This window comes from Dermacentor silvarum, chromosome 2, assembly GCF_013339745.2.
Source record: "Dermacentor silvarum isolate Dsil-2018 chromosome 2, BIME_Dsil_1.4, whole genome shotgun sequence".
Classification (NCBI taxonomy): Eukaryota; Metazoa; Arthropoda; class Arachnida; order Ixodida; family Ixodidae; genus Dermacentor; species Dermacentor silvarum.
Genome location: NC_051155.1, coordinates 91,709,346 through 91,781,434, shown reverse-complemented (window position 1 = coordinate 91,781,434; position 72,089 = coordinate 91,709,346). Strand labels below are relative to the sequence as shown.

At 45.9% G+C, this 72,089-nt stretch overlaps 1 protein-coding gene and 1 pseudogene across 1 annotated transcript; one reads left to right on the top strand and one right to left on the bottom strand.

Annotated features, from left to right (window-relative positions):
• Positions 1-21,254: 21,254 nt before the first annotated feature.
• On the top strand, positions 21,255-21,434 carry LOC119443219 (U2 spliceosomal RNA; annotated as a pseudogene).
• Positions 21,435-29,178: 7,744 nt separating this feature from the next.
• On the bottom strand, positions 29,179-66,944 carry LOC119440222 (male-specific histamine-binding salivary protein-like). Its single transcript, XM_037705150.2, has 6 exons — positions 66,816-66,944; positions 61,242-61,400; positions 45,102-45,268; positions 30,764-30,846; positions 29,625-29,708; positions 29,179-29,518 (listed from the first exon to the last, which is right to left on the bottom strand). Exons 2-6 carry the CDS (start codon positions 61,371-61,373, stop codon positions 29,391-29,393), a joined length of 594 nt encoding a protein of 197 aa, XP_037561078.2. The 5' UTR covers positions 61,374-61,400; positions 66,816-66,944; the 3' UTR covers positions 29,179-29,390.
• Between the last annotated feature and the right edge of the window lie 5,145 nt (positions 66,945-72,089).

Genomic DNA, 72,089 nt, shown 5'->3' with positions numbered 1-72,089 from the left:
TAACGTCTCCGTTCTTATGGATAAGTATAATGTTGGCATTCTTCCAGCTCTCTGGTACACTTGAAGTTCTGAGGCATTGCGTATAAAGGGCCGCAACTTTTCAAGCATGGCATCACCTCCATCTTTGATTCAATCTACTGTTACTCCATCTTCTCCAGCAGCTTTCCCCCTGGTCATGTCTTTCAAGGCCCTTCTAACTTCAGCGCTAGTTATAGAGGGAGCCTCTGTATCCGGTTCATCACTATTTTGAATGAAAGTAGCTTGGCTGTTTTGGGCACTGTACAGGTCAGTATAGAATTCTTCCGCTGCTTTTACTATGTGATCGAAATTGCTGATGATATTACCATGGTTATCTTTCAGTGCATACATCTTGCCTTGTCCTATGCCAAGCTTTCTTCTTACTGATTTCACACTGCGTACATATTTTACGGCTTCCTCAATCTTTCCCACGTTATAATTTCGAATATCCCATACTTTCTTCTCGTTGATCAGTTTTGACAGTTCAGCGAATTCTATCTGATCTCTTGAGTTAGGTACTTTCATGTTTTGTCGTTTCTTTATTAGGTCTTTTGTTTCTTGGAAGAGCTTACCTACTGGTTGTCTTGGTGCATTACCTCCCACTTCAATTGCTGCTTCTGAGATCAGCCCAGTTACGGTTTCATTCATTACCTCTATGTTGTCTTTATCTTCCTGTTCTAAAGCTGCATATTTGTTTGCGAGCACCAGCCTGATTTGGTCTGTTTTTACCCTTACTGCATCTAGCTTGGCCTGTTTCTTTATGGCTAACTTTATTCTTTCTCTCTTCAAATTGAGAGAAATCCTAGACCTCACTAACCTATGGTCACTGCACTTTACCTTACCTAACACTTCTACATACTGCCCTTTGCTAGGATCGGCAGAGAGTATAAAATCAATTTTATGCATTGTTTTTCCATTTGGGCTTTTTCAGGTCCACTTCCTGTTGCTGCGCTTCCTGAAGAAGGTATTTATTATTCGGAGCCTGTTCCTTTCCGCGAATTCTACCAACATCTCTCTTCTAGTGTTCCAAGAATCGATGCCGTAGTTGCCAATGGCTTGCTCGCCAGCCTGCTTTTCCCCCACTTTTGCATTGAAGTTGCCCATGACTACAGTACACTGAGTTTGCACCTTTCTCATTGCTAATTCAACATCTTCATAAAACTGTAGTATTTATTCATCATCGTGACTGTAGGTTGGGGCATAGGCTTGTACAACCTTCATTTTGTACCTCCTATTCAGCTTTATTACGACGACTGCTACCCTCTCATTAATGCTGTAGAATTCATCAATGTTGCCCGCTATGTTGTTATGGACTAGAAGCCCTACCCCGGATTCTCTCTTATCTGGAAGACTTCTGTAGCAGAGGACGTGGCCGTTAGTCAGCACTGTGTAAGCCTGACCAGTTCTTGTAACCTCACTTTATCCGGCCAATAATATCCCAGGCAATGCCTGTAATTCCTCAAATAGTCCTGCTAAGCTAGCATCAATTGAGAGGGTGCGCGTGTTGAACGTTTCAGGTTCAGTTTACATTGGCGGCCTGTCCCGACGCAGAGATTCTTAGCACCCTCTGCCACGCCGCAAGTCTGACCGCCGCATGTTGCTCTACAACTTTCTCATTGACACTTTGATAATTAGGACAGTACTTCTCGAGTTAGATAATTATTTAGAATTATTTAATTAAATCTCAGTGACGAAAAAAATACTGGCGGCTACTCCACTGTACTGGAAACAATACGCACTAGGTTTGCTTTGGGTAACGCCGTTCCTCTTTCTTTAAATCGTGCTGCGTGATAGCTGGGACACCCTGTATATATATATAGGTCGTCCAATTATATTCCTGTTGATAATCTCGACTATCGGTTGTCAGCCACTTCCCCCTTATTTTGCGCAGTTTGCAAGTCAATACGCGCTAACAAACTCGCTTTAATGCCCTTCTAACTGCACCACTTTATTCTGCCGAGACGGTGAAAGGAAGAAAGCCTACTCGCAACAGTCACAATCATTTACACTTGTCATGAATAGCATGTCCCTGCAAAGTATATTTGAAGCGTCTTATATTTGCAGCGCCTAATAAAAGCACGGACTGACAAAGCTACGCACTTTTAGCGGTACAATAATCACGCGTGCTACATTTTTAGCTCGATATATGACAGCAGACAGCCTACGCACTCCCTAGCTTCATACACTTATTGGCGATAGCACAATCATGAAAAAAAAAAGCTGAACGAGAACCGAGAAAGCAACCCTCGCTAAAGTCTACCCGTGCGTTAGCTTATCCATGCCTGAGCTACGTACCCCGTGAACAAGAAACCTGATGAGAAAACCATTTTTTTTTCAATAACGCAATCAATGTCAGCGTCGAATTTTAGATCGGAATTTACAATGAGTCCTAATAATTTCGCATGTCCTACTTGTTTAATTTGAATGTTACGTATCAGTAATTGTATAATAGATGTCATAGATCCTTGTGAAGAAGGGAAAACTATCAATTGAAACTTGGGTGTATTTATGCCTATGGCATTTCTCTCGCACCATTCTTCTAACATACGTATGGGGTATTTATTTTTAACTAGAACTTGAGTGGTGTGCTTGGCTAAAGCTACGATCGTATTGTCATCGGAGTAAAGAAAACATTCGGTATTATATAAAAAACTGGAAAGATCGTCATTAAAAGGCAATAAGCAGAGTGAACCAAGAATTGATCCCGTGGAACTCCTTTGGTAATAATCCTTTGATCGGAAGGGACGCCATCAATGCAAACGGTTCGACATCGATTTTAAAGGTAATTTTTAGATTATAAGCGTGGGCCAGTTTCGCTGCAAGACTGCACTTGGCTGGAAATTGGCCTGTATTTCTGCAAGGTCGCACAAGTCTGCTATCACTCTTATTGTGAATACAAGACCAGTATGTGGGCTAATTAACAATGCTTTTGCTTTCTTCTGTGCTTTTCGCCTTTGGCTTGCCGGCTTCACTATTATGTCCAGCGTAAGGATTGGCTGGAGTTTTCTCTTACGAGCAATTCTAGCGTAAGAGCCTTTTATTGAATAGGAGCCGTAACCTTGCCATTAGGGCCACGTTCAGTTTTTTTTTTTTTTCTAGCAGTCGGGGTTGGACTTTCTTGCAGTTGGGGTAGGAGCAAAACAGGTGAGACGGGGTAGCCATAAAACTACAACCAAAGTGGACAATTAGGACAGGACAAAGGTTGAGCGTAGTCCTATAGCGCAACCTTTGTCACAGCATTGCGTATAAGCACCATCTTAGTCTCGCACTGTGTATATCATTTCATTTTTCATCATACCCATCTAGAGTATGTTTCTAGGCGTGCCCCCCGACAAGCCTTTCCAGGACAGGATTCATTATTGAGCCCTATCTCCTCTTTTTTTTTCGTCCTATGTATGATTTCTCGTGCGTGTTATTTTTATTTCTTTCCACTCACATTGTACTATTCGAATCAGACCATTCACACAATTTTGCAAACACACGCTAGCTGAAAAAAGGCAAGAACAAGCGCTTGAAGACATAATAATAAAGTTAGTTGTGGGTTTCCTTGGCATCAAAGAGTAGCATCCAGAATATTGTCGCTGCCTCTCTCGTTGTACTTTCTCGTGTTGGAAATGCAATCGATCAAAGGCTTATCAGTTTGAGTGATTTAGTAGATCGTTCTATATACAAAAAAAAAACTATGAAGATGAAGCGCGAATTGACTGGTGAGAGAAAAACAGGCGCATTGCGTTACTCTGAGCTTTTAAAGTTAACAGGCCCGCTGAATTATTTGCACAATCTCTTTATATCTGGAAAAAATGTGCTCAATATCGCAACATTTCTAAAGCGATTAGCATTTTCAGGATAATTTACGCACGTTGCTGTGTGTTTGTAGGTTTGTTTGTACGTCCGTAACCGTTTAGCCGACTACGTCTGTGGTCCAATGGGTAGTCCATGATACAACGGGTACAGCCTCGGGCTGCTGTGGTGAGGGAACTGCGGTGAAAACCAACTGTTGGATGAACTGAGGTCACTGAGTGTGCCACCACGTATGTGCCGCTCTTCAATTAATCCCTTTGGTGCTAACATTGGTCACTGGGTGCGTGCCAACGGACGTGCACCGCATTTCAGCGAACGCCTTCCACGCCAACTTTGCTCACTGGTAGGTGTCAGTGAGACGACTGGAAAACAGCGAATTAGGGTTTGATTTATCCTACACGCGTAATGGACAAATGGTGCAACAGAAGGTCCCTGGATATGCGGACGACATAGTGCTACTAGCGGACAATGCAAGGGATCTAGAGTCACTTGTGAATATCAGTGGCAAGACAGTGACAAATATAGGCCTTAAGTTTAGCACTGACAAATCGCGAATTAGGTGATGTCAATCAAATATCGAAGAGACGAGTAATTACGTGGTGTCAATACAATAGCAAGTCCTACCCACAGTCAAGTAATATAAGTACCTGAGCGTATGCATAAACAAAGGAAACACTTACTCAAGCACCCACCAAGATAGTCTGAAAATAAAACGGAGGCGGCATGCAGCAATGATGAAACACAGAGCACTGTGGGGCTACAATAAGTATGAGGAGGTGCGTTGAATCTGGAAAGGAGTAATGGTGCCAGCGCTAACGTTCGCAAATGCCATTCTATGTTTAAAATCTAATATCTTGTCGGAGTTGGAATTTAATCAAACATGGGTAGGGCAGTTGGTTTGAGAACCAACGGTAAAACCACAAATGAGGCAGTGCAGGGTGACGTGGGTTGGGCCTCTTTTGTAGTCGGAGAAGCACAAAACAAAATTAGTTTTGAAAAAAGACTTAGGAACATATATGAAGATAAATGGGTGGCTAAAGTTCAAAAATATATGTACCTAAACCAGACAACCAGGATTCATCAGAAAGAAAGTCAGAGGAACAAAGACAGCGAATTACTTGCAAAGAATGTAAACAAGAAAATCATGAACATATGCAAGAATCAGAAAAAATAAATTAGGAAGAAAAATCTGTACGATAAACAAAGGGAAGTGCCTTCCTATTTCACGTTCGAGATGGTTGCCTAAGGACAAGAACGTACCCGAGAAAATATTCGCCACGAATGGAGGCACGTGTATGCTGCAGCGAAAATTCGGCGACCACTGGGCACATCCTAATGGAATGCGAAGGGATTCAAACACTGGGAACCACAGGCAGCGTACACCTTCCAGAAGCGCTTTGGTTTGAATTCGACGGAAGCATCAACCGGTCAGCAGTAGGGAAAAGTAAGAATCGTTTGAGTATTGGTGGAAGGAAAGGAGGGAAGAGACTGTTACGACCAGATCTCTTACAGTCATAGCTGGCGGCGCAAGGCTGATTCTGAATGAAAAAAGGAAGATTAAGGAAAGGTATACAACAATAATAGTTAAAAAATTGGCTGTGGCTTAAGTCAGTTATGCCTGTGTGTGCGTAGGGAGAGGTACGGTTGACGTTATTGTTTAGCTTGGTGTTTCATTCCATCGTTGATCCGCGGCCCGGGCCCGAGATGCCGAACTAGACGACGAACCATTCTCATCTGAATGCACTCGCCTGGCCGCTTCGTACTTACGACGCTTCTCGAGGCGTGCGGCTCGTTCTTCCTCCGTCTCCTCGGCTAGCTGCCTCATCTTGGTTTCGTTCCGACGACGAAGCCTGGCTTCTTTCAGTCTCTCCGACTCACTTTCCATATCTGCCGACGAATCTCACCGAGCCACCCGTTCTATATATACGATGCAACGCCGGCTCCTCCGGCGATACAACGCCGGCAACACGCAAACGCTGGCAACGCCATTTGCCGCAAACGCCGCGGTGGTTGCGAGGCAACGGCTCAGCTCGCGGTTCTGCCACCGACCACAGCGAAACGGGGAGAATGCGGCCAATGTAGCTCTCGCAACAAAACAAGTATAGCATACCTGACGAAATCGAGCAGAATGGGTGACTATTTGTCGCCACCTCGTTTCAAAGGGTAAGCCACTAAATTATCACCATCATCTTTAATGGAGCGGGCTCCATACACGCCTCATAAATAACACGTTTTGGTGTGTGTCCCTACATTCCTTCAATGCTAACCCCATTAACGTCCACATTCTTCAAAAGATGAGTTTACGTACATTTTGTTACAGCAGGGACTTCCAGATCATTTAAGTTTCATCGCCGGTAATGCCGGTACCACTTAAGACGCACCCAGTGGAGTTATGCGGCATACTTATTTAGCACAGCACTACATACATAATTTGTTTCTCTAACTTCTTCAGCATTTCTACGATCATAGTTGTGCGCAAAATTATCTACACTCCCGGCCTGTGCTGTCTGCAATGAAAGACGTGCCACGGTAGGAAAGACGACAGTAGCGATGGCACGATGACGACGACAACGACGGCGAGGATTTATTATATTTGTGGTGCCTATAAAGTTGAGCATGAGAAGATAAATTTATTGGAGATATCCCGTCTCGCGTTTATAAGGGCAATTAAGAAATTACCTTCGGAAATAAAGCAACTTTAAAATGGCGTAATTTAGATGCCTTGCAAAGTAACAAGGTTCATTGTAGTTACTCTAGTTCGCTGGTTATTGCCTGCACTCTGTCGTGTGCGCATGGAGGGCTTCGTTGACTTCCATATCTTTAGGAATTACACACACCTTCTAGAACTTGGGAAGAATATGAGGCCATATTCTCAACAAAAGACCTTGCGTTCTAGGTGTTCGTAAAAATGTCCCAACCATCAATTCTGGACATATTTGCGAAGGTGTTCCGCCAATGGGCAACAGTTATTACGAGCAAAAAGCTTTGCGAATTTTGTGATTTGGTCCCTGAGAACTGGCACACGATAAAATATAGTTCGTTGAATGAGCAACGCTGTTTAACAAGTCATCATGGATGAACTTTCGATGAGAGCTCTTGCGGCACCAAATCGTGACGGTCTTTGAAATGACCATACATCGCCACCAGTTGGGTCTACATGCTAGAGCACTGCACGGGCCGCTTTTTTTCAGCCCGGGCGCGGCCCGGACCTGCGTTTGTGGCGCAATGGGTTAAACGCTCGGCGATCTATCGTCGCGGACCGAGAGGTCGTGGGTTCGATTTCGAAATTTTGCATGTTTGTGGAACTTTTTCTTCTGGTTTCTTTCTTTGTATTATGTTCTATGACGTATTTCCGTGACGGAAATACGTCAGTGAAGTCTTGGTGGACCCCGGCATAAAACACTTTCGTGTTAAAAAATAAAATAAAGAAGAGAATGAAAGGAATTTATTCTTAAGGCATAAATACTTGTCATATGCAATTATGAACACCACTTTAGCGGTCTGAACGCAAATACCAGCGCGCAAAGTAGTACGAATGACCCTGCCGAGCAGTATCGCCAGCAGTTTCCAAAGGCGCGACTTAGATGCGGCCCAATCGACTTCTATAGCCACCCGCCGCGGTGGCTCAGTCAGCTAAGGCGTTGCGCTGCTGAGCACGAGATCGTGGGATCGTATCCCGGCCGCGGCGGCCGCATTTCGATGGAGGCTAAATGCAAAAACGCCCGTGTGCTTGCGTTGTATTGCACGTTAAAGAACACCACGTCTTCAAAATTAATCCGGAGCCCCTCCACTACGGCGTGCCTCATAAGCAGAACTGGTTTTGGCATGTAAAACCCCAGAAAGATGAAGATGACTCCTATCACCACGCCGCCACAGTATTTTACCACGTCCGACGCCTCACTGCAAAGCATGCGCCGCCCCAGCCGCTTGCCCCACTAAACCATATTCTAGTACACTATAGCCGAAGCGCCGCCACGACCGGTCGTGAGCACAGCGCATGGATGGAGTTAATGGAGAAAGAAAGCTTCTCGTTTCTCCGTGGTGCAGCGTAATGCGCTGCTGCTAGGCGGCCAGTTGAGAACATGCGTGCAATCATGGATGGACGCAGTATCATATTTCAGCCGCGTGATGAATTATCTTATCATACCAGTCATCGTTTTACCAACTCGCCTTTGACGAATCAGCAAGTCGCGAACGCGCATACATCGTGCAGAAAACATTAATTACATTGACTTATGTAAGGAATACAATGGCATCCTTTGGTTTGAGGCGACTTCGGTCTTTCTGGACTTTTACATTCTGTTGAACAGCACCAAATACGACGGAAGAAGAAAAGGGACGTACACAGGAGTAGCACTGCTAGCTTCCAGCTGCACCGGGGCAAGAGATTTTTCAGAGTCGAGACGCGTGAGGACAACTCGCTGCAAGTTACATGCACACTACCAGAAAGTCCGAGCCCGGCCCGGGCCCGTGTAGAAATACCCGAGCCCGGCCCGGGCCCGGGTCAAAAAGCCCGTGCCGTGCCCGAGCCCGAGCCGGTGAAAAAACTGCCCTACCCGGCCCGACCCGGCCCACGGGCCGGGCCGGGCCTGGACTTTCGGGTACGCCCGAGCCCCTGTAGTGCTCTACTACATGCCATTACAATTTCAGAGCTCCGGGAAACGCACGCAAACGAATCGCAGTTCAATTGTTTCCTTGACGTACTTACATTTTCTTTTTTTTAACGAGTTGCTCCTATGCTTTACTCATATCGTGGCATTTTCCACTGCCCCAACAGGCGGTTGCCTCTACATGGGAAACAGCGACGTGCGAAGAGAACGTTACCATAGACAGCAATTTCGAAATTGGTTAGTTGGTTACTGGGCGCGACTGCGTTAACTCTCCGTGGGTTTTTGTCCTCGTGCATATGCGTCGACGTGCACTTGACATGGCGCATAATTAATTATGGGCGTAGCGTCAGTGCTGCGTACGCATGAAAATGGGTCGTCGACTACACGCTCCACGCGCATGCCTCGCACTATGGGACACACGCGTTACCGTGTAGTGTCGCCCGAAACCCGAATGGCCTAATGGTCTTTGCTTATTTTTTGCATTGCATCTCCTGTACTTATTCGAGATCAAGAGAGAATAATTTTTTTGCGCTGCGCACTACATACTGTCGCTGATGCTGTGCATGAGGAAGACAGTATGGGAAGCTACCATAAAATATCAAAGTACTATAGAAATGTCTTACAACGCGGTTGCCTCTTATAGTTGGCTAGTGACCTTCGCCAATGATAAGTACAGCGTCAAGAGTGGCTCGAATGCTCTATTACGAACAATTGTAGGTGTAAAACAGGTTCGTGAATAAGGGCCCCGTTCCGTGGGAAACCGCAATACACGTATGAGCAAGTTTTATGAAAGGAAAAAAGTGCCATCCACCTGAGAGTTGTCGGCCAAAGTACTATGCATAATTATTTCGCATACTTGCATGATCTCGTACTCTGTATGCATGTCTTTTATTGCAAGCATTATTATATTGACACCCTGTAAGCGCATGAGTTATAATTCAATTTTTTATCGGAAACATTACGCTCGCTTTAATAGACAATTTTTTGTTCGTGGTAAAGCTACACACAGTGGAAGCAAACAATGTGATACTGGGAGTGACAGCAAAACATGTTCACAGATTGGGAAAACATTACCGAAAGCAGCAATATCACCCATGGTAGTATAATGGCTCTATATCGAGAGAGAACAAAGCCATTTTGCCAATGTCTAAGCACAAAACGATTGCAGGCACCCATCTGCGCCTACACACAGTCAATCGCATTTGTTGGAGTGCAACGAAAAGAAGGCGCAGCTGGCGAGTGCGAGGAAGGTTTAATATATTTTGTACCTGTAATTCCGCTTGTAATGAAGACAGAAAAACGTTTTTCGCTGCAAACTTTTCCTGACGTGATAGCCTCTAAAGAGAGTGGGAGCTGACCCGTCGACTAACGTGTTTATAACTACAGTTGCCTCTACGTTTACTACATTTTTTCATTGCAAACTAGATAGAAATTTCTAGACTGCTGATAATGATGCCGCCCTAGTCACATGCTGAATATGACAAAGAAATATTGAAATCGGCATATGATGCTAGGATATTATTTATAAAGCTATCTTATGATAGCAAAGGAAATGTTTGAGGAACTTTGTGTGCGGCTGAAGTTTGCTGTGCTCGTTTTTGATAGTCTGTGCTTCTTAACAAAAATAATAATACTCGTTGTGACCATACCTGTGAAAAAAAATACTCCTAAGTGCAGGCTCAATGCCGGACAAGTGTTCATGGAAAAATGTATCAATAAACACAGAGGTCTAAAGCAAACATGTTTAGTTTGGTGCCATACGCGCAGCAAACATTCGTGAACGACTCATAGAAAATATTTTCTGAAGCATTTACAGGTTACTGAGAAACTGTTTGCTATGTCAAAAAAATTAAGTCATGAAAAAAACCACGCTTTCAACTCGTTGAAAGAAATCCAGCTTAGAACGCTCAGGCATAGTAATCTCCATTTTTTCTCTTTGAAGTTTCCAATAAAATCGTTCCTTTCACTGGCCTTTGCCGTCCACTTTGTTTTATTTTTGGCAGAGATCCGGAAGTCTGCTGAGGCAATTCTGACGATTTTCGTCCTTCTCAGCACCCGTGTGGTAACGCAAAGTTGTTCCCATCATTATGATAACCAATAGCGAATTCTGAAAAATATTGAAAAAATAGTACAGTACAAAATTCATGGGTACAGTACAAATTAGAGATATGATATCAGAGCGTAAGTTTATTTAAAAGTTGAATTGCTAAAGTGTCTAGAATAATTACAATTATTGTACTTCCGATTCACCTCCTGAGACGGCCGGGGAGGAAATTCAAAATAAATCAGAAAAAAATACAAACATATAGTACTGTACAAAATTCATGGGTATCATTATACAGGGTGTCGCAGCTATCACGCAGCTCGATTAAAAAAAGGGGAACGGCGTTACCCGAAGCAAACCTAGTGCGTATTGTTTCTAGTGCAATGAAGTACCCGCCAGTAATTTTTTCGTTACTGAGATTTAATTAGCTAATTGTATTATTATCTAACTTCAGAAGTACTCTCCTAATTGTCAAAGTGTGAGTGAGAAAATTGTAGAGCAGCATGAAAAACTCCGATTACAGCTTTCTGTTGGTCAGTACGTGCTACATAAAAGTGTTTTTCCGAGCGTGAAACAAGCCCGCAAATACACGCAAAGTGCCTCGAGCGACCAGTCACGCGGCATTTGTGCGTGTATTCGCGGGCTCCTTTCACACTCGGAAGAACACATTTATGTAGCACGTATTGAGCAACCGAAAGCTGTATCGGGAGTTTTTCATGTAGCTCTACAATTTTCTCATTGACACTTTGATAATTAGGACAGTACTTCTCGAGTAAGATAATTAATTATAATCAGCTAATTAAATCTCAGTAACGAAAAAATTACTGGTGGCTACTCCACTGTACTGGAAACAATACGCACTAGGTTTGCTTCGCGTAACGCCGTGCCGCTTTTTTTAAATCGTGCTGCGTGATAGCTGGGACACCCTGTATATATATATATATATATATAATATATATATATATATATATATATATAGAGAGAGAGAGAGAGAGAGAGAGAGAGGGTGTTTCAGTGAACTCTTTCATAATTTATTTAAAGTTGCCTGTGACAGATAGCCCAATTCTAGCTAATCAGCGGATCTACACCAAGAGGCGGACATTACTTGCACAAAAAATTGAAATTCATAATCACCTAATTAACAAAAATGGATTAATTAAGTTTTTAACTAATTACCTGATGACCCATATTGCAATTTACAAATTGTAGCCGGGGAGTTCGCAAGAAGGATTTACTTGGAATTAAATCTTGGGATGACACCAGTAAAAGATATTAATTCCCGAAATTTGCGCAGCAATGCATTTGCGTGCCAGTTAATTTTGTGCTTAAAGCATAAACCGACGTTTCGTTATGAAACTAACTGGAACGCCAATGCATTTCTCCGCAAAGTTCGGGAATTAATATCTCGAAATTTTTGTCATCCCGACAATTTGTTCCAAGTGGATCCGCCTTGCGAACTCCGCGGCTACAATTGGTAAATTGCAATATGGGTCATCAGGTAATTAGTTAAAAACTTAATTAGTGAATGTTTCTTATTTATGCGATTACACATTTCAATTTCTTGTGCAAGTAATGTCCGCCTCTTCGAGGAGACCAGCTCATGACCTAGAATTGTGCTATCTGCCACAGGCAACCTTTAGGAATTTTAGACAGTGTTCGTTGAAACACCCTATATATATATATATATATGTGTGTGTGTGTGTGTGTGTGTGTGTGTGTGTGTATGTGTAACGTAGGTATATGTATATATATGTAAGGTAGAAGAAGAGCAAAGGGGAGGAGAGAAGAAAAAAAAGAAGTGACAAAAAAACAAGGATGGCTAAAATATTCTATCTTTCCGGACATATACACTGGGTTTTAGCCACAGGAACGTATGCAGGGCCGTATGCAAGTTCCTCGGTGAAACAAGGAGAATACCAAGTTAATTTACTGATATATTGTTTATTATTATTTTACAAAATTACAATTTACGCTAATTTACTGATTGATTATTTATTAATTTCCAAACTTACAATTAAACTGATTGAAATTTATTACCTTCTACCTTGATCTCCTTCCAAAAAGCACACTAATTCCCTATAACATAAAATAAAATATGGCTCTAACATCAGTTAGTTTCATTGTATAATTTCAACCCACCTGTTTAACCGCCGGATTCTTGGCCAATCCCCCGTGGTGGGTATGCGCCATGGCATAGGAAGCAAGCAAGCAAGCAAGCAAGCAAGCAAGCAAGGATGGCTACCTTGTCATACTGATTATCTCAGTTTCATTACAAATTTGCCGCAGTCAAGGACAGGATAGGAACCTGTGTTGTCCACCTCATCCGCTTCGTTTTACCGAGGACCATGTCCTTGGACGTCACCGAAGTCTGCGCGGACGACGACAGGCCTGCGAGCGTGGCAAGCTTTTCCCACGGAAGATGGTTCACTGTTACGGGTGACCACTGATCCCTTCTTCAGAACGCTCACAAACGCGACGTTTTGCTAATGGTGGCAGTACGTAACTGTGTACGATCAGCATGAGTGAACAAGACCGGAAATGTGACAGTACGAAAGACATTTTTCGTCATATTGTTACGGGAAGATTTAAAGAAAATGGGGTTTATTTACACCATGTACAAGGAGACTAAATATTGGACAGCAACACAAAGATGGCGAACCACAGTTTCACTTCTTCCTCGTCTCGTCGGCTCTATGCAACCGCATCTTGTTTGTCCGTAGGACAACTGGCTTGTAACACTACCCTCCGGCGGCGAAAGCACCGACTCGGTGCAGGTGAACGAAGGCTACATGAAAAAATAATAATAAAACTAGCACACAAGGTATTAAAAGGTGTCCGGGGCATGATAGGGCTTGAGACGGATAACGTGTACAATGTCCGTGCGGGGATGAGCAGAGGATGACGAAGGCATCAGTGGAGCGATTTCATAAGTGACATCAATCACTTGGAGGCACACGCGATAGGGACCGGTGTACTGGAAGAGCAGTTTTTCGGATAAGCTAACTCGTAGTGCTGGGGACCACAGGAGAATGAGCGATCCAGGGACAAAGTGGGTGGTCCTGTGGTGGCTGTTGCAGCGAGACAGCTGGTGGATTGGGGACTCAGAAAATCGAGTGCGAGCAACTTGACGTACATGGTCGGCACGTGCAATAGTCTCTCAAGCATATTCAGTGGGTGGGCACCCAGAAGAAGGCACCAGGGTGTCCATGGGCAATGTGGGGTTTCGACCGTATAAGAGAAAAAATGGCGAATAACCAGCGGTCTCATGTCTGGAAGAGTTGTACGCGAATGTCACAAGGGTAGTGCAACGTGCCAGTCGTGGTGGTCGACAGACACACACATGGCCAACATGTCGGTAAGGATGCGGTTACGCGTTCTGTCAAGCCATTCGTCTGTGGATGGTAGGCTGTAGTCAGTTTATGTTACGTCGTGCAGGATCTTAGAATGTCATCGATCACCCTTGACAGGAACTGTCTGCCGCAGTCAGTGAGCAGTTGCCGAGGAGCTCCGTGTTGGAGTATGACGTCATGCAGCAAGGAGTCTGCAACGTCGGTGGCACAGCGACTGCGAAGTGCACGCGGAATGGCAAACCGCGTCGCACATATGTATAATCTGTGGCAACGGCGACCCTCTTGTTTCCAGAAGCGGATAAGGGAAACGGACCAAGTAAATCGAGGCCGACGCGGTGAAAAAGCTCGTACGGAATGTCCAGAGGCTGAAGATGGCCTGCAGGCGGCAGAGTCAACTTTTTTCGGCGCTGACAAAGGTCGCATGAGCCCACGTAACGGCGCATTGAGCGGGACATCCCAGGCCAATAGAAACGGCGGCGTGCGCGGTCGTATGTGCGTGACATGCCAAGATGTCCCGCCGTTGGTGCGTCATGAAGCTGCGCCAGGACAGTGGAACGCAGGTGTGCCGGGATGACTAACAACAGGTCAGGACCGTCAGGGAGTAAACTGCGACAATATAACGTGTCGTTTTAGAGCACAAAGAGGCGGAGGGAAGGATCAGGAGTGTGGGAGTGCAAATTTTCGATAATCTTGCGTAGAGACGCGTCAAGGCGTTGTTCGGCAGCGATGTTGAAGAGTTGAGAGATGGAAAGAACACACGAGCTGGAGTCGCTCAGGGCAGTGTCTGGTGGATCTACGGGGTATCTGGAGAGGCATTCGGCATCTTGGTGCAAGCGGCCACACATGTAAACGACGGTATACGGGTATTCTTGAAGTCGCAGTACCCAACGACCAAGGCGACTAGTGGGATCTTTGAGAGAAGACAGCCAACACAGAGCAGGGTGGTCAGTAATGACGGTGAAGGGTCGGCCGTAGAGGTAAGGGCGAAACTTGGCGATGGCCCAAACTAGAGCGAGACACTCTGTCTCTATGACTGCAGTGCAGCTCAGCCGAGGAAAGAAGGCGACTGGCATAAGCAATAACGCAGTCCTGACCATGCTGGCTGGAACTGCGCCGATTCCATGGCCCCTGGCGTCGGTACGGACTTCTGTGGGCGCAGATTCGTCGAAGTGAGCCAACACTGGTGGTGATGTCAGTATTCCAATCAGCTGTGAGAAGGCGGACGCTTGTGCAGGACCCCAAGAACAAGTCGCGTCTTTCTTAAGAAGGCAGGTGAGGGGCCGTGCTAGTGCTGCAAAATCTTTCACAAACCGCCGAAAATAAGAACACAGGTCGAAAAAGGAACGGACGTCCTGAGTAGAGCGAGCTGTCGGAAAGTTGTCAACGGCTCTAACTTTAACAGGGTCAGGCTGTATACCTGTAGCATCGACAAGGTGGCCAAGTACAGTGATCTCTCGGTGACCGAAGCGGCATTTGGCACCTGCATTTCGAAGGATGCGCAGAATAGCCGAGAGTCTACTTAGATGACTGGAGAACGCAGGCGAGAAAATGACAACGTCATCGAGATAACACAGGCAAGTTGACCACTTGAAACCCCGAAGAAAGGAGTCCATCATTCTTTCGAATGTTGCGGGGGCATTGCACAAGCCAAATGGCATAACTTTGAACTGTTAGAGCCCAACGGGTGTTATAAAGGCGGTCTTCTCCTTGTTTTTTTCGTCAACGGCGATTTGCCAATAGCCGGACCGAAGATCTATAGAAGAAAAGTTCTGTGCGCCATGCAAAAAGTCAAAGGCGTCGTCAAATCGCGGCAGAGGGTACACGTCCTTTTTAGTAATCTTGTTTAGATGACGATAGGCGACGCAGGACCGCCAGGTGTTGTCCTTTTTTCTGACAAGCACCACAGGCGACGCCCAAGGACTCGTAGATGGTTCTATGATGTCCTTTGTACGCATTTTCTCGACTTCCGTTTGAACTACAGGCCGTTCAGTCGCAGACACTCGGTAAGGACGCCTATAGATGGGACTGGCATTGCCGGTGTCAATGCGATGAGTCACAACGTTTGTCTGGCTGAGCTGGGGCGAAGCAAAATCGAAAACGCTGCTGTAAGCGGCTAGCAAGCAACGAAGGTCGTCAAACTGAGCAGCCGAATGGTCGGGTGTGATCATGGCATCAAAATGTGCATCAAAGGAAGTATTTTTGTCAGGGCTTCCAGAAGATGGGGGCGCATCGATAATAAGGGCCAGAGGGTTGTCTGCGTCTAAAGGCGTTATGCTTCCCAGCGTGATACCTTCGGGAAGAAACTGGGGAGTGCGTCCAAAGTTCAGAATAGGGATACATGCCGGGTTCGCAGAAACAGTCACAATGGAGTGCGCGATGGCTCCATGCCTTGTTAAAAGAGCGTCTAGGGAAGGAGAGATGACGTAGTCGCTGTCACAAATGGCAGAATCTGAGGTCAGTGTGACATACGTCGCGGCGGCTGATCGAAGGCGAACAAACTCGGCGACACAGAAACGCGGCTGTGACTCGGTGGAGAGATCGGGTATAGAAGGAAGTTCCAACTGGAGAAGGCCAGAAGAGCAGTCGATGAGGGCAGCATGGGTACTCAGGAAGTCGTGGCCGAGGATGACTTCATGTGGACACTGGTGCAGAACGGCGAATAGAACTGAGGTCTAGTGGCTGGCGAAGCTCATACACGCGGTGCACATCCCAACAACGCAAGATGTACCACCGTCGGCTACACGAACGACAGACGACGCCGCAGGCGTCGAAACGTTGCGGAGACGACGAGAAAGGCGAGCGCTCATAACCGATAATTGCGTCCCCGTGTCTATGAGCACCAAGACAGGCACGCCGTCCACTTTTCTATCCAAAAGGTTTTGTCGGGTGGTCAGCGTCAACAGAGGATTTCCCGGTCGGTTGGTCAATGCAGCGTCGCCTCCGGGAGCTGCACCGGTCAGTTTTCCGAAGAGGGACGGCGAGGGTATGGCGACGGTGAGCGACGGGCAATCGGTGAGCGAGAACGCCGGTTCTGTGAGGACGGCGAGCTGCGTTCGTAGCATGGAGTCGGAGCAGCAACATCACACTGCGGCAGGTCATTGCGGGCATGAAGAGGCGAGGAGCGGCTGTCTTCCGGGCGGTAAGCGTACGCGGGACGAGGAGACGAAATCCGACGATAGCGACAATGGCGGTAAATATGACTGTGACGATCGTGTGATGTCACCCCGGTCATATTTTAGTTGGCCGCTAGGCTCAGTGGCCCGCCGAAGCTTGGTGGGCAGCATTGGTTAATGCATCTGCCTCCTCTAGAAAGATGCCTGCCGCGTGCGCCAAAAACCTGCTGCCCTTACCTTCCCCATTTTCCTCCTTTCCACTTGAGGTAGAAGCTAGCGCTCGTAGCGGTGATCGCTTGCAACACACATGCGCACATGCGCACACCACCGCATGGCCGCCGACGCCGCTACCGTCGTGGCACCGCACCACACCAACCCCCTGGGGAGATAGGGTAGATGCTGGCGCCATCTCTCGACAACCGAGCGCAACTCAAGGCGCGACGGCTACAATGGGTGAGCGAGCGACGCCGCAGGCATCTTTCTAGAGGAGGCGTTGTTACTGCATCCGCCTCCGCTGGAGGCGTTGCTGCATCTAATAAACAGCGCGAGCACAGCTGCTCGGCGCTCCGTCAGCGTTCACCACCACCACGCTGTGCGTCTTATCTGGGACCCGGGTTCCTCGCCCCCCCCCCCCTTTCGTTCACGGTCCCGGGCGGATCGTGACACTGGCGACGAGGATGAGGACATCTAAAATTGAACAAGTGTCTTTTTAATTCTAGTTGAATGGAATAGGCCTATATATCTCTGTCGCCGATGCTGTCTACGAAGTTGTCTCGCAGTTACTGTCGTTGGCCGGTAGAAGGGCTGGGTCAGTTTTTCAGACTTTCAAACCCAACGCCAAGGAGATATTTGCACGGCGAGATCAACTTCCCCGTGCTATAGCGAGCGTCCTTAGTATACAGATCGCCATTCAGCAGGCAGAAAAGTACAACCTAGGCAGCTCCAGCGCTTCCTTTGTTCCGCTGATGAGACTGCAGAGTGAGGACGGGAAGAGTGTAGACATCTCTTCATCTGGCTGCTCTTTTCGTTCTAGTTCAGGATCAATGGCAGCAACGGTCTCTTCGATTTTACTTTGCGCAGGCAATGCAGGATACGCCCGTTTGAATTTTTGATTTCATGTTTCGTTGTTTTATGACCGCACCGAGACCGCAGCGTGGCGTCATGCGAGTCATGGCCGAGCCGATGATGAAGGGCGAAAGAAACGAGAACGGTTTATATAACGTTAGTAAAGATGTTCCGAGAAGCCAGTTCACATTTGTCTTGCACTCGCTTCTATGAAAGTACTGGCAGTGGATGCATGGTGCGTGCATCGTGCAAGCTCCTAGGCAGCAGATTACATGGCGCTGCGTTCCGCCAACTCATTTACGCTTGCGACTACACCTCTCACATATTTCGATATTGATTGAGCAAGCAGAAACATTGTGCAGTTCTTCTACCAGCGCGCAATATGATGACGCACACTTCACAGACGACGACCTCTCGCGCCCCTTTCTTCGGCCTTCGGCTTGGGAACGGCGCATTTAGTGACGCAAGCGGCGAAGTGGACCGATCGTTTTCTGAACTCGTTATAAGATTCCGCCGCTGGTTCCATTTTGAACATTGAAGGAAACTTCTTTCGGCAAGCACCGCTGCTTCAGTTGCCGACTTCTTCACTTCTCTGTAGCCGACTTCATTTTATTGCGATAGCAATTACACGGACGCTCGAGGCGCATTCCCGCCGTTTATCTCTCCGGTGCTCCGCTGTTGCGCAGTTCCGCTGACGGCAAGCTGTGAATGCCCAACTTGCGTGGGATGGGACGAACACCCCCTAGACTAGAGACTCTAGTCTATGAGGTGTTGATGGGACGCGTCGGGTCCACGGGCGACGGCGTTCCTAGCGCGTTCCTCACGCTTTTCTACGATATTCCCAAACAAGAGTCCTTGACCAAAGCTCCGCAGTAGTAGTAGAAGTAAGTGGTTCGTGAGGAAAGGGAAAGGTTGACGCTATCTTCTGCAGCCCTTGAGGGAGCACGGCTCAGCGCCAAAGCTCCGCACATAGTAGTAGTAGTAGAGGTTCGGGGTGGGAAAAGATGCTCGCGTTAGCGTTCGTTTTATGTGCGGACCCCTCGCTACCGAGCGCTGGGCTAACGCCGCGCGCTCGGAAGCGAGGGGTCCGCACATAAAACGAACGCTAACGCGAACTGCTCTCACACCCCACACCTCGATTGACCTACTTTTTTCGTACAGCGCCATTGGTTGGCGCGCCTCGTGCTCTACCCCTACAACGCTAGTATTGGTCGGCACGGCTTACGTCAACCCCCTCTACGTTCTCCCTTTCGTCTGCAGCCTCTTGCAGCATTCTCTCGCAGAGTTGAGCTCTTCTTTTCCTTTCGTCTCGCGCTTGGTCACGTGGGTTTTAGCGAATTGACGACGGCACAGGGTCCGCAGAAACAGCTTGGCTTTAAAATAACGAAGCGAACTGGACGCGCCGTCAGCGCTGCACTCAATCGCATCGACTGCGTAGCAGCGGCATCGCTCTGCCTTCCGCTGCTGACAGGAACGTGGTGCACGCGCACCATAAGAGCACACTCGCGTTCCTGTTGAGGTGTTGTGTGGATGCCCTCTTTTGAGCAGTAAAACAGCGCTTGCATGTAGGCTCCCTAGTGCTGCTGACCGCTCCTTACTCGATGCTCGCTGTGACACCACTTTCTTCCTTCTACGTCTTGCTCCACACTCAGCTGCTTTTAACGCGATAGCGTTTAGGGCCCCGTGTCGCAGAAGATCCGGCGTCGGCAACCGGCGTGTGATCGCGGGTGGCGGAGAAAATCATCCAACCACATCGACCGTGCAGGCCCTCCATGTGGTGCAAGGTTTTGGTGAACAAAAATTGAATTTATCACAGTGAAATCCGTCAGAAAAATGGTAAAGTACGACTTTACATTTCGGCGTCGGATTCGCCGTCGGGTTGCAATTTGAACGTACGAGAAAACCTAATTCTGCTACGAGGAAACTCAAACACAAACCCCTTTTCCAGCATTTCTACCAGACCTGCGCGCGTCGGGGCAATAGCAAACAAATAATAAAACAATAAAAAAGGTGCTATGGCCTTCACATTTTAATACAAGACCACTTGTATTGCCTCTGGAAAAACGTCTTTCCAGTAATGCATTTCAGTTTAAAAGTGAAGTCGAGCTTAAGAGGATCGGTGTAAGCTTGGTCTTTGTAAGCTGGCTTTGCCAAGTTCAGTGTTGCAGTGAATGAAGCCTACATGCCGTATGCGAACGCATGCGGCATACCAGAGCCAGTAGCAGGGAAGTAGGGAGGCCAGAGTAGTGCAGAAGAGACAGTGCAGATGACCCAGGAAGTCAGGCAGCACATAATGGTGTCCCCAATTCCGAAGAATATGAGTCCGAGATATCATGCAGGGCGCCGGAAGGCCCGAGCGCGAACCTTGCAGCAGAGATTTAAAGGACAACCGGACGTGTACTACACAGACGCGAGTCAAACGGACAGGGACAAGTATACGGTGGTAGCCACGAACCAAAATCGTGTGATACCTGCTACGGTCTGGGCAAAATCTGCCAGCACAGCAGAAGCCGCAGCGATTACACTTGCAATTAGGGACGCGGAGAATAGGGACTTATCTGCTGCCATACTCATGGACTCACAAAGCGTCTGTCGCCTGTATCTCTCCGGGACGGCGCCGCGCTTAGTACTAAAAATTCTAGGGAGTCAAATTACTGAATTCCACAACCTCACTTGGTGCCCCGCACACGAGGGCATGGAGGGCAACAGAAGGGCGTACCGGCTAGCTCGCGTACTAAGCATCCGAGCTGCGGACCGACCCAGTGACGAGCCTCCCTCTACACCGCGCAACATCCTCGAACACCAAACACAGGAGCGGAGGCAACGTTACCAGCACATCACGTGGATATGCCCAAACAGACCGACACATATAAACTCCACACTATTAAAAACACAAGAATTTAACAGGCAGTGGGAGGTGCGGCTTGTGGACGAGGACCAAGACAGCCAACTGGCTCTTCTGGACCAAGCCCAGCGAGCCGCTCGTGCCAGTGGAGCCCTGGACTAGGGGCCCCAACCACGGGACCTAAAATTTCATATTATCAATTAAAGTTTCTCTCTATCTCTCTTGGTAGGCAAGCTGTTCTTCTTCAGACCGTACAACACACAGCCCGCCCATTTCACAGTCAGAGCAGGGACTGAGGATAGGAGCCTATGTAGAGCATGACATCAGGAGATAGAAGAGACTAAGATTGGTAGGCACTATTGGTTAAATATGCAGGATAGCGTACATGTGTATAGTGCGAACGTAGACATGGCCGACACGGGTCAAAGTGTAATATCCGTTCTTGACAGCTTAGTATCTGATGCGGCTTGTATTTGTACCCAAGATATTAAACTTATTTTTGCGAGTTGGCGGAGTGCTTGAAGTTTGCATCACTTCCGCGGCGGGTCGGCCCCGTATTGCACATTCTTCGGGATCGACCCATGTTTTCGGATTACGGGCATCGATCCGCCGGAAACTAGGCATACGCAGCTTCGCTGTAACAACCACTTAGAGACGCGAGGGCTGCTTCCTGAAGAGATAAAAAAAAGCGTCACTTTGTGTCACAAGTTAATAAGAAATCTAATAATACGGCACGTCTCTCATTACAATGACCACCGAGTCAGTTAATTCATTATGACTAGATAGAATTCTAGCGTCAAACTTATTAGGCATGCCTAATCAAACAATGCGCAAGTTTAGGGCAGCTTGCTAACAGCTAAAGTTTTCGCACTTTGTGGCCTCTGTCATCTTCATGTGTATGAAAATTGAAAAATATGATCTCAAAAAATGCTGAAGTACAATAACAGTATTTCTTTCTCTGACGGTCACCATAAAACATCGCACCATAAAGCATCGTCGTTGTGAAGTCCACCGTCGCCATTGTGGTTGATGTATTTTCTAATTTACTTCCAGGATGGCACAACTAGTTTGCCTAAATGTTCGACATACTAGATTTACGAGAACAAATGTCTCTGTAATGGTGCACTGGCTGGCTGAGTATTCAATGTGCGATATATTGGACAAATGCTTCATAGATGGGAATCAGGAGGCTAGACTCAGGAGGCCAACGGCAAATACTGGGTGGCCCACTAGTATAATCGGAAAGAAAGCGGCAACCAGCACCTAGCACCCATAAAAGCGAGGTGAAGAGGCGAAGAAAGCTTCCCTAGTGTCCCTAGTTTGCTGAAGATGACCGCTGATGGAATGGCTATTGGCCCCATCCTCGTATTACTGGCCTGTAATATAAACGGCTTGCTCCATGTTAGCTCGGACCACGGAGTAAGATAAAGAGGAGCCTGGGCTCATATGAAAAAGCGTTGCAATTTGTGTCCCGGCAAGCCAGCTGCTTTGTGGCACAAATCATAGATGGCGCAGAAATTAGGCGCACTCTAGGTGCGTCGCCTGCAGCAGCTCATTGGCCGCGAAACATCTACAAAGGCAAAGCGGCCTTTCTCTTTGTTGACTAAGTGCCTGTTGTAGAATCATGCGAGCGTATCTGCTGTTGCCTACGTGACACTGTGCGCACGCGCTGTCTGAATTTGTCGCCAGTTGTCGCTCTCCGAAGTTCACGGGATATTGCGTTGTCTTTAAATGGATCAAAACTCACTACAGCAAAAGCCACTATCTTGGTAGCAGCTATACAGAATCCGATGTTATGCACCCGTATTTACTTAAGTTACGTTTGGTAATAACAAACTGAAAAAAAAAGACGCTGCAAAACAATTCTCACATTGTAGGCATTCAGTATACGCGTATCACTCAGAGAACATTTCATGTATTGGCAACTCCAAAATCCTTTACTTGTGCTGGCCACAGTGTCCAAATAAGCACAGCTGGCTACGACATCGAGGTTCACATCGGCTCTTTTGCTTGGTGCTCTGTTTAAGTTTCTAGGTTGTCGCGTAGAATCGAGTCGTTTCGTCGACGCCGAAAGGGTCCTCTGTACCTGTTACCTTATTTTGATTTGTCTCAAGGATTGCAGCGGCTAAACCGCGGAAATCATTGTGCTGTGCGTGCAAACGCCCGACCTGCCAGCGAGCCGCATCAGTCTTCTTTGAAGACAACGAGCCTTTCAAGCGAGCCAGAGAGCTAAAAACGGAACCGTTTGTGCGTAGCAGGCATCCGAAAGGTGCAAGCACTTGTTCACAGTGTTGCTACACTTCTACAGGTACGATGTCTGACTGGTTTCTACATTCATACGTAACTCCGCATTGTGACTCCTATTGCAATATATCACACAGCAGCCCACAATATATAGGCAGTAACGTCTGCTGTGCTTTGAGAAGGTCAATGCGGATATTGTGCAGGATGGATTGAGGCTAACAACTCTTAAGTTACCTGGTCAATGTGTCTTCGGATAAAAATAACGCGAATTACCGCTTGTGAGTTGGGGTGCACCTTTCTCGTTTAGTTAGCTGACCCATTTGATAAGGCAGCCTACGTCTGATGGCTGGCGCTTCCTCGTGCTCACAGAACTCAGTGTTCGAGGCAAGGTCTAGGCTTGGGCACACAGCCGACACCCGCCGTCCGTAGGAATTCTCAAACCCTAGTGAATAGTGAGAAATATATAACGAACAATGGGACAAAGTTACGTTTCAAGTTTCAAGTTTATTTCTTCAAAGTTAATACAAATTGTGTGCAAACACTGTATGACCCCTTAGCCAAAGGCTAGTAGTGGGGTCATTCCCGGCGAGTGGACCTTTGTTTTGAGTAGTGGGTTTCTTCCGATAAGTGTCCTAAATTTTTAGCGAGGGTCTTCATTTGCGCAATGTCACTTGTGTTAGTGTAAATGCGTGACTTGGAAACAATTCGGCCCAATTGTAGTGAAATTTGGCTGTGTTCATAGTGTCGGAAAGCAAACAAGCGGCGCTGTGGCCAGGTAGAATGCTGCAGCTTTGGAACGAGCCCTGCTTGCAGTTGCTTCTAAATTTCGTGCGAGCATAGAAACAGACAACTCACCGCGCTGAACGAGAAAATGGCATATGCGGCATACACTGCAAAACTAAAGCGTGCCATCAAAATGACATGTCGCGACTAGGCATAACATGTGTCATGATCGACTTCAGACCTTCCCGGGTAGTTATCGTTCCTGCTACCGGTGCCTGTGGACCAAAGTACACGAGCGAGTATATCCCTGCTGCTTAATGCATTATTAACATTAATGCTGGGGCAGAAAGCTAAATTGACCAAATAAATTGAAGCTGAGCATAAATCACTAATTTGTTAAAGCACCTGCCTAAACAAACTACACTCTGTGATTTGAAACGCCTACAACATAGTTAAAATATATATAAAAAAACAAAGGTCCACTCGCCGGGAATAAAGAAGTCGTCCCGAGTGAAGCGTTTTGAACAAACCCCCTAGAGTTCGTCACCTTTTTTCCAATGCACAATTTTATTATCCACTGTCAGGTCGTCTGCTACTTGCGGGAATCGATGAACTGATGAATCCCTGTCTTTTGTCCAGCGATGACACCCATAATAGTGCACAGCAAAATTATTTCGGAATCCGTTTTTTATGATTATTCCGGCTTGTGCGTGGCGGCATCGCGACAATTTGAGAACTACGAAGGAATGTTGCAGCGCACGCTGTAATGTGAGAACCTGCTGCTGAGTATAGATCGGCTGGTTAACGGCGCGGCCGCCAGGTGGCGAGCATTTTCTTAGAGTCGCTAAAAGCTTTGCTTACTTGTGCGAGTTCTTGTATCTTGTTGCTGTTCATGAATTTCAACCGACGAAAACATTTTCGTGCTGGCGAACACGGACAGAGGGGAGACGTAGATAGCATGATAGCGCATCCCGCCATCTACTCCTTCCCTCTGACCTCTTCGCCAGCACTAAAATGTTATCTAAGTTCGAATACCAGCACGCTCAACATACAGGAGTGCAACTTACGGCATGCCTTGGCGTGTGTTGGGGGATGCTTCAACCAGCATGCTGTTAACCTTTTCGCGGTGATTCTGTGGGCGCCGCCATGTTTGATCATGGGGTGACGCGTCCATTGGTTGCCTCAACGTCTTCCATTCCCTCCGTGTTTACAACAGATGTGCACGATGCCTGGTGCATCTCATCAAACGTCTGTTTCGGCGGAGATCGTAGACGGTGACTGGAGTGAACGACGCGAAGCTTTGACCACAAATTCAGAGGACATGTAAGCGCTTTGGCAGCTCGTTATGCTTTATCCAAACGGTGTGAGCAGCGTATACGACGCTTGTAAGTAAAGTGACGCTATAAATGTATTTCAAGCTGTCCAAGCTTTTACTCGTGAATTAATCAGGATGTGTTTCGCTCGTCGTTATCTATTTGTCAAACACTTGGAAGCAGCAGCTTGTCATGTTTCTCTCTTTGGAAAGTTCCACGGTGCCGTCACTATCTGATGGTTTATTTCCTGCCTAATCTATCGAGGGTGTGCTGAGTTGCAATAGATTTATTCTTGCTCCGCACAAAACTTGAAACGTCGATTTGCCGAACTTTGTAAGATCTAGCATCAAATACGTATTATCGCTAGTCCTTCGCTTACTCTGTGGACCATCATGAAACGTTCAGCTTCGAACTTTCGTGTGCTGTCGGTGTAATGCTTCGGCGAATTGATTCATGTGTCTTCCCATTTACTTGTATTTTTGATACGCTGACTATACAGTGAGTAGGCGTAAGTTTCAATGTGAATTGGGGTGGACGCGTTTAGATAACGTGCGAGAAACTTCGTATGCCAGGAAGAGACGCTATTCCCTTTGTCACAGTATAAAGAGCAGCACTTACTCTTGCCGACGTTCTGCGGTTGAAGTCCTTTCCTTGCACGTTAGCCATGCAACGCCGGCTGATGAGTGAATTCTTTTATCGTAGAAGAAAATCGTGCATCGAGAAGGGCAGGCAACACAGGCACTCCTTATGTAGCAGTGGTTTATGATTTCTTTCAGATTAATTGCACTTCTTGATATGCCAGACACCTATGGCAGACATCTTCCGTTTACCTTTCCACATTTTGCGGCATGAATGGAGCACAGTGCTTTAGCAATAGCCCAGTTAGATTTGTCACAGATTCTCTCACACAGTAGCAGGGCAGAAGCTGGTAATGGCTTCGTATTCGTGCGCTTTTGCTGAGCAGCGAGCGGCCTATACCGTCGAAAGCGGCCATCTCGTTCCTCTAGAGTAGACTGCTCCGCGAAAAGGGCCTGTCCATTATGTATTCATATGGCCAGTCTAGCAGTTGAAGCAACAATTAAACATTCCAAACGTCTTTACCCCATACCACTTAATTCGATGGCTCAGTGCATCAGTGTGCTAAAGTTATTAAAAACACAAAGCAAACCGTCGTGAAAATCAGCACACGTTTCTTTCAGCATTTCAGCATGAGCGCAAACCACAATTTTATTCAAATGATGGTGGCGAATTTAATAGCAGACTCGCAGCCACGGGGACACAAAGCATTTCTTATTGTTTTCTATGCATACATTAGCCTAATGCCTGTAGGCACCAATAAAATAAAGCCCCTCTGTTACTCTTCTTCTCGTTCATTCTATATACTAGTCACAAGCTATAACCAAGAACATTTCTAGATGGTGCCGGTATTCAGTGGAGCACAAACGGGGCACCGCAAGATCACAGCGATCAATAGCGTGTATGGCAGCTTAGGGCCCATTTGTAGTTTTCTACGCTTTTTATTAAATAACAGACACATCTATCTTCCGTGTTCCATAATTACATGTGCTCATGCAGGATATCATATCAAAGGCTACTCGTTCCCATTATTTGTGCCAGGATGTTGTATTGGGAGGATGAGTCATGCTTGGTTTTCGCGCGACTGAGACAGCTGATTTTTTTTTATATTGAGAAACTTAACTTCAAGTGACATTTGTAGCAATTTTCACCAAGTAATGCGCGACATTATTCTCTTGGAAATATACCTGTTCGTCGGTAGTTTGTATGAGTTTCTCATTGTATATTTAATTATTTGCCTCTTCGCGCCGCTAGCTGGACATTAAGGTTTAAAATACGCATCTCTAAATGTAACATTTCTGCACGCACTTAATACATTTTGTCATGTAAGTAACCCTCACCTGCAAATCTGGACATTCGCTTGCGTTTCTACTATAGATCGGTTAAACTGCTTTTTTTGTTTCTTTAACCTGCCGAAGCTTCCATGTTCCTACGTTATATTTTAACACGAAAGTGTTTTATGCCGGGGTCCACCAAGACTTCACTGACGTATTTCCGTCACGGAAATACGTCATAGAACATAATACAAAGAAAGAAACCAGAAGAAAAAGTTCCACAAACATGCAAAATTTGGAAATCGAACCCAGGACCTCTCGGTCCGCGACGATAGATCGCCGAGCGTTTAACCCATTGCGCCACAAACGCATTAGCAGAGAGCTACACAGACGCGCCTTATATATCTAACCAATGCCTCCTAAAAAAAAACTATGCCTGGGACGTGAGCCGGAGAGCGGCGCCCTACCCTTTCCGTTTTCCACCTCTCCACATAGTACAACCCCTAGAGCCTCTCGCGGCGAACGCTTGCAACACACCTGCGGCGGCGGAGCGTCGCCGTGCCATGGTAACTCGAGCAGACGACGCACGCCCGCCTTTTCCTACCGTGACCTCTGCTTCACCAGACGACATTCATGCTACATATTGTCGCGTTGAAGTGACGGTTGGCAAAGAGAGGAGGTGACTTGGGATAACAGTAGCTTTTATTTGGACGAACTTGTGCCCATAAGCGAGCTTCTGGCGAAACTATTCGGCAGCGGCGAACACAGCATGCACGGTTGACCGTCTGCAGAAAGAATGCCAGCGTTCTTCAAACGCATCTCCAACGCGCTAGCGACGCGGCGCTGTACACGAGTTAATGACGAGATAAATTTTGAGCGTAGCTCTCTTCGCCACGCGTTTTTTTTTACCACGATTTTACCAATCTTGACAAAGTTTTAACTCTTCTTCGAAAATCTGCCAAGTGACTGTAATGCTCAAAACTTCAAAACTTATTTCACAGCATTGTCGATAAACGGCCGAAAAAAGCTTATAAAAAAGCTAGGACTTGGACTCGGCCGGCATCTTCTGCCGGACGGCCCAGAGCTGATCTTCCTTCGAAGAACAATTTTGTCACGCAGCAGGCGCGTGCTCTACGCCGCACCTCAAATGCACGCCACGAGTGCGCAAGCAACCGCCTGCACAACGCGTAGTTACAGTGATTCTGGCCACTGTAGCGTACTTTCTGTACCGTAGTCAGCTGCGCCGACACAGCGTTGCCGACAGCGTTACTCCGGCAGTACAGTCGCTAGCGCCAACACGCGGCGCTCGCTCGCAACGCACGGCAGCGTACCTCCAATGGCAAAGCAAGCGACGTCCCAGGCATTGTTTTTTTAGGAGGCATTGATCTAACACTCCTCCGTGTACCCGCGCTCTTGCTCGGGGCGGTGCCGCCGCCTACGAGCAGAAAAGAGAAGTACTGCATTATGACACTAACGCGCACCGACAGTGAACGCTTCGGTGGTCTCAGCACTACGACGCCTCGATGCCAGCATTCGAAGGGACGCTGGCATCAAGAAGCACTACCAACGCCACCTAGGTGGCGTTCACCGTACTCAGCACAGCGGAGCGTGGCCTCCGCAATTAGCTCTGAAAATGTTTCTGAAGTTGATCGCGGAGGCTGCAATTACGACGCGCTGTACGCGCTGATTTGACTCGGTGACGATTCAGTTACGTGCTTTGTCTTGCGCGTTGTATTAGTGTGTCAGTTACGTGCTTCGTCTTTCGCGTTGTGCTAGCGTGTGCAGCGTAGTGCAGCTTCCATATGCACGACGGTTGCTCATGGTCATCGACGTTGGTAGTCGTGATGGAGGAGACGTGCCACCAGGCGTCAGCGTGGGTGCATCAACGCCTAAGGGCGCTTTAGCCACAAAACACCAATAGACATTATATATCAATGTGCAATAAACATTACACTACTTCTGTGAAGACACGTTTCACTTTCGTGTTCTATACCGATTCCTATATAAGAGGGATCAACCACATTTTTTTTCTATAAACCTCCTTAGCCTTCAGTGTTCTTGAAATTCGGTCATCAACCAAGTAAGTTCTGTTGGCAGTCAGTGCTTGGGCTCGTAACTTATTTTTAAAGTGTATAACGTCACCTTTCAGCACTCCGGTGCGCGTCATTGCGTCTCAGCCATGACGCAACACTAAGAAAAAGGTGAACCTAATTTTGCAAATACGATGCCAATATCTGGCGCTACGGAATTTTGAGGAATTGACGAGTTTATTATCAGGAATGAAGGGCACAAAATAATACATGGGACAGCCAAGCAGAAGAAATACTAAAATTAAAATATTGCCAGCCGCTCGGTAATTCCTCCACAACTCATGCTCATTCCCGCTGTTGTCGCAACTACGCCTGCAGGTGAAATTATGCCCCTTTGCACATCTGCTTGTCGTATACCATGTACTTTTCTGGTCCGCAGAGCAGGTGGTATATGAAGAAGCACAGTGATTTGATGTCGTCGACTTTTCCATCTTTTACCCAAAGTTCGCATCCTGCAAGGGGAAGTATACGTCAGGCAGCAGTTTTTTACTCAAACAATAAGGTGGAACTGAAATTGCGGATAAATCAGTCATCATTCAAGAAATTGTAGACGCTCACCGTTGTTCCGGTGAGGGAGTCTCATTATCTCGCAGTTATCGTACTCCAAAAAGGCCATTACATAATCGACAGTGAAGTCCTTTTCTGAAATGTAAGGGTATTCAAGTGGTCGTACATAAAAACGAACTCACGAACAAATCACAACCTAACTCATGATGACAACTTGAACAAATCCTTCAAATTTTGTTAGAGGTCCCTCGCTATCACACCTAACAAAGGAAAGCAGGGGTCCGGCAAAACGACAAGATTGGTGATGAATCTACATTATTTAGTGCACAGTGGAATAGATTGCTGTCAATGCATAACGATGTCATTGCGGCGGGAACGAGTAATCTCGTTATGAAAACTCGCTTCTGACTTAAATACCAAACGCTGTTATCCCAGTAGACTTTATCGTGAAAAAATCGTAGCTATGGTTAGCGTACGAAAACCAAAGCTTTCTGAATATGGTTCTACGAATATTTCGACGTCAATTGAAAATTACAGAATACATAAGTGCCGATGGTATGCAGCTAGAGTATCTTCAGGAATACAATGCTAGTAACATTCTCACTATGGCACTGATCTGGAAATCGTTACTGCGCGGTGATCATTTATTCCTTGCTAAAGCTACTTTGCATTACCTGCAGAGAGAACCAATCATCTGGATTCAACCATTGCACCCCAATAAACCAAGCTCTAAGAAAAATTCAAGGCAAATGCATTTACAATCGCAATTTGATGAACGCGCTTTGACCAGGAGACCAAGAATTAGGTATTAAAGGATTTAGCTTTAAATGTAATACTCAGAAGCACTGTTCTAGTGCCTGCACGAAGTAGATAGCCAGATTCTTATTTGATTTTTATTCTTTTTCAAGCCTTGCTACGAATCCTTCGAACCAACGAAAATATCTGTTGGCTTACGTTATAAGTAATTATTGAGTTCAGCCATCCGACTTGTTTGGTAGTGCAAATATAGCACTGTAGTCCGAACCAAGGTTACATCCTCAACTTGTCGAACCAGTAAGCACAGATGAAAACATTTCTTCGCGAAAATATGCTTACGTATGGACCTGCACGAAATGCTGTGCCATACTTCATGATTTCAATTTGAACTTCTAAGTGCTGTCAATCTGTGGATGTGCATGCCGACGCCATACCGAGTGTATTCGAAGACTCGATAACATTGGGAATAGGGTAACCGTCCGATGTCTTGACCCATGCATAAGCAGTTCCATTTTTCCTGCAGTGCAAAAAAAGAGCAGCCCAGCTGCATTTAATACTCTACGCATGTCATTTGTAGCGGAGATTCATAAAATAAAAAGTCATTTCTAGACAACGAATAAGCATTGTTGAGTATAGAGCGCTTGCTCATTGTGTTAAAAATATATAAGACAAAAATATATTTCAAAAGCTTTGTTTAATGAACACACATACAAGGCTAAGACGATAGTCCAACTTCATTGGGGTCGAGTGAAGAATCTGGTAGGAAGCTGACATGCAGCCTAAAGCAGTAGCTTGAGCTTATTTCTTAGCGCATTCAAAAAACGAGTCCAAATTTTCTTCGCCTCTCTATGAATGGCGGCGCTGCTGTGCGCCGGTCAGTGCGTTTCGAACTCTTGTATGAGCATTGGCATTGCTATAAGCGCGGTACGGTCAACCACTATTTTTGCTCGTTCGAAAGCCGAACACACGTCAATCACTGCTTTAGGACAGGTTCCATAACAGGAGCAGCACTTATAGTAAATCTTGAATACTGTGCTGACTAATATGAACGTTTCATCGCTGAACTGAAGCTTTCTAAGAAGCATTTTATCTATTAGAAAAAAAGGTGCAACTAGGCTAGTTTTTTAGGGTCTACTGTTAGCTTTAATTTTCCGAGCAATACCAGATATGCTGTAAGCGAATCGAAAGAAATATAAAATTCGATGAACCTGTAATATCACTGAATGCAAATTTCCATGAGCACAGCTCCCAGTTCTTCTAAATGTGCTTAAAATAAAGTACATTATAGGGTCAATCGTGATATTATTCAAAATACTCCTAGTATACGGATGCACGCCGTGTCTTTGTGTTTTCTTTTTAACGGCGCAGCTCTTATGCACCCGTTCCTGCGCTGAGCGACGGCATGCCTCGGTATCCCTCGGTGTCGCTCCTTGGCGTAACCGAGTGATAAGCAGACCGAATGATAAGAAAGCCAATGCGGAGCGTAGCGGGGGACGAAATACGGCGAGAGCGAAGAGAGCGCGAGGAAGAAAGCGGAGGACGAGGTTGTGGCGAATGCGTGAGAAGAAAAGAGCAGTGCCGCGCAAAACGGGCTTTGCGGCGACGACCGCTACGAGATGGCGCCAGAGTAGCGAGCCGTCTTCTGTTCACCGATGGCATGCGGCGAGCCCGTCCGACGATACCATATATAGAAACAAAGCGCTGCATGAGCGGAGGTTTGTCTGCGGTGGTTGCTGTGAATCGCGCCCACGCGTCACCCACTCGCGCCCTCTCGTGATCTGATTAGCGAGGCAGTCGTGCCACACTTCGCTCCGTTTGCAACGTGCCACACGAGACAGACTGTCCGCGCCAGCCAATACAACGCGAAATCAAAACACGTATAGAGCTGCGCTCAAATTTTGTATTAGGGAGTAGCGTAATCGAAGGGGAATTTTTTCCTGGTTTCAAATAAACTTTAGCTCATCGTGTGCTTGCACGTGTTTGCATGTCTTTTACACCATCACTCCTGGTGGCCTTCACGTGTTTCGTGATGGTTTCGAAGTTCCGAACTGATAAATTAAATTATGCGCATATAACCAAGTGCTTCCTATCGGCATATTCGTTTTTAGCGGAATTTATTGGCTTCATGACACAGTCTAAGGCGAGGAACTCGAGATGGGCAACCTCAGAACATTGACAAGTCTTATCGCAAATAGTAATTTGAGCAGCAGGCTTAGACAAACATGATATCAAGTCCCAGTGCAAAACAAATAATTATCGGGTTCTGCGCGCCAAAAACACAATAGCATTATGACGAACGCCGTAGTGGGCGACTCCTGTTTAATTTATATCACCTGTATTTCTCCAACGCGCACCTAAATCTTAGTACACGAGGGTTTCTTGCATTTCGTCCCCATCGAAAAGTGCCCGCAACGGCTGGAATTGAACCCGCGAACTCAATCTCTGCAGCGCAACACCAAAGCCCTTAGGCTATCGCGATGAGTAATCTCCAGAGCAAGCTAGAAAGCAATTTTCGTTTATTAACATGGCAAATTTATATAAAAGTGTATAATATGAAGTGCCCTAAAGAATAAAAGTAGCACATCTACACTAGCAGCGAGTGATGATGCGTATTAGATTCGAACTACATGATTTTCGAATTCAGTATGACATTCCAAATGAACGCAGGCATTGCGAGAAGCACTGCATTGGGGTACTCCTCATTGTTTCCACGTGATGCTCCTTATAAGCGCACATGAACCTTGGTCCGCCCTTGATGAATATGGTCGTGGCTGCAGTCAGTCGCACCCGTGACTTCGTGCTCGGTAGAAGGGCACCATATTGACTAAGTTACCTTGGTGGACACAAGTGATGTGAGTTGGGCTAGATTGTAACAAGTTAAAGCCTATCACCAGCAAAGTGTCACTCCTCTCCTGATTTGGAACGTAAGCGTAGTATTCTGATTGCATAATTAACGTTCGACATAAGCGTTGGTGAATAATAATGATGTGCTTGATTGACTTGGCCGTAAATCACGATCATCAAGAGCGAGACATTTTAATACCTCCTTCTCCATGCCTGATATCGTTGATATCACAGTCACAGCGGACCGAGCTTTGAAGATCGTTCCACTTGAAGTTTGAACTAAATTGTGTTACTTTTACTAGCAGCATTTTATCCTGAAAAGTAAGTCGATAATGTAGTTTATGACTTTTCTGTTATGTCTGAATTGTCTCCAAAAAGTAGGGAAGCTTCCTTTATGTTTTTTTGGTAAACCAATCATGCGGGGGTGTGACGACAAACATTTTTCTTTTTGCTGTATTTCTCATAGATACATTTTGACTATTTCGTTCAAAATTGGAGACGCACGTGCGCAGGATACTTGAAGGAGCGCTATCTGCATGACGAACAAGCAGGATTGCAGGCAATAATACCGAAAGTGCAAGTCTTCTGGGTTTTTGGTTCTACGCTCCTGAATAAAAGGGTCGTAGCATTAACTACCTTGTGTCACACCATTTGCTACCTTGATATAACTGCAGTTCAAAACGAGAGTTATCAACAGTACTGACTAAATGACGTAGTCACTGTTACTAATGGGTCTCAGCTGCCAATTCCGAACGTAGTTAGCAGCACCGAATGCAAGGTTTCTTTAAAGGGGTTGAGACATCAAATTTGTGGCTTGCGCATCTTTTTGTTTCAAGCATTTTTTATCGCCCTAGGTAGCACGATACCCACTCGAAGATTCATATATTCTCGGTAAATAATTTAATATCACGATATTGATGTGAACAATTTTCGCTTTCGGTTATTGGGCACCACGTTGAACAGTGACGTCACCCTCTAGGAAGCTTGGTCACGTGGGCCCACAAGGCTGTGAGGCACGCACTGCTGCACGCGTTCTGTACTAGCGCAGGTTAACAAAACCACACTGACAGTTGTCATGGCTAGTTGCGGAAGCTCCGATTCCTACTCTACGTCTGCGTCCGCTGCTGCTCACTGCATTCTAGACTGGAGACTCTCTAGGCTTGCCTGGTGCTGTGGGTCACCGCTCATTGTACGTCCCTCTAATGTGGTAAGACGTCACTTAAACTTTCGTTACGCTTCCAACACAGTGACGTCGTTGTCAATCGCGCTAGTGATGGGTCTCGATCGCGAGAACGAGCATTTAGGCACTCTTTGGAAGCGAATTAAAATATATTTTAAACGTTGCTGTGTCCAACACTTCATGTTTAGTGCCCTTGCATACAGAGAAAGCCTACAGCATGCTTGCTATAGCCTCAGAATTTGGTGTCTCAACCCCTTTATTATAGAGCACATATCGGACACGCGCTGGAATACAATACGGCTGGTCAGATATATGCAGCAGAGACGCGACACTGCATCTGGAATTGGTAGCTGCGACCCATTAGGTAACAGTGACTACCTTATGTACTCGGTATTGCTACTACGAGTAACTTGACCGTTACCCACTGCAGTTATACTAATGTAGCAAATGGTGTAATACTAAGTAGTAAACCACCCACAACTTTTTTGAGAGTGTAATGTATGCGCAGTCAGAATGCTCAACATGTAGCTAAAATATTATTGCTCGCATTTTGGGCTCTGCGAGGTCGCGAGCTTTGCTTGAAGCAGTTTGCAAGATCGATGTTCATTGTCAAACCATCTTACTACGATCTTTCAGGTATGTGCTGTTCTGCTTAAGGTACACGAGAAAATAATGCTGCCTGAAAGCAATAGCGTGCCTAATCCAACAGCTAAGTCACATACTCAAGAGCCCTTGAGCCGCGGATGCAGTGCTCCAACGAAAAAATGTCACAGTTTCGCCCTAAGGGCGAAGCAATGAATCGATAGCAACACAGCAATGTCATACGAAGTAAGGTGAGCGGCTTTGGTAGCAATATGAATTGTAGTAAACATGAGCTGATTAAGTAAGCAGGTGTGCTGCGGCGTAAGTCGACCGACATGAAGAGAGACTCGATGACCACGAGAAGGCGCGCGTGAAACGGTGGTGTTGATGAGAAGCGCTGCCCGTGGGCAGCGCGTGCGAAGGGACACACCTGTAGCGCTGCACTGCCGATCCGGGCAGCATTGCATGTGTAGCGTGCGTTGGTAAATGTGGCCCGACTATTACTAACTGTGGTGTGAGCGCGCACAAACAAACATGAATAGATAACACTGAATGACTGCAGACAACGACTGTCAAAACGCTGGCAGCAAGCGCATATACGCCGCAGCGGGCGAAGGTACGTGCGGTCTATCGCTTCAACGGAAACGGAGCGGCGAATGCACAGCGCATAAAGGTCAGAGCCGTGTGGAGATAAGAGACGGTGCGAGCGAGCGACGAGCGCAGTTGTTGACAGAGTAAAAGTGCGCCCCCCCCCCCCCCCCCCCGCTCCCTCCGGCGCTCGCTTCCCGCTTCCTTGGTTGCGCGTGGAAGATTGAGTGCGTTCGCTCTCCGTGACAGCGTGCGTCCCCGCACGCTTCCGCTCGGGCATACGGCGCGCGGCGACGATTTTATCTATACGAAACCTCACGGCGACGGCGACGGCGACGACGACGGTAGAAATCCGGTGGAAGTGTCCATATAATTGCAATCGCAATAAAAGTTTTTGCTACAAGGTGCCGACTTTCTAAACAAAGTTTGCGTATTCAGAAGCAATTTGCTCCTGCGGACTTGTATACATTGAGTCAGAATAGTAAGCCAGAAATATGTTACGTTTGAGTCATGCTTGTAACATAAAGTTCAATGTGAAAGATCGTTGGTTTGAGCACTGGTCTAAGTGTGTGTTGCTGCAGATTGAATTATACGATATGCATTGCAGGGGAAGCGCAACTCCTCTAGGTGTGTTTTTTTGTGTTATTGCACAGATACGAAATAAGATAAGGATCGCGTATTTATATTACTAAACGTCATAAAACGGTACTTCTTATCGGTATTTTCGTACGCGGGCAAGCAGACAAACTGACGCTAACTGAACGAGCGACACTAACAGTATACTTGCCGGCAAAGCGCAGTAGCCCCGCAAGCCAGAGGACGAGGCACATGTAAGCACAAAGTGCTACCCATTAGCAAATTCTGTTAGTGTCAGCTAATGCTACAAAACGCTGAACACCAACCTACAAGATATCTGCACCCGGGCTGAATTTTGAAATGAATTTGTACTACGCAGGATAGCAAGGTCGGTGTATTTTATCAATCTGATGTAGTCGTAATCAGTAGAGGTGGGTTAATATCAACTGCTTATTACGAATCGAACACGAGTAGTCAGCATCCAATACCCAATCGAATTTCGAATAGTCGAACGCTGACGCATGTATTTACATTAGCAATATTTATTTCCTTATAATTAGGTAACACGCCTGCAGTCAGTAGTGCAAAAGACAGCTAGTGATCCGGAACAATGGATGCTTTAAACACATGATCACTAATTGTCATTAACAAAACTACCCGAATAGCTTCAACAAATTTATATCCTGGTTCCAAACAAGGATTGCAAGACAGAATGGCTGCTCTATGTCTAGCTTTCCAAAAGCACTAAATAAATGGTTCCCGAAAAAAAGACAACTCTAGAAAAAGAAAGAGCATGCTCCTGAAGCACTTGGGCGCCGTAGGTGCCTGTAAAGAGAGCCGTTGCCAAGAAAACATCAAAGGTTGTAGCGTAAAATAGAAAATTGCTCCATTACAAGACTGTCCAAAACACTCACAGACTACAAGAAAAAGAATAGATTGTCATGGAGGCTTTCAGCACAAAACCGAAACCAATGCCTGCTTGAAGCACTTTATTTCTGAAATTATTCGGAATAACTTATGTAACAGCACTATTTTTTTTTTCGCGCTGCTACATAAGTTGCAATGAACCAACTAGCCCAGTAAGCAACCATACCATTCTGCTGCTACGTTTGTGCGCAAACGTCTGTGTACCAGGATTTGAGTATTTCGGGACACGGCTGTGGATCGACCTGACTTACTACAGTCTTTCGTGAAGTGAGAGCATTTGTTTCCGTATCTTTGTGATTGTATATATATAGGCCAGTGCTCTGCGCGCCCATGCAGGTGCATATGCACGCACGCATGCACGCACTCACGCAAGCGCGCGCACGTGTGAGAGAGTGTGTATGTGTGTATGTTACGTGTTTTTTTTTTTCTTTAGGATGCGGCGTCACGCAAGCTTTTCCTACGCATACAGTGTCCTGCCGACACACAGATGACGCCAGCATCCATTAACCCGTACTTTCCGAACTTTTATGAAAGCTTCGCTGCCACGTGTACTTCATATTGCTACGGAACAGTATTTGCGATGACGAAGAGGCGAGCAGTGTGAAGACGACGACGACGATTAGAGGCTAGTGCGGGCTGTTGCCTCTTGACCGAGGGCAGCGCATTTGCTTGTAAATGTACTTGCATATAGCTTTTCATCTGCGTCTACCCGCCGGGGTGGCTCAGTCAGCTAAGGCGTTGCGCTGCTGAGCACGAGATCGCGGGATCGAATCCCGGCGCGGCGGCCGCATTTCGATGGATGCGAAATGCAAGAACGCCCGTGTGCTTGCGTTGTAGTACACGTTAAAGAACCCCAGATGGTCAAAATTATCCGGAGCCCTCCACTATGGCGTGCCTCATAATCAGAACTGGTTTTGGCACCTAAACCCTAGAAAGAAGGTTCCTACTTCACATATCTGGTGGAGGTGGGCGTTCCCTGTACCTCGTCACGGCAGCTTCGCAGTGGACGGCGCGTCGAGCCTTCCGTCATGGCTCCCGGCGACGACAGCTCGACTCAGCCGGCTCCTACACCTGCTGCCACTTCGACGAACTAAATCGCTCTCCCCGCTCCCCGTGATCCTGGCGTATTCTCGGGCAAAAAGATGGGGAAGACGTCGACGACTGGATCAGCCTGTACGAACACGTCAGCCGCAAAAACCGGTGGCACCCTACTATCGTGCTCGCCTCTGCGTCATCGCAAATACTGTTCCGTAGCAATATGCATTGGGGCAGTGCTGCACCAGCTTTCCTCTCCAATTCAGAACAAAACTGCCTGTGCAACCTTTCGTAGCACTTGATGTGATTCATTTCCTTTGTTATATAGTCCCAATACCGCTAGCACGGATGAAATTGCAATAATCTGGATGATACAGTCGAGGTTGCAGCATCTGTCCGTAGACATAGCTGCAAAAGTGCGTCTAGCACAGTCTTCGCGCTTTCAGCTGTTGGTCTCACAAGAAGGGGGATTTTTTTCGTTTTATTGCCCCTGACGCGCACATAACAACTTTCATTCATGATTTTCATAGAAGCGCAATTATCATTCTGTTTACAAACCTGCACAGTCATATCAATTGCGGTAATATTTTTGGCGAGTTACACATTACTGTCTATATACAGGGTGTTCAAAATTAAGATTTACGGAATTTTTAAAAATCGCCTGTGGCAGGTAGCATAATTCTTATCGTTGAGCGCGATTATTCGAAGACGGGACATTAGTACCACGAGAAATCGAAAGTCATGTCCATCTTTTTAACAAAACCTCACTAACTTCTCAGTTAATTACTTGACGGCACATATTGCAATTCATAAGTTGCAGCCGGTGAGCTTGTCAGGCGTATCCACTTGGAGGAATGAATTTCCAGAATGACACCAGTTTGCACTGCTGTTCACTTGACTGCTGTTCCACTTCCTTTTATACAAAATTGCTGTTTTACACATCAAAGGACAAAAGTAACTGGAACTCCCATGTATTTCGTCCCACACTTTGGGAAATAATATCTGGAGATTGGTGTCACCTTGGAAATTTATTTCTGGTGGATGCATCGTCTTGAAAACTCACCGGCTACAATTGGTAAATTGCAATATGTGTTGTAAAGTAATTAACTGAGAAGTTCATGTGTAAATTTTCGTTAATTAGTTGAACGTGTGTTTCGATTTCTCGTGCTACTAATGTCCCCCTCTTCGAATAACCCAGCTCAACAATAAGAATTATGCTACCTGGCACAGGTGATCTTTTAAAAATTTCGTAAGGCTTAATTTTGAACACCCGGTATAGGGAATTAAAATAAAAAATACCTGCCTTACCACTGACAGTTTTTTTTTTCTGTTCGGATGCTACTGCTTTATTTTCCATATACAGTTTAATACCAATTCATCAGGTACTTTCACTTGTAAGTTTTATTTCTCTAGGTTTCCTTTCAGCTAATTTCCTTCGCCTAAGTGGCTATTGGAAAAGACAACTTCACTCACCTAAGATCATGCTACGTTTCAGCAATCCTTATCAGTTTACTCATCTACATCCTCCATAGTATTTAATAAAACATGCGAAGGAACGTTTTGTTTTGTTCTTGTGGAATAACGTATGCAATTTTAGTTGTTTCGCTGGCTGTCTCTAAGTATTTGGAATAATTAGATGTGTCGCGGCTGTGCGTGAATATCAGTATGGGTTTACTTTTGACCAACTATATTAAATTACCATTTATATAGTTGCTGGTTCGTTATGACGTTTACTCATTTTTGATCTCCATCTGGATTTTACGGACGAATAACGATGCTTCTTATTTTACAATATTGAAGCTTCTTTAGCTACTTCGGTCCACTGTGGATGGTTGGATGATCTCGCACAATAAACAGATACCCCGCGTAGAAACTTCTTCCTCGCTCAGCTGCTATCATCATCGTCATCGTCACTGTTGTTCCAGAAAACGCAGTGTTTGCACATCAACCGCTGTTCCTTTGAGTTCTTCCGCGGATTTCCACAACATGATGGGCCCCATGATGAAGACTTATTTTGTGTTCTTGGCAAAAAGACTGTCCAGTTACACCGTATAAAAACGTTCGTGAAGTTTCAGTACGCTGGAAAATGTGATGGAAACCTCCCACCGGAGTCGTTGTTCACTGGTTCGTGTAAATCCGCCTTGTAGTCGGTATTCACAAGGTTCTCTGCCCTGTCCTTTTCTTACCGAATACACGGTTGAACTTTGTTTCGTAGTGAAAATTTCGCTGTGCACACGTAGTGGAGATAGACGACGTTGCTCAACGTTGAACATAACAAGCTGGCGCTTTGCTCGATCTTCCCTGAAACAGTGTAAACGTCGTCGAGGGATGTACAGTGCCGGCAAAGCACTCGGCGTACCGGACGTCTTGTTCTGTCCTTGCACTACTTTGGTTTTTCACATATGATATCCGGTCGCTGATGCGTCGTTGCCCTCGCATTACTGGATATCTGCACCAGTAGTGAGCCTAATGGTCGGACATTGGTTGTTTGTGCCACGTAGGATTCTTTGTGAGTTAAGCAGTTAGTTTTGGCATCGGGAGACAAGGCAGTGGCCAGGCGCGTTTATACGCTGCTTGCGCAGTCACGATGGCCCTCGTGTTCATTAATTTTGCTTCAGTTCACGCATGCACCTTCGTGGTGATCAATACAGTTAGTATGCGTTTCTTGCCTGGACGGCACCGTGACTATTCTGCGAAAATGAGGTCTTCGTGGACTGCTGGACTGTTCATCAGATATGTTGTCGAACCACGTGTCGTTATTTTGATGCTTCCGAATGTCTTGCACACTGTACGAAGGCTCTTTCAGAATCCATGTGGCAAGAAGAGCTACTTCTTGTTCGTCCTTGTGGTTTCGACGCGTCTCTAAGGTACAAGATGATGAGAACAGTTGATAGCTGTCTTCGGTTCCGTCATCCATGCACGTCACTAACCGTGTTGCTACCGGCTTTAGACACGACAGTTTTCTGTCTTTATTTCATTCTTTTCTTTACCTTCTTCAATGCGGCTTTGCCTTGCAGCTTCGGTCTTACGATATTTTACCGGTTGTATTTTTTACAACACTTTAAGACACAAGAATAATAAGATGGTCATTCTAGTGCCAGAAGGTCGTTGACATGTTTTGACTGCTTATACTCTGGCTCATTTCAATAGCAAGTCTGATTTAAAACTTCAGCGTAGCCAGTTTATTTCTGTAATCTAACTGAAGTGTATATTCTTCATAAATTTATTCGTCAGAAGTGAATACTTCGATCTTTTCATCACATAAACACAGCCTCTCATGATGCATCTCGAGCCGCTCATGAGGTGCAGTTGAGCCGTTGTGGCCTGATTGAGTGCCGTGTCGATATCGTCAAAGATGACTCTTGCCATCGTTTTGATAAGTACCCTATCCACGATAAGCTATGCTTCCTTGTAGCAGGCGGCTGTCGGTGGATGGATGAGGGCAGTTGCTTTTGTTCGCTACTGTCTTCCCGGCGAATCTTGGGGGCTGTCCTGTCATTGATTAGTACAGCTCCCGGGTTTCGGCACCATTTTGTAGAAACCCGCGAAGGACCACAAAGAAAGAGTGGTCGACGAGCAAACATGGTGTTTTATGAAACAGTGACGATGAAGATAGAAGGTGAGCGAGGAACACGCTTCTACACCCAGTGACCCAAGCTGTCTGCATGGTTGGGCCACTATATATGAGCACAAGGTATCGGCGATGATTTCATGTTTTCAGAGGTGTATGTCCCAGAGACATGATCGACGCGCAGTCAGTTTCCTTGCAAACAGACAAAAAAAAACAAGTGGACGATATACCACGTATTACAGGTGCTGATTATTATTATTATTATTATTATTATTATTATTATTATTATTATTATTATTATTATTATTATTATTATTATTATTATTATTATTATTATTATTATTATATTGTCACGGGTATAAAACTATGTATTTTCACGCTGCCCAGACACAGCAGCTGAGACTCCCAAGGTGTACGCCAGTCCGGTGGACTCCGGGCACTGTACGGTGGAACTGCGCTAGGACCGAGGCATAGGAGCAGGGCTGGTGTCAGGACCACTCAAGGAGCAGGCGCTGGAGAGACCCATATTAGCGATTTCCTGGCGAACCACGGACTGGATCAGCGATATCATCGCAGTAGTGTTGGTACAAGAGGTCTGTTGAGTCGCGACAGGAAATGCTGCTTCGAGTTCGCTGCGCACAATGCGGGTCACGTTTTTATTTGGTGGTGGCAAGCCAGCTTGGTCGGTTGGGTCGGTACAAAAAGAGGTTGCTGGAGTATTTCGAAGGCTTGTGAACTGATTATATATAGGGCGGCTCTTCGCCTGCTCAAAACGGTGGCATTCCTTCATGATGGCGTCAACAGTCGATAGGTTTCTAACAACTAGAATGTTAAATGCGTCGTCCGCGATGCCTTTGATATTGTGGCAAACCTTGTCCGCTTCTGGCATGGACGTGTCGGTTTTATGACAGAGGGCGAGGAGTCGAGGACGTCCTGAATGTAGGAGACATACGACTCGGTAGCAATCTGGGCACGCGTGGCGAGTTGTTGCTTGGCGGCTAGCTGTCGACCGGCCGGATTACCAAAAACGTCAGACAGCTTCTATTTAAACAACTCCCAGCTGGTGAGCTCTTCCTTGTGTGTGTAATACTATTGTTCGCGGTGTTCCGTCGAGGTAGAACATGACGTTGACTAGCATTATGGTCGGATACCACCTGTTAAGATTGATGACGCACTCATACATCTTCAACCATTCTTCTACGTCAACACCATTGATGCCGTTAAACTTGCCGGGGTCTTGCGGCTTAGGTAGAGCAACGTACTGGGTATGTGTAGTCGGCGATGCAGCTGCAGACGCGGTGCCTGCCGCTGGATGCATGTTCCCAGGCTGAGTGAGACGTCCGCTGCGGAGCTCCGTGGCGAAGACGCGTACCCCGCTCCTCCACCAAAATGTCACGGGTATCAAACTATTTACACGATGTATTTTCACGCTGCTGAGACACAGCAGCTGAGACTCCTGAGAGGCTGTTGCCACTTCTTCGTCTGCTTCCTCACATTGTCTGCTTTCGTCACCGTAATAATAATAATAATAATAATAATAATAATAATAATAATAATAATAATAATAATAATAATATGGAAATACAAATTCAAGGGGCACTTAGTATTTTTACACCTACGTGGATGAATGCGAACGCATTATGGCCACGTCAGCAGAAGAGCGGAAACGTCCGGTGGCGCCACTGGTGGAGTCACGAGACTAGAGGGGCCGCGTCAGCGGAATCACCGCGACGTCACCTGACTAACGGTGTTCGCCACAAGGGGTGTATAACGCACGATCGTGGTTAGACTCCCAGGACCTTTGGTGGGTTCGACCCCCACCAAGGATCCTGGGTACTAGTGTCTTAATTAACTCTGTTTTAATGAACTGCACCATAATTACATTTGCTCAATTAACACCAACGATTATAGGGTTGACTCCCACAAAAGGTTTAGGTTCAACAGCCTTAATAAATTTATTTTCATTATTATGCCTTTATTGCAGCAAATGTCGTGCGTTCGAGTGCCTTAATTTTGGCTCAAGAAACGTCGTGGATTCGGCTCCCTTTAAAGGTCGTGAGTTTGAGTGGCTCATTTACCCCTATCTTAATTAAAGGTGCCTAAATAATTTCGCCTTAATTATCACCAAATGTCGCGGGTTCGACTCCCACCAAAGTTCGAGGGTTCGTAGCCTATTCGGACCATCCTGTAGTCCCGCCAGCGCCAGACTTTCTTCCTCATGAGCCATCTACTGCTTTCACATTATAAATCCATCATTTATTTGCCGTGTCCAGGAACGACCCTAAGATCTGACAGATGGCGCACGCATACATTAAAAACAAAGAAGAAATTGCAGGGGAATATAAATAAAAAAAGAAACAGTGAATAAACAGAACAAGTTTGAACAGAAGAGTGTACATGCAACAAATTGCGAGTTAAACACAAACCTAAATGGACAAGGACAGTTAAACAAGTATGAAACTATGCCACAACAACGCAAAGCTCGGAACAGAACAATGACAGTGAGTTATGAAAATAGTGAGATGATGATAATAGGCGTTATAAAGACTCAGTATTCTAATGGAAAGTTGAGCGTGGGCAATGAGCGGCAAGCACAGGGAATTGTACACGTTCTGCGGTGATCTAACACCGAATAGGATACATGAAACAACTAAGCAGTGCGGGGCATGTTTGAATACCGTGAAGGAGCGAAGTAAGAGCAATGACAATAATCCAACAGTGCCATAACAAGGTCCATTGTCTGTGTTAGCGAAGCGGTGATAGTATATACTTGGAAACCTTTTCTGGACCCGATCTATAGTTTCACTTTTGGAGCTAGAATTGTCATTCCAGACGACCGACGCATATTAGAGTTGAGGAAGGCAGATTGTTGTGTACAACTTCAGGAACGATGAAGGAGAATTGTACTCCCTTGATAGTCTGCAAACAGAGCCAGGCGAGCGAGCACCCCGCATAGCAACCGCTTTAATGCGAGCAGAAAGTGTTAGGTCATGTCGAAAAGTACACCGAGAGGAATAATCTCACAGACCATTTATTACGCCAAAGAAATTAGACGTCACCAAATGTATCTATCGTTTCTATGCTATCAATTACAGGTTTCAATATTTTTATAATGCGCTTGACGAGTTCTTTATGTCCAGATCTTTTTGCTTGTCGCGTTTCTGCGTCATTATCTTTTGTGACGTATTACGGACCCTAGAAGTATTTTATTAACTAATTAAATAAATTAAAATAATTGTACCAATGCAGTGCTTTGTTGCTGCTTTTGGGGAATGTTCTTCTGAAATGATTAACAATTGAAGAACTCTTTGCAGTCACTCATAATGGGACATAGTTTTCTATGCTTGTACTGACTGACAGTGTGCTCAAATGATGAAAAAATGAAACTGAACCTCGCCAACCGTGTAGCTAATTCAAAGACCTTTCCATGTCATGAAAACGTAGTTAAACTTTTGTGAAGAATACTTACACTGAACCATCCTTGGGGTCAAGAGATCCAAAGTTGTTGACCGTGTAATTTTCTTTTTCGTTTACCGAAATCAATTCAGTGAAGACACATCTCTGCTTGTAGCCATAGAAAGGTTCCTCTTCATAGGTCCTCATGTACAGGTAATATTTTCCTTGTGTTAGGAGTGACTGCAACAAAAAAAGAGAAAAAAAAACTGGATTATGGTTTTCATGCACCTTCCGACGAATATTGCACTACAGTCAGAAAGTGAGGTACAACTCTAGAAGAAAATATTATGAGAGATAACGTGATGAATAATATTTCACTTACTGAATCTTTATTCGCGGATATCTCCTAAATGTATTTGCTGTAAACACTCTTGAGAACACAATAACTTGTTCTTGGGTAAGTTGGTGCTTGGGCTTACTGGACATATAGTTCTCGTTCAAAGTCGAAGAACATAAAGCAGGGGAACAGGAAAAAAAAACAGAAGGGACAGAGAAGCTCCAGCTACCAACTGTTCAATTGCAGACACATGTGAAAACGAAGAATACTTCGACGCACACGAAGTGCAGAAAATTCGCGACGTAGAAAAGCAGAATCACAAAATTTGCATCTCGAAAAAGCACATTTCGAAAGGAAACAGCCTAGTCGACGTATGAGGGCAACATCGTGTCAATTATCCGAATAAAGCCAACAACAAGGCCCCAAGATCACTGTTGAACTAAACACGGTGCTGTGTCAGACACTGAGAACCCACATTTACTATTGCTGCAACCCAATAGAACATTCCAAGAGTGAACTCATTGAAGAAATCACTCAACGCCATATACGTATGGAGGTCATCTCATTTTCTAGCTGAAGGATTAAGGTGGCGATAACATAATTTCTGTTTGGTTTGATTCTATAGAGAACACGTACATAGCTTTCGCTTTTATCTCGACAGTTGCACTCTACAACTTGGGTTCACAAACACATTGTTGTGAAATAGGGCACCGAGAGACCCTTGTCTTTATACGTATATCCGGCATGTATCCCCATGCTTAAACCGCCTTTCTTACTTTACTTAATTCCAGAGGTACCAGTGATTCCGCATGCACTTCAAGCACTATCGTAAAACATGTTGCGATTGCACCGAAGGCTGGAGGAGAGGACTCGCATTACCAAGAACAACCAGTTCAAGCATAGAGCTGTCTTCGTCTTCGGACAATGCAATACGGAGTCCGCTAAAGGTGCTGCTGTTGTCTTTGTCATCTAAATAGAGCAGACGTTTACATAGAGCATCGCCCTGAAAGAGTCTCCTACCAGTGCCGCCATCAGATTACTCGAGGAAGATTGGTTTGTAGAAACGGTCCCGCAGTCACTCGCTCACGTACGTTTTCATGCCTAATACGTTCACAGCTTTAAGCCGGTGCTCGCGGCGTCTCGTGCAATAAAGACTAGCTAGGACGACCCCTTATAGGTTACGTGCCTAAAGGCTGGCAGTACCAAATACGTTCCGAAGTATCTCCTTAACAGCTTCTCGGATAGTCCCCATCTTCGAATGGGTGTCCAAACCCATACTTTCTCACCAAATTCAAAGGTTGCTGGTCTATAGTGAGAATTGCAAGTGCTCTGCGTCCTAATCTTGGTGCTGGCAGATCTGCACCCGCGTGAGCTGCCTAGCTTGTGTCGTTGGGTTTCAGAGCCCGTGACTCAGTTAGCTTCTCGGCACGGTCCGGTCAGTCGACACTCGCAAAAGTGTCGAGGAGCTGCTGGTGGAAATTACTCCGCATCGATAAAATGTAATCTCGGTTCTCACACCACTTAAAAGCGCTATCTTCAAGGAAGACATAGATGTCAGAGAGTTTTTCTTCAAAACACCACTCATTTATCTTGGCGACACACTTAACCTTGTCCAGCCAGACTTAGGCGCCTTCAAAGGCGCCACCGCCTACGCGATCCGGAACTCGTGGAAGAAGAAGGGTTTTAACCTTTAACCCTTCTTCGTCGGTTAAATCTTTCTTCATGAACGAGTAGGCCGCCGGCCCATGCGGGCCATCTACCTTTTATTGTGAGCAGTGACAATGTCCAGCGGCGGCACCCCAGCCCATCACCAGGCCGTCATAATTAAAAGTCCGTTCAAACGATCCGCTAGCTCACGCCTAAGAATAATACGCATGTCTTCCAATTTTTTCCTTTATCTATGAAAGTGATTTGTTCTATGCCGGATCTACTTGAACGCAGGAGAAATTACTAATTGCAGATTATCCGTATACGCATTACTGGTCAGCATTACGATCAGCACTCCGGATAATTGTAATAAGCACTACGTACACTTTGGGCGTTCAATATACGGCCATATGTAATTTCTTAGCTGATTACCTTTTTATCCTGCTTTTTTGGGAACCCTTCAAACCAGATTTCATGTCCGGGAGTTCACATATTTTTACATTCAGCCAGCGTTTTCATGTCTGATAGCATGCTTAGCTTTTGCATCCGGAGAGCTACGTAGGTTGCACTTCGAGTTTGCTTTGATTTATTCGTGTGAACTCTATGCTAACCTTTACTGCCATGTTGCGACACACCATCTGCTTCGCGTGATTAGTTTGCGTCATTTATTTTGATTATACATACCTTTCTATTCCTTTCAGTACTTTTTGTTTTTCAATATGTTCAGCCTATTATATTTCTTTCTTTGCGTCGCAAATGCATCCGTAGAGTTTGCCTATTAGCCCTACGATATCATCCTTACTGAGTTTACCTGTTGGCTATGATTTAATGAAACGTTTGATTCTTTCATTTGACTTGCGGAGTACACTTCCCAAACGGTAAATGAGACGGGGGTTTTACTACAGATCATTGCAAGCCAGCGTTGCAGCGCCGCTGCTTAAAAAAAAGTTGTTGTAAGAACAAAGAATTCTATGAAAAATTAGATATTAGACAGTATCAAGCCCAACGATTTGGAAGTTTACACTTTTGAGCGGTTCTGAAAGCTAGAAAGCAACAATACATACTTATTACACGAAATACTGAAAAGAAAAGCAATCCAACCTATATTTTTTTATTTAGAAACGAAATGAGATTTCGTAGCTAGACGTTCTCAGCCATCTTCAAGGGTGCGATGGCGTTAGGGGCAGCCGTGTTTATATCCGTCTTTTGAACGGTTTGACAACCGCACGGACACTTTTCGCAGTCCTTGAGAGTGAACAGCAAGACGGGTTTCTTACAAATAAAATTAATATTATTACGTAGTAGTGACAGTGAAAAAAAAACAGTCGTAAAACTGTGTATGACGAAACTGATTCGTTATTGGGTGAACCTGTGCCCACAAAACAAAGCTACACTCAAAGCACAACGATAGCGGCGAACACAGTCGGCGATCGTCGAAATCTGATCAGCGGCGAAATGCGTCGGCTTTTATTTATTTATTTATTTATTTATTTATTTATTTATTTATTTATTTATTTTGTTATACCTCAAGGGTACCGTTAGGGACACTACATTACATTACAGTCATCGAAGGTTTCAGATTATTCCCTGGTGCCCGCGTATCTTCCAGAAACTTCTAGACCATTCGCGTCGGTGATGCTATCACATTACGTAAGCATCGGTAACAACAGACAACGGATAGAAGCATCGATAACGTTCGAAAAGCTTCGGAAACATGCAGGCGTGTCGTGTGCTTAGCGATAATGTTTAACATTTGTTATTAGGTGAAAAGCGGTCACCGGAGAAAGATAAACATGCACACGTGTCAATATTAGTTGGAATTTTTCTTTTCTCTCTTTAATTTAGTTTCCCCCAACCAGGCAAGCATCTGCCGACTTTTTGCTTTCAATGTTATGTATTAGAATATTACACACCGGCTAGTTTATGTCAGTCTGTGGCATAAAATGAGAATGCATTTCATTCAAGATACCCTAAAGGCCCGTATTGGCATTACATAGGCGTGTTACAATCAGTGAATGATAAATACAGTACACATTCAAACAAATAACGCATGTTAAAATAAAACAAGAACACAAGCGAGAAAAAAATTTAAAGCAGTGCATCAACTCGGTATCAACTGCCGTGTCCACAAGATGTAAATCAAAGCCAGAGCAAAGCAACATACCCAGTACCGTGTAGGACCATGAGGGTACCCCTCGCCCCCCCCCCCCCCCTCGCCAATGGCCGCTACAATAAATAAAAGATAATTACTTGTTCAGGTAATAAACGTTCAAAAAGAAAATGTGCGGTAACATAAAACAATAACACAACCAGAAAAAGGTTAAAGCAGTACATGGAAGACTAGCATTTGCAAGAAAACTTCTCAACAAGAAGTCAGTGCTGGTGAAATGGAAATCACCACTGTGAAGGTCATCTGTCGTGCTGACACATAAGAAAAAATTGCGAAGGCGTGAGCTCACGTATGTGCAGTCATGATTCGCGGGAGGAATGCAGTACTCTTGGTAAATAATAATTTAACTTTGGTAAACAGTGACTCATTCTAAAACTGCGCAGTCTCCAGAGTTCCGATTTCTGTGTGAAGTCTAAAACACATCCTGAACAAGTGTATTCCTTCATGAAGCTTAGCGCCTGGTCGCTTACTGTGAGTGAAACAAATTTATACGGTCCACAATAGACGCGAGTAAACTCAACGTCACCTGGCTTGGCCCACTCGGGGACCATCAGGCCAAACCTGACGGCCCTCTCGTGGGCCCTCTGGATGGCCAGGATTGGAGAGGTCTGATCCTAGGCCTCAATAAGCTTCATCTTTTCCTCTTGGGTAAAAGGGGGACCGGCAGAGGCGCAGCCCCACGGAACATGCTCGAAGTCCGCATAACCACCACACAGGGGGCACTCCGGGCTTTTGTACCGTTCGGGGTACATTATGTGCAGTGCCGCAGGCCTCGGGTAAGTGCCTGTTTGTAGAAGTCTGAGAGTGACTGCTTGGGCCCTGCAGAGGGAGGAGTGCGGCAGAGGCAGGAGTCTTCTTGGGAGATAATATGCTTGCAGATCTCGTTGTACGAGCAGAGAGGCTCGGGTCGCCCTGGAGAGGACGTGTTCCGCGGCGACGGTCAGTCAAGCCTCGTGCAGCCAAGTGCACCTCCTCGTTGGGGTTGAGTGAGGCAGCCCTAATGCTTCCAAGGTGCGCAGGAAACCAGGACAATTAGTGATGTTTGAGGTCTTAACATTTGGAATGATACGTAGGGTCTGGGGAGCCATCATTTCATCTGAAAGGCCCTGATAGCGGCTTTGGAGTCTGAATAAATCGTGTCATGTACACCGTCCGTCAATGCAAGAGCAATGGCAACCTGCTCTGTAACGCTGGAACTAGAAGTGCGGATGGTCGCGCAGCTGATTACTTTGGAATCACAGTCGATGACCACTGAGGAGAAGGCTTCTTCTTGAGAGTACGAAACAGCGTCTACGAAGCATGTTCGATCCTTGTCCAAGCGGGCACTGGCGAGCTGAGCTTTACCCCTGGCTCCTCTTCGTCCTCGCACTCGTCCACGAGTGCGTGGATAATCCGGATCAGATTGTGCTCCCTGATTCCGCGGTACCTGTTGGCGATTCTTCGGACCAGTCCGAGTGTGCTTTCGGTCTTGGAACAAATGCGTTTGACGGCGGCTCCATTGACCCCGTTAGACTCGATAAACTTTCCTAGGACCCTGATAATGGCAGCAGTGTTTATATCCCTCTTTTGAACGTTTTGACAACCGCACAGATACTTTTCACAGTCCTTGAGAGTGAACAGCTGGACGGGTTGCCGTAATACAAATGTAAAGTCGAGTACTATAAGGCGTTCGTGCACCGTCATACCATCGAACTTTTTAAATAAGCTTTCTATCTTTTTATTGCGTGTAAAGCCAGCAATAATTCGTAGTGTTCTGCTCAGCGATAACACTGATTGCTATAAAATTGTATAAGTTGCAAGCTGGCAATGACAAATATGAGCAGCAAATTATGTTGTATATATAAGCATTTAAAATGAAGCAGGCATGACATATCAATTATGGTATGGCATAGTAGTTATGCGACTCGGTTTTTCGAGGATAAATTTTTCATGGTTATTCCATTGCAGAGCTGTAGAAAAAATGCTAGTGCAATTTTGATTTTCATCTACGGTAATATATTGTATGCTATGATGAAGCAGATGTAGCCCCTATAAGGCTAAAAATATCAGCTTATATTTTAACTAAATAACTTGAATGAATACTTGTTGGACCATGCAATTAGATGAAGGTGTACTTCGTTAGGTATATTATTAAGTGCGGATGAAAATGCCATGTACAAAATAGCCTTGTATCATTGGCATCTGTTATGAATCTTGCTCTCGGATAAATATGAACACTGTCATTATTACTAAAACAACAGAAAAAGTGATGAACTTTATACCACCCTAAAAAGTGCTACTGTGTCTTAGAAAAGCATGGTTCCCGGCGCACACGGGAACCAATGTACGTGCCAGCAAACCCAACCTGAATGAGTTAGTTGGCGCGAGGCCTACCATTCCGCGATGGTCCTGATATGCTAGACAGTCCGGATTGTGAGCATAAATCTGACCCATTACTCTCTTTCCATGACTATCAGCTTGGGCGCAGGCAATTACCGCTTCCACACCCACAGCTAATTAGACATCAATATTCGACATTGAGAATGTTACAAACGGGATCTTTCCCGTCGAGAGGAAGGTTTAGCTGCTTAGCTCCGGACATCGACCCACACTACCCTGAGTGCAATGAAGAGTATTGCTCGTTAGCACACATGCTCTGGCAATGTTCTGCGTTACAAAACGCCTCTTTTAATAAACAGGAGGACTGGGAGGAAGCCCTTAAAACCTGCAATCCCCAGCAGCAGCTAAGGGCTGTCCAAAGGGCCCGCGAACGGGCGGAGGACCATGGTCTTCGGGCCCCAACGTGTGAGCAGCCTGCAACTACAACTGAGTGGTTCCTTAGGACCTTAATAAAGTCGGTTGACTCACTGACTGTGTCTTAGAAACTGAAGCGTTTAACTGTAATGGCGGTGACAATACTGAAGCATGTTTCGAAAGCATAAATTTATGAGTTCAAAAGCAAAAGCTCTAACTCAGTACCAGTCAAGCTTTAAAAAAAAGTCACAGGCCTGCGCGGCACACACAGTACAGTCACAGCATAGGCTGGAGGAGTGGCTCGAAGAGTTGCTCCAATTTCGGCACCCCGCACAACCGGTCTTTGCGGCGAAGCCTCTTCGCCTCGTTTTCACGAGAACGATCTGAGTTGTCCGCCCGGCGTCAACGGCGAGCTGCGGCGTGTACTGCTCTCTGCACAGCAGTTTGCTGTGTCCGATGATGTCTGGTTGCAGTCGCCCACGTAGCTCTACGATTCGTTTCATCAGCAGCGATTCGTACCTTGCGAGGAGCCGCTATAACGTGTACCGAAGAGGTATCCAGAATACGCGGCGCACTTCTCGCATCCCTTGACCCGTGGCACGGTACGTTATTGTTGTTGATGATGATGATGGTTTATTGGCGTCTTCAAAACGGGGTGGTGACAAATAGTCACCCAGCCTGCTTGAGTTAACCAGGTCCATCTGCATGCAGCATGCAACTGTTATATGCAACTGCTACATGTCGGGACACGTGGTGGAACATTTACCGAACTACAAAGCAAATTTTGTACGTATCGAAGCTACGTGGCACACGTGTGACATGGCGTGTCAAATACCACGATACAATGCTTATGATGATGGTTATAACATAATTGCATTTCCTTTCAAACGGGACGGTGACAAAGTCACCTAGCCCGCTTGAATTAATGAGGTATGCCATACATGTTTTTCATTACATCAATATTTATACATCCTCAAAATCGTCTTTTTGTTATATTTATGATAAATGTATATTATATGCCTTATAATATGATTTTTCTAATGATTTATAGACAAATACGCGCTTCATTTCATCGAGTACACAATATGTATTTTTTCCAGCATTCATGTATACAATTCTTTAAAATTAGTTTTCTTCCTCAAACCTTCTTGCCTTCTATCGTTACCTGCGCATCTGCTACATGGCGTTCTACATGGTGGAATAATATGCAACTGCAATGCAAAATGTGCATGTATCGACACTAAGTGGCCCTCATGCCACATCGCGTGTATTGCTAAAAAGAAGCGGGGAAGAGATTGATACGACTGTATCTCTTACAGTCATAGGTAGCGGCACAGGCAGATTTTGAACGAAGAAAAAAAAGATTAAGGAGATGTATATAGAAATCCTAGATATAAACATGTATGGCATACCTGATTAAATCAAGCAGACTAGGTGACTATTTGTAACAGCCCCGTTAAACGGGGGATGAAATTAACTAATTATTATCATCATCGTATCTCCTCGCGCGCTAGGGCGCTTTTATAGGGCATTTTTCCGCTGCCTGATAGCGAGCGCTTGCGTGACTCAGTGGTAGAGTATCTGAATCCCGCGCAATGGACCCGGGTTCAATCCCGGCGGGAACTGGGTACTTTTTTTTTCGTATTTACGGCGATAGTGGTTACGGACACCGAACAGTGGCGGCGGACACAATCGCCAATCGAAGCGGCTATTGGAATGAGCCCATAAGAGCTTACGCTCTAAAAAAATTGTTGAGCTTAATAAGAAATTAAATTATGGGTTTTACCTGCCAAAACCAGTTCTGATTATGAGGCATGCCGTAGTGGGGGACTCCGGAAATTTGGACCACCTGGGCTTCTTTAACGTGCAACTAAATCTAAGTACACGGGTATTTTCGCATTTCGCCCCCATCGAAATGCGGCCGCCGTGGCCGGGATTCGATCCCGCGATCGCGTGCTCAGCAGCCCAACACCATAGCCACTGAGCAACCACGGCGGGTGTTGAGCTTAATATAATCAGATGTTTTACTAAAATAAAAAACATTGCCAATAGTGTTAAGCCTATTTTTTTCTTTATTTTCCAGTTCTATTATCTTTACCATAAATTTCTTGACCTGTTTGACAGTTAAAGCGTTTCTAATGGTCATTCTATGTTATGATGCCCATTCTTTTAAACCAGAAGAAAGGGAACCGAGGGGCGCGATTTTGATTAATCAAATCATAAGAAGCCATCGTTCACCACCTGCCGCAAGTTTTTTTTTTTTTTACCCAGTTTATTTTCCAATAATTTATAAATTCTTTAATTCACTTCTTAAGTACAAGTAATTTCCCCTATATGCTGTCCTTGATGTCGTTGTTTGTTGGCTTCTTGTGATATGATTAATCAAAATCGGGTTCCTGTGTTCCCTTTCTTCTCGTTCATTACATAACGAGGGTCTCGAATACGGCAACATTTATGCTTTCAGGTAGCATATGTGGGTTTATTGACCAGTTGCCTTCACCCAAAAAGATCACGTACTCGTGTCGCCTGCGGCAAAAAGGATGTTCCACATCCGCCCCCAAGGTTTGTGAGTGGTGGCGCTGGCTAACACTCCCATGGTTGGTTGTAGTAATAAAGCACATAAATACCACAGAAAGTGGATCGAAAAATGGCGCCGCAGTTGCTCAATGGTAAGAGCATTCACGCGTGATGCGAATACGTGGGATCGTTCTCCACCTGCGGCAAGCTGTTTTTCATCCGCTTTAGTTTCTATTAATTTACCATTTCTTTATTCTCTTCGTAAGTACAAGTCATTTCCCTTATGTTGTCTTTGGTATCGTTGTTTGTTGGCTTTATACGATATGTGTGTAAACTTTATTTAAAGAGGTCCGGAGGCTCGACTTAAGCCGAGGTGGGCCACTCCCACGTTGGCACTGTCAGGCCAAGCCCTTCAGCGACATCACGGGCCCTCTGGACAGCCCTTAGTTGGTCTTGAAGCAATGGGCTTTGTATTCTTTTTTGCCATCGAGTCCATTCTTACAGGAGGCTGGGAAGAGTTGCGGGGCACCCCGCGAGCATATGTTTGATTTCAATGCTGCCATGACAATCATTACATTCCATCCTCATCTCCCTCTCTGGATATATTTTGTTAATGTGGTACGGCGTGGGGTATGTACCCGTTTGCAATAAGCGCAGTGAGACTGCCTGAGCCCTGTTTAGCTTTGAGTGTGGCAATGGGAATTGCCTGCGTCCTAGATAGTAGTGTTTGGTTATCTCATTATAAGTTAATAAATGATCTCTATATTCCCCGGCCTGATGGTGAACGGCTCGGTTATGACTGTCACGGTTAGCAAGTCCTCGTGCCAAGTCATGCGCAACCTCGTTGAGGTTTACCCGAGTCTCGTCCACTTTCCCCATATGTGAAGGAAACCATCGGATTTCTGTTCTCCTAATACTAATGTTTTCAAATAGTTTAGCTGCAACTCCAGCTACGTAGCCTTTATCAAAACTTTTTATAGCGGCTTTTGAATCACTGTAAATGAAGGCCCAATTATTACTCCTGATGGCTAGAGCAATTGCCACTTGTTCTGCCACCATGGGTTCCTTCGTAAAAATAGTGATAGCGTCTTGCACCTTTCCTTGCGAATTTGATACAATGGCCGTATAGGCTTCTTTACCTTTCACCCAGGCAGCATCAACTATAGCTGCCAGTTGGTTCTGCTGTTCTATCTCCTGCAAGAGTGCTTTAGCTCTTGCCTTTCTTCTTTTGATATTATATTCTGGATGCATGTTTCTGGGGAGAGGGTTGGTTCTGATCCTATCCCTAACTTCAGTATTTAATTCCACTTCAGCCTCTATTGGGCTCCTTGATCTATTAGGTTCTACACCTATTATCTGTAATATCTTTCTGCCTGCTCGTGTTTTTTCAATCTTTCGTGTTGCGCTAGCTGTTGCGCCTCAGCGATTTCCTCCATTGTGTTGTGGACTCCTAGACTCATGACCTTGTCAGTTGCCGCGGTACTCGGTATCCCTAGGGCTATTTTAACAAGCTTCCTGATCATGACATTGAGTTTGTTAAGTTCTGCCTGTTTCCATTTGAATAATCCGGCCACGTAAGTGAAGTGACACAAAGCAAACGAATGTATTAGCCTCAAAGCACTGTCTTCCCCCAAGCCTCTGTGTCTGTTGGTAATTCTCCTCAGTAACCTAATGACTTCGTCTGTTTTGTTCGAGATATGCTGTATTGTACTATAATTGGCATTGTTTTCCTCTATGTGATAACCAAGAACCTTGATTTTTCCGACTAGCCTGATTGCGGTTCCTTCATCAGTGTATAGGCACACTCTTGGCTCCTCTTCCGGAATGTAGCCTCTAGGTTTACGACCTCTTCTGCGATGTTTAATGACCAAGAGCTCCGACTTGGCTGCCGAGCATTTCAGCCCCATGTCTTCCAGTGTGTTCTCCACAACATATACACTTTCTTGTAGTCTGGTCTCTGTCTCTCCTACATTACCCTTGGCACTCCAAATTGTTATGTCATCGGCATATATGACATAATGTATACCCTCGATTTTCTCTAAATTTCTTGCAACCTTAGACATTACTAAATTGAATAGCATGGGCGAGAGCACAGCTCCTTGTGGAGTGCCCCTGTTTCCCAAATTCTTAGCTTCTGACTTAAGTTCTCCCATGATGAGGTTAGCTGTTCTGTCTCTAAGAAAGTCCTTAATCATGTTAAAAAGCCTCTTGCCTAACTCCATCTCCGAGAGAACGTCAAGTATTGCCTTATGTTTTAAACGATCAAAAGCTTTTTCCACATCCATACCTAGAAGAGCCTTCGTGTGCCTTGGGCTGGCCTGTACGAGTTGGTGTTTGATTAAGAGCACAGCATCCTGAGTTGACAACCCGGGTCGAAAGCCAATGAGGTTGTACGGGAGGATGTCGTTCTGCTCAACGTATTTCGTGACCCGATTTAGGATGACATGTTCCATTGCTTTGCCTAGACATGACGTCAAAGAAATAGGACGGAGGTTGTCCAGAGTTAATTGTTTGCCTGGCTTAGGTATGAGGATAGTATTGGCCACCTTCCATTCCTCTGGGTATATCCCCTTCTTCCAACATTCATTAAAATGTTCAGTTAGGTAAGAAATTGATTCATCATCCAGATTTCTTAATATCCTGTTAGTTATTCCATCAGGTCCAGCTGCTGATCTACCATTAAGACTGTGAAGAGCCGCCCTGACTTCACTCTCAGTGAAATCCAGGTCAATTTCTTCACATATGCCACCAGAATATTCGACGTTATCTTCTGCTTCGTTTGGTTGCTTAAGTGGGAGATATTTGGCGGCGAGTCTATCCATGATTTCTGCCGGTGTTTTATCTTGGCTCTCCTGATGAACCAACTTGGCTATAGCTGTTCTCTTGTTTGTCCTTGTTTCATTCGCGTTGAGCAAGTGCTTAAGGAGGTTCCAGCTACCTCCATGTTTGATTCTGCCATCCGCGGAGTTACAGATTTCATCCCATTGTTGTTTCACGAGTGTCTTCGAGTGCTCATCAATTTCTCTGTTTAATTGTGCTATTTTTTTCCTTAGCCTTCTGTTAAGTCTTTGCGTTTTCCATCTCTGAACTATAGCCTGTTTGGCCTCAATCAAATGCGCCAGCCTGCTGTCCATAGCCTCAATATTTTCCTCTGTCTTGATTTCCTTAGAGGCCTCTTTGACGTCCTCTCTGAGCTGGTTAACCCATGTTTGAAATGACTCCTTTATACCTAAAGCCCCCCTTTCCCTCTTTTCGCCCTGACTTTCCTAAACTGGTCCCAGTCCGTGAATTTGAAGATTCTAGTTTCCTGTCTCGGTAGGTCTATGGTTATGTGAATGATATAATGATCACTACCGAGATCAATGTTCGAGTTTTCCCAATTAGCTCCTCCTAAGTTATTAACAAAAGTGAGATCCGGTGTGGAGTCCCTGTATGTGGACGTGCCACAACGGGTGGGGTATGCCGGATCGGTAATCAAGCATAACGCCCGATCCATAGCGAGATTCCAGAGATCCTCTCCCTTCTTTGTGTTCCATGTATATCCCCATGTGTGATAGGGAGCATTAAAGTCCCCTCCAATAATGAGCGGGGAGTTTTTGGCAATCGAAGACACTTTGTTGAAGAGTGCTCTAAAGCTCTGTCTCATATCTCTTGGGCTGCTGTAAATATTTAAACAGAAAATGCTTTGCGCTTTGCCTCTGTTCCTTTTAAGTATTAGCTCAACTAGAATAAATTCGAGCCTGGAATATCTAAGATGAATATCGTGCTCGACGTATGGCAACTTTTTGTCGATCAGAGTCGCCAACCCTCTCCCCATTTCTTTGCCTCTACATATCGCTTTGTATCCAGTAAGCGTAATTTCGTCCGCCAAGGTTTCCTGCAGCATAATTACTTTTGGCCTGGCCCCAGATGACCTGATTACCTGTCGCAGAGCTGCTTTCTTGTGTTGAAACCCGCGACAATTCCATTGCCACACATTAAATCCATGATTACTGTCCATTGTTATTGGATGAGTCCGCCTGCCTCTTACCCGCTATTTTCCTCTTTGTGTTGCGCCCTGACAGTCCAGGAAGCGATTTAACACTATCTACCTCCGATGGCAGATACTCATCGTCGTCTTCCCCTCGCGTTTCAATCTTCTTAAGTCTTTTCTCCGCCGTTAACCTCCATTTCCACAATTTGTCCACTTTAAAGTTGGTCGTTTCCACTGTCTCTCTTATTGCTTTAATTGCCTCTTTTATTTCACTGATAGCTAAGAAAACTAAGTCATCTTCGGAGCTCATCGCCCTTTTTTTAAGCGCAGGGGAGTTGTCTTCTTCTAGATCACTGCTTTTGCTTACCGGTCTATCTATCTCTATTGTAACTGGGCTCGACTGCTCTTTTTTACGGAGTTCTGTTACCTGCCTGGTCAATTCCTCATTTGCTTTTCTTAAAGAAGTTACTTCTTTGATTAATTGCTCTATCCTGGCATCATTGTCACCAGCCACAGCCGCCGAGATGCCCCCAGCAACCCTCACCGTACCTTTCACCTTGTCAGCCCAGGTTGTCCCTGACGTTTGCCTCTCGCCCGGTGTAGAGCCCCTTTCCACGAAGCGCACCTGCGCTTCCCTTGACTTGGAGCGGCTTCTCTCCCTGGATAGTGAACGGCGCCTGGATCTGGTGCGACTCCTGGAACGTGAGCGTTCCCCATCGTCGGGGTGATGGTTGGGCGCCAGCTGTTGCGCCTCCGAAAGCGCTCTTGTTGACGACCGAGTCCTGTTGCGCTCTCTTCGACGGAGTCGTACAACGTAAGGGATTTGAAATCTTAGCTGGCAAAGTTTGTCACCAGTAGGGTGGTCGCCTTCACAAAATTTACACTTAGGTGCACACACATGTTCATCTCCTGGGTTGGGAGTTCCACATCCTCTGCAGTGAACAAAGTCAGGCGTTGGGCACACATCAGAGCGGTGTCCTACCCTTCCGCAAGTGTAGCAAACGTCGAATTGCTTCCTATAAAGGTAGCATCTCACTAATGTGGATCCGTATCTGACAAAATTGGGCACTTTGAGTCCGTCAAAAAGTACTATGACCGATCCCGACGTCCTGATGCGCTTGGCAGCCAGCGCAAGCGGGTTCAAGTCATGCACGATGTTTCTTGTTATCGTAGCTTGCGAGTCTCTAATGTCCACTCTTCGGATGACACCCTTACACGTGGCATTTGGTGCCGCTTCGTATGCATTCACCTCGTATTCCACTTCCATAATCTTGAACGACTTGATTCTAACGTACTTCGCCGCGTGTTCAGGCTTAGGTGTGCTGACGACAATGATGTTTTGAGTGAAGTTAGGGCAGACAACATCTTCACGGGCCTCTTCTTGCGTGAGGCCTGAAGCCTCAATGACTGCGGTGCCAACATTAGTGGTGCTCACCTTGTTCAAATTGAGTCCTCCTCGAGGTCGTATAATGATCTTACTGTGCTCCTCTGGCAGTTGAGGCATCCTCGAAGCTTTGATAACCCGATGTTTAACCATTGCACCGGCGGCGGTTCCCCTGATGCCATGCTCTCGTTGATTACATGCCAATGTGCTCTCCTCGTCCACAGCCTTTCTAGTAGTTCGTGATCTTCGGCCAGCCACTATTTGCCATCCAAAGTCGTTCTCGTCATTTCCAGCAAAATCTTCTTCCATGTTTGTATCCGTCATGCCTGCAGGCAAGTAGGCCTACTAGGCCCAACAAAGGCCCTACTCGTTAAGCCTAGCTCCGCTAAGCCTAGGCCGGCGTGTAGGAGCAGAAACAGTCCCGTAAAATTGTGAAACTGCAAACCCCACCTCGAATCTTGGTGTCGGTCGATTCACGGTAGCTTCTCGGATCCAGTGAGATGCTTCGTTTCGTTGTACTCTCAAAATTGGCCAGCAGAGCATCGAAAAAGGACGAAGCCGAGGTGAGAGCACGTCCGCTCTCTTCGACTTCTTCTTCCTTCATCTTTATACGATATGACCATTTCTTTAATGTGCCAAGCATATTGCTCGCAGTGGTATTGTTTGGATGCTCCATTGCTTAAGAACGAGGTTGCTTCTGCTCAGTACGATGTCTTCTGTCTATGCATTGATACGTGCGCATGTAACTTTGGAATGTCAAGTGGGTGATAATTTGAACTAATGACGAGAACAAAATATATATTTCACTTTTCAGCACTGCGCGCTATAGTCCTGTGTTTACGTGTTTTCGTTGTTGTTTCTACGCGTCTTTTGGGGCTGTGCAATCTTGACAGCGAGGTGGAAGCAGTTTCCTGCGAAGGGCTGGGGATTCAACCGTCGCATATAAACAGCAGCCTCATGCATATTGAAAATATAATCTCCGTAACGGTAAGAGCCTCGCAATTTTTTTTTCGTTCCGAATGATTTAGAGGCGTTGGTTCGTCGCAGAAAGTATCAGCAACCAACAGCAGCTGAGTCGGTTTCTAGTCACACTTGCAGCACAAAAATAACTACCGTTGTGTTAGCACAATTATTTCGACAGCAGACGCAATTAGAGTTTTTGATCACTAAATTACGAAGAAATACTTAAGTGCGTAAAGTGCTGAGAAATCAATTTTTTAATGTAAATTCGCAAACATATACTAAACAATAGCGCATTATTGCCTGAATTATAGGTTAAAGACGAAAACAGTAAATTCACCTTACAGCGTACAATTTCTCACGAATACTTTTGTTTCCGCTTAGAGGAAGCCATAACTGAGTATGAAGCAATAACAACAATTGAATACGCTATATTCACCTATATTCAAATATGTAGTTTGATGGAACAATATTGGGCAAGAGTCCGCTTACCTTCCATGCATCCTGATATTTGGCTAGCTCTGGCCTGCGTTCAATAAGTTCCGCTCGGCCCAAGCAAGCAGTCATGGCAAGAAGTGCGACACCACGCAAATAAATGCTCACAGTTTCTCGTGGTGTAGACATAACGCCAATATGCGCTAATGTTGCGTTCTGCCAAAGAAGAAAAGGACGTTATATTGAGATATTGTGTAAAATCATAAATGATAAAGTAACAGTTTCGCACATATACCCAGTTTCCCCAGTGCATATACCCGGGGTAAACAAACCCCGTGACACACAACGTGTTATACCAGTGCACATACTAGGTGCGCAATATTCAATAGCCTCAGTGACACAGGACCAGTGGCCCCAGTGCAAATACCCAGCTGCCCCAGTGGCGTACACAAGGAGGTGTGGGTACACATAACCAGTGTACATAACGAGTGGCCCCGGTGTATATAACCAGAGCACATGCCGTGTCGTCCCAGTGGCCCATGTTCCGAGATTACCGTGCGCATACCCAGTTGCCGGAGTGGTTTAGAGTGTGTCCCAGCTAACCATAGCCAAAGCGTAACAATATACCGATGCACTCTAAAACGACGCGACCAAATGCATGTCGCTGACTATTGTACGGAGTAAGTCGCACTATGTTTTGTATTCTGCTTAGTTACATAATTATTCAAGATTAGTTAACCAAATTCTGAAGCAGCGCAGTTAGGCAAAAAATCTAATTAGAAAGTACTAGAGCGGTTTGCAAAATGTCCGATTAAACAGTTTCTAAGTTTCTATCGAAGTTTTTTTTTTCGGTTACAAAAAATGCCTACGAAATACAACAAAATACCCCGTATGCCCGCTTGCGCGCCGTGATTGCAGTGCTCCCGAACGTTCCGCGCACAAACGAACATAGCATTTGGCAGCGTGTGCGGCCGCTTAAAAGGCGACAGGGCAACCGCTATCGCAGAGCGAGCGATAACGGTTGCTGGCGTAAATTGCACAGCCCACGCCTGCGTATCTGCCTGGTCGCCCATATACAATGATAACAGGCAAGATTTCCGCCAATAAATAACCATCTTCCGACCATTAGCCCGTCAAAATTCCTTCTTGACTTTCCGTGTCATTTATTTTAAATTCATTGAGACGCAGCTATTCAATCGCTTAAAATGATACGCTACAGCCTGCACGAAGCTCAAGCTTTAAACGATCATATCTTACCTGCAGATGTTCTCGAGATTTATCTCATGTGCAGCGGCAGCATCAAATGTTTGGTTCGCGTGCGTTCTCACAAATACCTGAAAGAACGAGTAAATGCCGCCTACCACACTTCTGAGGTGTAATCTTATAACGGTTCCGAATGCGAACCGTTGACTTGCCCTCACGTGATTGGTCAGAATTGTGGATGCGTCAGCGGCTGTTAGGGGCAGCGGGGCGGTACCTCAAATTGTAAACACGTCACGCATCTGTCAATCATTTTGAAAGCGAACGCGTCGTCAGCCATGTGTGGAACCGGCGAAGAGGTAGTCCGGTTTGGGCTCCATGGTTGTGGCTTGGCTGTTTGCTTGCGACCTTGGCCGCGCGCGCAGGGCGTGCCGCCTCGCGGGCGGTGCGCGCGTTGATTATCTCTATGGTACGACTACATACACATAAAAACATGGCGGCGCCCCTCATTCTTTGCCTCGGGTTGCTCTCCCGGACCCGTCAATGACTGGAGGTTCTAGACGCGTTTTCAGAGCCAACAGATGAGAAGATTCAGCGTCATTACCGTCTGTCAAAGGGAACCGTTCGGTGGCCTGTGCGACGACATCATAGAATAAATAATGAACTTTCAAAACTTCCGCACAACTGATGGTGATGCGGCTACTTCCTTTGATTCGAGAGCTTACAGTTCTCTAACCGTTGATTACCACCTGGTGACGAACAGTTAAAAAAATGCTAATATTATATTACCTAATGGACAATAAAGAAATATGCCAACACGCGACGATACTTGAAAACTTCCCGGACAATATTTACATAATAGTTCATGTTTATTGAGCAACAAGGAGCATTCCGCAATACCTCGATTATCTCGTCATATGATGACGTACACTTCAGAGGTGGCACCCTCTCGTTCATTGGTCGCGTCCTCGCTGTCTTACACCTCGGGCTTGGGAGTGGCCTATTTAGTGACGTAAGCGGCGTAGCGAACCAGTTCCCACTCGGAACCGTTATAAGATTCCGACCCTGATTTTAAAATACGCGACGTGGAACCGCACATTGCAAGAACAGAGCCCCAACTGGCTCGACTGACTATAGCTCAGCTTAACCTGCTTGCGGTCACCCATTTGTGTCTAGAGATTCGCTAAAATATAAAATGCTCATTTTCAGTTATTTTACTCTACACTAGCATAAACATTATGCAACAAATGTTTATGACGCTCGGTATAACCAAGCGCATTTTTGTTTCTCTTTTTAACGAAAACAGCGCTAAGCGACACAGCGCTGGCGGCGTGTGCTTTGGAAAGTATGCTTGCGAACGCTGTTTGCGTGTAGCCTCCGTAAATGTATACTATGCGTCTTGCTGCGGGAGCGAAGCCAGCCAAGCGGGCTGCGCATGCACTGTCGCATCGGTTATAGAGCAGTGCCTTTGATGGCGACGGCGTAGGCACGCCTCAACTGTCCGTATAATCGCCATCACAATAAGTAGGAGGGGCAAAATGTACACGATCTAAAATGCACACTGTTCGGGCAGTGTATTTCAAAGCTTAGCTAACACAATTGGCTAGCTTTTAGTGAGCTTAATTTCACACGTTCTGCTATCAAACTTTTCTTTTAAGAATAACCAACGCATATTTAGGCTGTTGTTCTTTTTACTGTTTCTCCATAGTTATTTCAAGTGAACCCGCACGCTTGATGCTAAAAAGCCGTCAATAAGTGGCAAAGTTCATAAAGTTAATATCGGAAAGAAATACTCTTACAAAGCTGCGAATGCCACGAGAAAATGGCACACAATTTCTTGCACGTACGATTAGAAGCAAGACACTCTACAAACAGCGGCGAACATTCTAGAAACGCACACTGAAGGAGCAGGCATGACGTGCTCCCTTGAGAAGTCGCCGTACATCAGAATCAGATCGAAATACGCACATCGCACAACCGGCACACGAAGCGAGCTTGCGCTCTACGGCATGCCGTTAGAGGAAACTACACAGCTACGAGTTCGATGTGGGCATGCGCGGTCAGTGGGACAACGGTGGCGCGCAAACGGTGCTCACACATTTGTGTAGCACTGTCAGGAGTGTCCCGTGCCTCATAGACGGTATGGCACGTAGCAGGGACGGGATGCGGGAGATGGACACGCTTCGGATCGTACAAGCCTTCGTGGTCAGTCGCCGAACATACGCGCTGCCATACCAACTTATGCGCAAGTGGCAGACCGACCAAGCAAACATTCTCTTGCGAAGACCGTACAAAACTTCGCTCGGCCTCCCAGTTGAAGTGAGTACCAACCATCTCACGAACATGGCAATACAAAATAGCTTCCAGGAACCTGCAGCAGCTGTACGAATGGCGCAGTGGGAGCCACTCACCGCCATGGCATAGCGCAGGTTCATCCTGGAACGATTAGGCTATCCACTCATCCCCGAGTACATCAGCGGTGCAAGAGAGATAATAAACAAAGCGAGCGAATACAAGATTCGCATCACGCCCATCCGTAAGGATATGCAACCGAGGCCTGACGCGGACAGAGGAGCACTGCGTCGACAATACCAGCATTATCCCAACACCTACTACACGGACGCGATCAGCATCCATGGAGGTAATTACTGCACAATTGCAGTCACGTGACACAACCGGCAGATCCTAGTGGCCACAGTCAAGACGCGATCGGTAACCACCGAAAAGACGGTGTCCATTGCAATGGCCATAGACGATGCAGGTCGCAAGGAAATACCAGCCCACGTGCTAAGGGACTCCGAAGCGGCGTGTAGGGCTTGTCTGAAGGGAATCCTGCCCGCTGCGGCAGCAAGACTTAAGAAAACCGCTCCAACAGCACCGCGGCATCACGTGGTGTCCAGCGCACGATGATCTGGAGAGAAACGAGGCGACAGACTGCGCCGCTCGAGCAGCAAACAACCGAGCGGCGGACTCGACCCTCGGATCTCCTCCAACGAACGCATAACCGGTCATCTCACCGGAGATCCTTGCCCACCAGACTAGCGAGCGAGGAATACTTGCTCCCTCCCACCTTAAACTGACACGCAGTCAGGTAAGAGACTGGCGCAGAATTCAAAACAACCCTTATGCAAACCTCCGACAGAGCAAAATCGCAGCGGCGGCGCCAGAGCACACTTGCCCCTGGTGCAGGGTTCAACTGACGCTGAGACATGTCACGTGTGAGGGCGGGAGGCGCCCTCACACAGTGGGCTCACCACTAACACTGACCTCAAACGTATCGCTGCCATGGCAGACGCGACTCGCGGACTGCAATCTGGAGGGAAAAACAGCACTTCTTGTCGAGGCCCAATCAGCAGCCCCAGCCAGTGGAGCTCTTGGACAAGGACCGCACCCTTAGACAACTCATTCGTTTCTGTTATTTACTCTCTTCTTCAATAAAATTTTCCACACACACCCACACGGAGGCCTGGTGTTCCTCTTGGATACGACATATACAACAGCTTGCTGCGCTATACCTGTCGAGGAGCGAGGAAATCAACATATAATCTTGGCACCTCGCCGGAAGCACTTCTGCGGTTGCCTTTTTTGCCTCTTGAACTTTATCGCTTGTTGCAAGAACGGTTAATAAATTTGCACAATTTATGTCTTTTTTTAATCACTCTAAAGAAAGAGTAGTTTAAACGCGCACGGGTGATCGTTACACGCTTATGATGGCGGTAAACAATGAGATTTTGCTGCTGCTAGCTAAAACCACCTATCAATCGGAAAAACTTGAAGCAAAACCCACCACGAGGTCAAGAGAAATAAATGGAAACTATCAATGGGTAGTCACGCAACCTCAAATACAGCCGATTTTTTTGCCACATGTCTCGCGAACCGGCGAGGAAACCTTGACGCCTTCTCGCCTATAGGGCGCCACCGCAGCGTTCGGGTAAATTACCCGAAGTGGCTACCAGTTGTCGCGTAATTAAGGAGTCAGCTAAGATATCGCTAGTGCAGTCCACAGAACGCGGTTCGCGCTTTCTAGAGAAGTGTGCTGACTTCTGTTAACAACAGCACGTGGTCCCTGTATTCAACTTCTGGGTAGCTTTTACACAGGATAATTACACAGGGCTCGATAACTTCAAGTGTACAGTGGAATACTTGCTTATAAAAGATTTTCCTCTTAAAGTTTGTTAACTCAGAATAATATTTCGGGTGGTCTACAAACCAAATGAGCGTGTGGTCATCGTTCGATATAACTGCGAGTTCGCTTGTTTATTTTTCACGTTTACGGCTGTTCTTCTTGCTTTAGGGGCGTCAATTATTGTAATGAAAGCACGGTATTCGTAACCAGAACGGAATATATATATATATATATATATATATATATATATAATTTTGACGATATTGTCTATTTTACAACTTGTGAATATGGGGGCATTCACTCACCAAAGGGCACGGACGATGCAGACGGTCGTCCTGACCCGTTCCCTAATGAAACAGAGCGCTAGCCACGCAAGAGAGGCTTGCTGGTAGAGAGAGGAGTGCGTGAGAGTTATTGCTTGGTTGGGATACGCTCGGATAATATCAAACTGAATGGAAAACCAGTCAGGCAACCGGCGAGGAAACCTTGACGCCTTCTCGCCTATGGCACCACTACAGCGTTCGGGTAAATTACCCGAAGTGGCGACCAGTTGTCGCGTAATTAAGCAGTCAGCTAGGATTTCGACCTCTTGTGAACGCATTCTGGGGTTTTACATGCCAAAGCCAGTTATGATTATGAGGCATGCCGTAGTGGAGGGCACCGGATTTATTTTGACCACCTGGGGTTCTTTAATGTGCACTACAACGCAAGCACACGGGCGTTTTTGCGTTTCGCCTCCATCGAAATGCGGCCAGCGCGCCCGGGATTCGATGCCGCGACCTCGTGCTCAGTAGCGCAATGCCTTAGTTAACTGAGCGAACACTTGTGCTCTGTTTTAGTGTCTCGGGATACAAGCATCTGTTCGATCGGCTGCACAGGACATTTCACTCCGACCTAGCGGCTCATGGCCAAATCACTTCAAAGCCCGCGTTCCATCGTGTGAGCATCCTGGTTTGGGCAAATTTGTTTATAGTTGACATATGAGTAGGATTCAGCGTTCTTGTTATTTATTTTCCCTCAATTGAACAGTAAATTATACGTTTTACTTTCCGCCCGGGAAGTCCTTTTTTTTCGGTGAATATATTTTTGAAGATGACCTGTCCCTGACTTATTACAGGAAAAAATATTTTTGCGTGGAACTTCCGGCTTTTCTTTTTTTTTCGGTGGATATCTTGATCACTTATTGCAGGCAGAAACGTGTCGTATGACTGCACCTACTGCTCCTGAACACTGTGGTTGCATTCAATACGCAGGACTGCAAAACATTCGAGAAGCATTCTTAGAACGCACAATGTCAAACGGCGATGTGAAGCAAGACGGTGCATCTGGTATTCGAACACGAATACATTACTGGTAACGCTTTGTGGGTACAGAGCCTTCAAGACTACTAGACAAAGTGAAAGAAAAACTACAAGGTATGCAAGACTCCGCGTTGACAGCTCTGAATTGGTCGAGTTCGTGTGCGTTTTACAACAAACGGCCTTGTCCTCAATTGTGTTCTCGGATGCTCCACCTTCAAACGGGTAGCTTGATCGGTACGTTGATTGCCGAGAATACCACAGGGGCTTCGTAGCCTCTGAAGAGTAATTTCGTGTCCTTTCTTAGTAAGGTGGCGTATGGCCTCTGCAATTTGAAACACCGGGTGTTCGTGCGGACAGCGCCACAAGGCTCACACCAAACACTTCAATTCCGCCTTAGAGTCACCTAAAATCGAATACTTGTGATGCGGTTTGTCAATATTAAAAGGCAGTGTAATTGAAGCGCTGCGAGGTCTGCTGCCCCCGATTTCGTCAAGTCAGAAGTTTTGAACTTGATAGTTTGTACATGGCTAGAAATGGCTTAGGGCGAAAAAAATATGACACGGACAACATAATAAAGGACACGGACTGGCGCACTATCATTTCTAGATTTGATAGTAGCGTCTTTGACTGGGATAACGACAGCCGCTGTAGATCTGTCGCACAGGACGCAGCCGTCAGTGTATATGTGGGGGATTCTTGGTACTTCTTAAGTAATAGGAGTATAGATAAGCTGTTGAAGAGCCGGTGATGACAGAGCTGCTTTGTTCCAGACGTCAGACATTGCCAAGGTGGCCTTGTGTTGAATGAGGCACCAAGAAGTCGAAAGTCTTGCGGCAGTTGTGAAGCAGGATGGTGATGGCAGACAATGCGCGGATGCCATTGAAACCTTAGCGCAAAACTATGCAGTCAATGCATTCGTATCACATCAGCAGAGAAAACAGCTTACAGTTATTTGAATAGCCAGCGGAGCAACCGACTTGCACACCATGCTGCCTGATAAAAGTTTGACTAACATAGTTTAATCAAGAAAAAAAAGCATGAGTGGCGTAATGGTTACAATATCGGGCTTCTTCGTTCAAATCCGGCTGTCACACCATTTCGTTTCTTCTTTTCATTTTTTTTTCAAGTATACGTGTACACTATCTAGAAAGAAGATAACGGTGATCGCCTGGAGTGTCCTTATAGTTGCTCTCGCATTAATGTGCGGTACACATTATTAGAATGGGAAGATTTATTGGGCCATGCGGAGCGCTAATATTCCATAAAAGTACGCTGGTATAATGTAACAATTACTCACACTCGATTCTATGCCACTCTTATCATCCACCGTTCACGGCCGGCTGATACCGCTGATAATAAGGGCGGTGGGCTACTCTGACTACTGAAGAAGCGCGAAAAGATATGGCATTGGACAAATATAAAAATTATGCCGGTTCTACGCTATGTTTCGACCTCGCGGTCGGATTCGTATAGGCAGTAAATTACCAGGGTTTGCATGTGTGTATTTCTGTAGCTCAAGTAGTCCCGACGTTCCACCATCTTGAGATAAAAATCTGTGGCGTAATATCAATCTATGGAATGCGTGTGCGAGCAAGTTGTGGCATACTAGTGTCACGAGAGATAATCTATCAAGACTTTTTTTAACGAAAATGGAAATAATGTGCGCGGTTTTCGTGGTCTTCTGCTGAGATCAAAACTTATAAACCTGCAACGATGTTTTCGATTACGCAACGTGTATAGATAAAAACCTAAAGACTGCACATTGATATAGAACACGGGACAGTATATAAGGAACCGAAAGTGAATATACCGGGTGTTTGAGCTAACACTTTCCAAAGCCTTTTTTTTAAATTGCCTATGGCAGATAGCCCTACTCTAGTCCATGAGCTGGTCTACTCGAAGAGGCGAGCATTACTTGCAGAAGAAATTGAAATTCACTAATCGACTAATTAACAAAAGTTCACTAAATACGTTTTCATTATTTACCTTATCACACATATTGCAATTTACAAAATCTAGATGGGGAGTTCTCAAGGCGGATCCACTTGGAACGAATTCTCAGGATGACACTATTATCGTCATATTAACTCTCGAACTTTGTGCCGGAATGCATTGGCGTTCCAGTTACTTTTGTGCTTCAATGGATAGTGGAACTACAGTGCATTTTACCGCAAATATGACGGTGTCGTTGAAAAGAAAAGTGTACAATCATTGCATTCTACCGGTGCTAACATATGCAGCAGAAACTTGGAGGTTAACAAAGAGGCTTGAGAAGACGTTAAGGACTGCACAAACAGCGATGGAACGAAAAATGTTAGGCCTAGCGTTAAAAGACAGGAACAGAGCGGTGTGGATCAGAGAGCAAACGGGGATAGCCGGTATTCTAGTTCACATTAAGCGGAAAAAATGGAGCTGGGCAGGCCATGTAATCGGTAGGATGGATAACCGATGAACCATTAGGGTTACAGAATGGATACCACGAGAAGGCAAGCGCAGTCGAGGACGGCAGAAAACTAGATGGGGTGATGAAGTTAGCAAATTTGCAGGCACAAGCTGGAATCAGCTAGCGCAAGACAGGGGTAATTGGAGATCGCAGGGAGAGGCCTTATTCATCCTGCAGAGGGCATAAATATAGGCTCATGATGATGAATGAATGACTGCGTATATCTCGTAAATGGTGTCATCCACACAATTATTTTGAAGTGGATATACCGTGCAGTCTCTCCCGCTAGAATTTGGCAAATTGCAATTTGTGCCATCAGGTAATTATTTCTTTTTTTCACAAATAGTGCCAGCCTTGCCTAGGCTGGCACTAGCAGGACGTGGGATACAAAGTGCACACAGAAGTACATAATGTACACTAATTTGCATAACACAACTACAACAAACAACAAGTACAATAAACAAAATATTACGCCTCATTAACTAAAAAAATGCACGCCAAATTGTGACAAGGTACAGGCGGTTACGATCCCACTTACGAAACATACAAGTAAATCAGTACATATCACTATTATTACTATGTAAGGAAATAAGATTCCGCTCAAGCGCGGACCGTGGCGATGTCAGCGGCCGCGGCTCTAGGCATCGGCTTCACAGTTAGGTTGACCGCGCGCACGGTTCTTTCGCTCGAAGCACGGTTGAGAGCGCTGCAATACGATAGCCCCTGAGAGCATTCACGTGGTTTTATTTCATATTTCGCAGGCTTTTCTGAACGCCGAAAAAATCACGCAGTGTCTACGCTGCCAAGCTCGGGCCAGAGCAATCATAAAAGCCCTTGCTCATGTACCTGGCGTTACATTTGTTGATGCAGCCCAATATTCCCATGGCACACGATTTGTGGCCGTCGCCACACGCGATGGAGTCCTACACCACGCCTCCAGCGTCACTACCCCCACTGCCGAAACGGCTGAAGAAGTGGCCATCGCCCTGGCCACTCTAGATCCCACCTGTCACACCATCGTGTGTGACTCCCGCTCAGCCGTCACTAACTTCAGCAAAGGCCGTATTTCTCCTCAAGCTCTTCGTATCCTCCGCCAGGCACCACACTCTAAAGAAAGCATGATCTCCCTGACATGGATCCCGGCCCACGCGGGCACTGTCCGCCCACACCTCCTCAACCTCAACGAGGTCACCCACTCCATTGCGCGAGCACTAGTCCACCGCGCCGGAGACACTGGAGACGAGTTGGACACCAGGGACAATCTGACTACTTATAACGATCTCGTTAAGGCATTTTACCTTAGTCGCCGAGCCTTCCCCCCACCTCATCCCAAGCTCAGCCGGCCGCAGGCTACCACCCTGCGTCTGCTACAAACAAATACGTACCCTTCACCCGCCCGCCTCCACCTTATATTCCCTGAAGTTTACAATACCCCCAACTGCCGGTGCTGTGGCACTCACCCGGCTACGCTTCCTCATATGCTGTGGGAGTGCCCAGCACAATACAAACACATTAACATGACGTAATAGTTCAGCGGAAATCCGCTAGGTGGAGATAAGTAATTAAAGGGAAACTGAGACATCCTGCCAAATGTAGCAATTGCTACAATGGAAACCCAACCGGGTTCCTCGAAAGAAAGCCTCGCAGTTGAAGAAAAATTCGTCCTGGTCCGGGACTCGAACCCGACACCACCGCCTTTCCGGGGCAGCCGCTCTACCATCTGAGCTAACCAGGCGGCTAGCAGATGGCAGGGCGAAGTCGAATTTGTCGACAACTCGAAGCAAAGGCAAATGTATGGTATCATAGTTCAGCGGAAATCCGCTAGGTGGAGATAA

Coding starts and splice junctions, on each gene's coding strand:
- LOC119440222 (XM_037705150.2), bottom strand. CDS start 61,373: ATGTCTACACCACGAGAAACTGTGAGCATTTATTTGCGTGGTGTCGCA. Junction 30,847..45,101: donor GACCCCAAGGATGGTTCAGT/GTAAGTATTCTT, acceptor TTTGCACTGCAG/GAAAAATGGAACTGCTTATG. Junction 29,709..30,763: donor CGAGTCTTCGAATACACTCG/GTATGGCGTCGG, acceptor CTTACATTTCAG/AAAAGGACTTCACTGTCGAT.